We start from the raw sequence: 72089 nt of genomic DNA on the forward strand, positions 1-72089 counted from the left end.
AAATCATGAAAAAGAGGGGATCTTCCCACATTAATAATGCGAGCGCAAAGCGCGAACAGAAAATGTTTGTATACGTTTTAACTGATCGAAAAGTGCCTTTTAAGGACTGCTTGCATTTAGCCATGAAGACATGACATATTTCATCAATCAAATAATGCGAGCGCGAAGCGCGAGCTGAAAATTTTTGACATTTCTACATCAAGAATGGAAAAATTTAATCATGAACAGGATAGCTATACAGTATAACTAAACAATTTTATGCGAGCGCAAAGTGCGAGCGGAAAAATTCTAGATTTAGACCTAGAACGGGACACTATTCATGTTTCCTAAATCATGAAAAAGAGGGGATCTTCCCACATTAATAATGCGAGCGCAAAGCGCGAACAGAAAATGCTTGTATACGTTTTAACTGATCGGAAAGTGCCGTTTATGGACTGCTTGCATTTAGCCATGAAGACATGACATATTTCATCAATCAAATAATGCGAGCGCGAAGCGCGAGCTGAAATTTTTTGACATTTCTACATAAAGAATGGAAAAATTTAATCAGTTTTTGTAATCATGAACAGGATAGCTATACAGTATAACTAAACAATTTTATGCGAGCGCAAAGTGCGAGCGGAAAAATTCTAGATTTAGACCTAGAACGGGACACTCTATCCATGTTTCCTAAATCATGAAAAAGAGGGGATCTTCCCACATTAATAATGCGAGCGCAAAGCGCGAACAGAAAATGTTTGTATACGTTTTAACTGATCGAAAAGTGCCTTTTAAGGACTGCTTGCATTTAGCCATGAAGACATGACATATTTCATCAATCAAATAATGCGAGCGCGAAGCGCGAGCTGAAAATTTTTGACATTTCTACATCAAGAATGGAAAAATTTAATCATGAACAGGATAGCTATACAGTATAACTAAACAATTTTATGCGAGCGCAAAGTGCGAGCGGAAAAATTCTAGATTTAGACCTAGAACGGGACACTCTATCCATGTTTCCTAAATCATGAAAAAGAGGGGATCTTCCCACATTAATAATGCGAGCGCAAAGCGCGAACAGAAAATGTTTGTATACGTTTTAACTGATCGAAAAGTGCCTTTTAAGGACTGCTTGCATTTAGCCATGAAGACATGACATATTTTATCAATCAAATAATGCGAGCGCGAAGCGCGAGCTGAAAATTTTTGACATTTCTACATCAAGAATGGAAAAATTTAATCATGAACAGGATAGCTATACAGTATAACTAAACAATTTTATGCGAGCGCAAAGTGCGAGCGGAAAAATTCTAGATTTAGACCTAGAACGGGACACTCTATCCATGTTTCCTAAATCATGAAAAAGAGGGGATCTTCCCACATTAATAATGCGAGCGCAAAGCGCGAACAGAAAATGCTTGTATACGTTTTAACTGATCGGAAAGTGCCGTTTATGGACTGCTTGCATTTAGCCATGAAGACATGACATATTTCATCAATCAAATAATGCGAGCGCGAAGCGCGAGCTGAAATTTTTTGACATTTCTACATAAAGAATGGAAAAATTTAATCAGTTTTTGTAATCATGAACAGGATAGCTATACAGTATAACTAAACAATTTTATGCGAGCGCAAAGTGCGAGCGGAAAAATTCTAGATTTAGACCTAGAACGGGACACTCTATCCATGTTTCCTAAATCATGAAAAAGAGGGGATCTTCCCACATTAATAATGCGAGCGCAAAGCGCGAACAGAAAATGTTTGTATACGTTTTAACTGATCGAAAAGTGCCTTTTAAGGACTGCTTGCATTTAGCCATGAAGACATGACATATTTCATCAATCAAATAATGCGAGCGCGAAGCGCGAGCTGAAAATTTTTGACATTTCTACATCAAGAATGGAAAAATTTAATCATGAACAGGATAGCTATACAGTATAACTAAACAATTTTATGCGAGCGCAAAGTGCGAGCGGAAAAATTCTAGATTTAGACCTAGAACGGGACACTCTATTCATGTTTCCTAAATCATGAAAAAGAGGGGATCTTCCTACATTAATAATGCGAGCGCAAAGCGCGAGCAGAAAATGTTTGTATACGTTTTGAACTGATCGAAAAGTGCCTTTTAAGGACTGCTTGCATTTAGCCATGAAGACATTGCATATTTCATCAATTAAATAATGCGCGAGCTGAAAATTTTTGACATTTCTACATAAAGAATGGAAAACTTGAATACAATTTACTTAATTACAGAAAAAAAATTCGAATTTGTACTGATTCCCAATATTTATCACACACAAATCCATTATTCCATAAACTAAAGACTCTAACAGTATTTGACATAAATACACTTCAAAGTTTACTACTTATGTTTAAGTACGTAAATAACATGCTCCCACCTACCTTCATTCCACAATTTTTATTCTCTGAATACATCTATTCATTCATACCCTACCCGTAACTCTTCAAATTTCCATTTAATCAACACAAAACTGCTTATTGCGCAGAGATCCATAAGACACCATGGTCCAGATTTGTGGAACTCTCTATCAGCAGAGTCTGTAAAACAATCTTCGTCTCTTCACTCATTTAAGGCAAACGTTAAATCTATGTTATTATCTGAATATTTGAAGGAAAATTTCTGTGTCGTATCCTTTTTATCGTGAATTTATTCCTCCTTCGATTTAGTCATTACCAATATCTTCATCATGACCACCATCATCTCCATGGCCTCCATCATCATCATCATCAACATCATCATATCACCGTCACCCTCAGCTTTATCATCTTCATCTTCATACTATAATATTGCATGAATTCATGTTTCGTATTTGAAAATATATGCCAATTCTGCTTTATAAATGTATTAATTCAATTAGTATAAATTTGGGATTGTCATTTTTTCAAGCAATCTGCTTATGATGACAATCCTCCTGCAAATTGTGAATATCATATAGTTAATTATTTTTGTCTGGAATTATTTTTTTAGTACTCTTTATTTATGATTCATGCCAAAAATGCTAACTTATTATGTTTTTTATGTTGTGAAAAATGTATTATGCGAATGTTATGAATGCAGTCATGCAGAAGAAAACAATAAATCAAATCAAATCAAATCAACTGATGCGAGCGCGAAAGTGCGAGCGGAAAAATTCTAGATTTAGACAAAGAACGGGACACTCTATTTATGTTTATTAAATCATGAAAAAGATAAGTAAGAGGGGATCTTCCTACATTAATAATGCGAGCGCGAAGCGCGAGCTGAAATTTTTTGACATTTCTACATAAAGAATGGAAAAATTTAATCAGTTTTTGTAATCATGAACAGGATAGCTATACAGTATAACTAAACAATTTTATGCGAGCGCAAAGTGAAAAATTTGAAAAATGTATTATGCGAATGTTATGAATGCAGTCATGCAGAAGAAAACAATAAATCAAATCAAATCAAATCAACTGATGTGCGAGCGGAAAAATTCTAGATTTAGACCTAGAACGGGACACTCTATTCATGTTTCCTAAATCATGAAAAAGAGGGGATCTTCCTACATTAATAATGGGAGCGCAAAGCGCGAGCAGAAAATGTTTATATACGTTTTGAACTGATCGAAAAGTGCCTTTTAAGGACTGCTTGCATTTAGCCATGAAGACATTACATATTTCACAATCAAATTATGCGAGCGCGAAGCGCGAGCGTAAAAAAAAAATCGAGATTTCGACCTTGAACAAGATACTCTATTCATGTTTTGTAAATAATGAAAGGGATGAGAAAGGGGATCTTCCTACATTAATAATACGAGCACAAAGGGCGAGCAGAATTTTTTGATATTGTGATCTGAAACTGGATAACTGAATGAAAATGCGCGCGCGTGTTTCAGATTTAGACCTAGAATCTAGGCATTCTGAACAATCTTTTATCACGAAAATAAAAGCGAGCGAGAAGCGCGAGCTTAAAATATTTGATATTCCGATCTGATATTTCAAACACTTTGTAGGAAACTTGTAATGTGGATATAAATCGCACTTGATAAAGAGCTGATATGTTTCATTATTACTTTGACATAGGACCTTGACATCCTTAGGACATGTTATAATATGAATATGATGACTATATATCTTCCTATTCATCTTGCTAAGCGCGAGATAAAACAAAAGTGACAATTTAAGCATTAAATTGATATACTAGTATTAATGCATAATGAGGGCGCGGAATCTGATGATATTATGGCTTGAACACTGAACATTTCAAGCACCTTTTTATTTATGAATAGGATGCATCATTAATTAGTTGATATATTTTTAACCATTAATGCGAGCGCAAATCACGAGCCGAAATTTTTGATAAACTGTCATGAAAAGGGGATTTTAAGTAGTTATACAATCAATATTGAGACATACATAACCCGCCAATCAAAAATGCAAGCATAGCAGCGCTAGCTGATGCGTTTTGACAATCAGACCTGAAAAGGGATATTTTGAAAACTTTATGGAATACATGAAAATAATAGGTACCTGATACATCACAATTCGCGAACGCGTAGCGCAATTGGAAAATGTTAATATTCAGACCATAAAACTGACATTTTTACAGAGCACTTTTTAAAAATCAATATATAAATCACAAAAATTAATGAAAGTTCGATTTCCAAGGAGAAATATGTTTTGTATACTGACTTCCAAACTTGATATTTAAGCTCCGTGTTGAACAAGATATGTGGATCACTTAACAGGCAATGCGAGCGCTAAGCGCGAGCGAAAATTTTATATAGTGACATAAAATATTTTGTCCTAGTCTTCCTCTTATCTTATTTTATTAATTCGTCTTCCTCCTTTCCTTTTTTCTCTTTTCTTTTCCTTCCTTTTTCTTTCTTTCCCACCTTTTTTTGCTCTACCCATAGGGGGGGGGGGGTCCGGGCCCCTCGGGTCTGGATCCGCCTATCCGCCTATGCATGAAGAAGAGGCAATTGAATAATGGTTTTAAAATGATGTGTTCATGAATAAATGTAATATCACTTTAAAAAATAATCAATGCGAGCGGGAAACTCGATCGATTTCTATTTTAACCATTTGATGCTTTCGATTTCGTTTAAATTCTCATCAGAGAAGGCCCTGCTAGAATTGTGTTTAAAAATTGAACACTGCGGTTGGGGTTCAAAACTGCACCCCTAAATTTCAAATTGCACCCCTAGTGGTGCAATTTTGAACCCGCAGGGTGCAAAAATGAACCCCAACCGCAGGGTTCAACTTTTGAACCCCAAAGCAGGGGTTCAATTTTTGAACCCATAGGGTGCTGATTTTGCATCAACCTTTCGGGTTCAATTCTGAACATTTATTTCTTAGTGTGTGCAAGTAAACTTCAAAATTTCTGTAAATGATATCTGTCAATATATCCATCAGTGTTGTAAGTCAAGGCTCAAACCTCCAAGGCCAAGGCTTTAATACCCAAGACCAAGGCTTTAATCCCCAAGGCCAAGGCATGGAAACCCAAGGCCTAAAAACCTCAAGGCCAAGGCATTTCAAACTTTCAATATAGGGAACAATGAGCCAACAACAAGGCGGCAGTTCGAATATCAGTTCGGCGCCCCTACATGTAGGTCGATCATCAATTTGCCCCCCCCCCCCCCATTCGAACATCAATTCGGCCCCCAGTTCGAACATCATTTTAGCATCCCTTCGAACTCAATTTGTCTTCCCTTGTTCGAATATCATTTCGCCTTCCTAGCTCCAGTATCAATTTTGCGCCCCCAAGTTTGAACATCGATTCGGCGCCCCCTAGTTTGAGTATCAATTTGGCGCCCCCTACCCCGAAAATTGATTCGGTTCCCCTCCCTATAGTTCGAGTATCAATGTAGCGCCCCCAGTTCGAACATCATTTTGGCATTCCTTCGAACTCAATTTGGCTTTCCTAGTTCGAATATTATTTCGCCCCCCTAGCTCGAGTATCAATTTTGCGCCCCCTAGTTTGAACATCAATTCGGCGCCCCCTAGTTTGAGTATCAATTTGGCGCCCCCTACCTCGAACATCGATTCGGCCCCCCTCCCTAGTTCGAGTATGAATTTGGCGCCCCCACTTCGAACATCATTTCGGCGCCCTCCTAGTTCGAATATGAATTCGGCGCCCCTACATGTAGGTCCATCATCAATTTGGCGCCCCTACATGTAGGTTGATCATCAATTCGCCCCCCCCCCCCGTTCGAACATAAATTCGGCCCCCAGTTCGAACATCATTTTGGCATCCCTTCGAACTCAATTTGCCTTCCCTAGTTCGAATATCACCCCCCCCCCCTAGCTCGAGTATCAATTTTGCGCCCCCCCCCCAGTTGGGAACATCAATTCGGCGCCCCCCCTAGTTTGAGTATCAAGTGGCGCCCCCCTCCCCAGTTCGAGTATTAATTTGGCGCCCCCAGTTCGAACATCATTTTAACATCCCTTCGAACATCATTTCGGCGCCCTCCTAGTTCGAATATCAATTCGGCGCCCCTACATGTAGGTCTAACATAAATTTGGCGTCCCTAGTTCGAATATCAATTCGGCGCCCCTACATGTAGGTCGATCATCACTTCGGCCCCCCCCCCCGTTCGAACATCAATTCGGCCCCCAGTTCGAACATCATTTTAACATCCCTTCGAACATCATTTCGGCGCCCTCCTAGTTCGAATATCAATTCGGCGCCCCTACATGTAGGTCTAACATAAATTTGGCGCCCCCTAGTTCGAATATCAATTCGGCGCCCCTACATGTAGATCCAACATCAATTTGACGCCCCTAGTTCGAATACCATTTGCCCCCCCCCCAGCTCGAGTATCAATTTGGCGCCCCTAGTTCCAACATCAATTTGGCGCCCCTACGTCGAACATCAGTTCGCCCCCCCCCCCCGTTCAAACATCAATTCTGCCCCCAGTTCGAACAGCATTTTGACATTCCTTCGAACATCATTTCAGCGCCCTTTTGGTTCAAACATCATTTTCTTTCCTCCTCTTCCTCTTTTTTTTTCTTCTCGTCCTTCCCCTCTTCCTCTCACCTTTTCTTCTCTTCTTTCCCCTTTCTCTCTTTCTTTTTTCTTCTCTTCTTTCTTCCCTCTTCCTCTTTCTCCTTTTCCCCTCTTCCTCTCTCTTTTCACCCTCTTCCTCTTTTTTTCTCCCCTTCCCCTCCCTTTTCTTCTCTTCCTTCCCCCAATTCTTCTTTTTTCTCTTTCTTTCCCCTCTTCTTTTCCTCTTTTCTTTCCCCTCTCTTTTTTTCACTCTTCTTTCTTCCCTCTTCCTCTCTTTCCTTTTTTTCTCCTTTTCCTCTCTCTTCCCCCCTCTTCCTCTTTTTTTTTCTTCTCCCTCCCCCTCCCTTTTTCTTCTCTTCCTTTCCCCTCTTCCCTTTTTTCTCTTTCCTTCCCCTCTTCTTCTCTCTTTTTTCTTTCCCTTCTTTTCTTTCCCCTCTCTTTTTTCTTCTCTTTTTCCTCCCTCTCCCTTTCTTTTCTTCTCTTCCTCCTTTCCTTTCCTCTTTTTCCTCTCTCTCTTTTTTCTTCTCTTCCTTTCCCCTCTTCCCCTCTCTCTCTTTTTTTTCCTTTTCCTTTCCCTCTCTTTTTCCTTCTCTTTCTTTCCCCTTTTCCTCTCTCTTTTCCTTCCCTTCCTTCCCCCTCTTCCTTTTTTCTTCTTTTCTTTCCCCCTCTCCTCTCTCTTTTCCCCTCTTCTTTCCCCCCTCTCCTCTCTTTTCCTTTTTTCTTTTCCTCTCTTTTTTTCTTCTCTTCTTTTCTCTTTCTTTCCCTCTCTCTTTTTTTTAGCCGAAGGGGGGGGGGGGCCAAGGCCCCCTCGGCCCCCATGGATCCGCGCCTGGTAGTAGAAGTAGTAGTAGTAGTAGTAGTAGTAGTAGTAGTAGTAGTAGTAGTAGTAGTAGTAGTAGTAGTAGTAGTACTAGTAGTAGTTTCGTTGGAAAGGAGAAATAGCGAGGATCGTCATAATTATCGGTATATTCAATAAGTCTCCCCTTCCCTTGATTACTTTGATCATATTTTTTATTAGGCGTTAAAGGTTTTCGTAACCGCACTTAAATCATGATGTTAACCTTTTCCGTTTCAATTTGTAGTCAATCATTGATGACTAATCAGGATAATTAAGATGTACTGCATGTCCTTAGCGCAAGATTTAAGTGCAAATTGGGTGAACAATTACAAAAGATTATTTGTGAGTTATTTTTTTAAAATTAAAATGACATCGTAATGTCCTTGCCAATTCCCATGAGACGTATAGAAGGTTAATTGAGTTGTAATTAGCTGAGCTATCACTATGATCAACAACCATGGGTAGCCCGACAATCTCTTACTCGCTGATATTCTTCAGGTCTGGATCCCTTTCTTTAAAGTAACATTTATCTATTATATCGAATATAATAATAATACATGTATAGGGTATTTATATTGCGCACATATCCACCTTGTAGGTGCTCAAAGCGCTCCTATATTACCCGGCTAAGCTAGGCGTTCATAGCGCACACAGCTTTTTAAGGAATTACTTCCTACCGGTACCCATTTACCTCACCTGGGTTGAGTGCAGCACACTGTGGATCAGTTTCTTGCTGAGGGAAATTACGCCATGGCTGGGATTCGAACCCACGACCCTCTGTTTCAAAGTCCGAAGACTAATCCACTGGGCCACAACGCTCCACGTTGATATGATTTTTTTTTTTTTATAAATAAAGGATCGGTATGGGCCAAGTATGCGATCCCTGTACAAAAGCAAATAACTCTTATTGAAGCTAGCCTGTGTAAAGAATATCATTTATTTTGACTGAGTGGGATTTTTGCAGTGCCAATGTAAAACTGGTCATATTCTTTTTGAAAATATGCATGAAATAATTTCGTGGAAAGCGTATTGGGGATTGGCTTCACTCATGGTGACAAGAATGTATTATTATAACCTTTACGGCTCACGATCATTACGGTCTCCTGCTCTTGCCTTCATAATTAATTAATGTTTGTTTGGGTTTTTTTTGTTATAAAACTGAAGTCTGTGCTCACATCGTTATTTTATTTTCATTATGTATTTTGACTATATATTTTTTGCATTCTATACTGCTCATAAAAAACAATTTGACATTGTGTATTGTATTATTTCAATCGCAGTAATATAAGCAAACAAACAATAAGTGTTACCTTTGATTGATCAAAAAAAATCAGTGTAGTATTTGGAATGGACTTCTAACTTCACAGATCTTATCTTTTTGCTTTTCATTTATACTGCTTAAATAGAGAGCTCGATATTAAAGAGCACATCTCGTGGGCTAGTGGTTAGGAATCCCGTCTTTCCGTCAGATGGGCATGGGTTCAAAACTCAGTCATGGCGTGGTTTCCTTCAGCAGGAAATTTACCCACTTTGTGTTGCACTAAATTACCGACGGGAGGTGAATGGGTACCCGATAAGAAGAAATTTTTTTTTTTTTTTTTCATTATAAGAAGAAATTCTTAGCATACACCAAGCGCCTTTAGCAACTGGAGCTATAACTTGGATAATACCATGAATACTAATCTCAAAATTATTTAGGAAATCTGGCTTTGATCGACAATCCCTCTTCTAATTTAGTAAATACTAATGTGTGATTGACATCAATGAATAGATCATTTATTTTTCTTTAAAATGATACTCTATACATGACATGATTATGCACAGTGCCTTGAATTGTGGGGCAAAGTCTGAGTCAGTTTCTCAGTGGTTTCCTTTGTTTTCATGCACCATCATTTAACATGGAATCAAACACACCTCTGCAAAATCAAACACACACTGTAAAAACTGCGGTGTTAAAACTGACACCAATTGGTGTTAATAGAGGACCACACCCTGAGGTGTTAAAATTGCACCCTAGAGATTAAACATAACACCAAAGAGTGTAAATGTAACAGCAAAATTTTACACCGATAACTAACACCACCAATTTAACACCGATGTAAAATAAATGGTGTGGTCCTCTATGTACATCGGTTAACACCACAGTTTTTGCTGTGCATAACAAACAAACATGCATGAGTATTTCAAACCACGATTCAAACCATGTTATCTCACAGAACCATCAATAAACCACAAGAAAACATCAAACATGTCAAACGTGAAGACGCAGTATCTGTATCCATCTGTATTTACAAAAGAATCATGATCTTCATTGACCCTTCATGACTATTTCTGCTAATTTTGCAGCTTTTCAATTCGGACCTCATCCGACACAATTGAATCCTGCTCTTTTCATGATGGCATTATCATACCAAGCATGGTATCATTTCAAATATAATTAAATGATCTTCTGAATGATATCAAATATGCATTGTGTAAAATTTGGAGTTGGGAGAACATTAATGGCCAAACTCAGATTTCCAAACCATTTTGAGGGGTTTATATAGTATGACATTGAAAAGGCAATCAGATAATGGGCGCCTCATAAATGCTCGGATACCTTCAATTCAAATACTCTCATCGCAATTGAATTAGAGTCCCAGGGCATCCCGTAAAATTTTAATTAATTCCAACGTGTCTGATCCATTATTGTTTGAATGAATTCATTTCCATTAGGTCATTGAATAATGTGTGTATATACTGCACAATGGTTACGCTGTATGGTTTTGACCTGAACATACTGGAAAGTTCATCTTGTAATGAAGGCTGCTGTGTACAGTTGAAAATGTTGAGGGTTTTTTTTCAGTGTGATGAAATCATAATTGGAGATTTTTACTATCTTATTATATTACAAAGTTAATAACGCTACCTTACATTAATTACTAAAATAGGGCTAAATCAACTCAAATCTCAATTTTTATTCCTTTTTCCATACAATATATTCATTCATTTTATTTTATTTACTTATTCATTTATTTATTTCATTTACTTATTCATTCATTTATTTATTTATTCATTCATTCATTCAATTATTGATCATAAATCACTTTCAAATATGTATTTCATTTTTTTCAATATTGAATTTTGTTCATGCTATCATTTATTTAAATTGAATCAATCTATCTTGTAGTTATTTGTATTACTTTGAAGAATGAAAATAAATTGAATTGAATTTATTGTCATGTTTCCTGACAAAAATCGCCTTTATTTGGATTTTGTTATGGGGGGGTATTAAACCAGTGTCCTTTTTAAACGGTTCCCAGATCACTGCCTAGTACATAGTACAGTGACACAGTCATATATACAAACATGCACACACACTGATCCTTATCCTCAGACACATGCAGACAAATATTACTGACATGTCTGATTCTAAATTGTATAATACACCGATCATGAATAAAAACAGGCTTATTATACAGCTGACCCATCATTATTCTCTGTTAAAAAAAACCCAGCTCTATTCAATATTATTCATTTATTTTCCTCTTTCAGTATTTTCATATTTCCAATAATAGTCCAATTTAGATGTATATAACATAGACCATTTTAATCAATTTGTACAATACAATAACACCACGATATCGAAAGGAAATGAAATTGACTAAATAGCAGAGCATGTAGGGTGAATATCGTTTCAGTAAGAAAGTATACATTATGGTAAAAAAATAGAATTGAAAATAAATGAACAAATGAATAGATTAAAAAAATAAGTATATAAAAACAAAAACATATTGCTCTACCTCCACCCAATTATGCAATAGTAGACTGAATCGATTAGGTCTATTATGTGTAAAAATGCAAATCTATCAAAATATTGGCCCTAAAGCACTAGATTTTCAGCTTTTTATTTCGTTACATTAAACGGTATGTTAGCTCAGTTGATAGAGCGCCCATCTCACAACCGGGAGCACAGGTCGGGGGTTCAAACCCCGGCAGCGTCAGATCAAAACACGTTAAAAGATGGGAGTTGCTGCAACCCTGTGTGGCGTTCAACGAGTAAAGCATGAGCGTCGTAATTTGATTACCTTATGAGTCGACAGTGTCAAATAAAGTGGCATCTACCATTTCCTCAATTTCAGTCAAGCGTAACAACTTCAACAATGGCACTAAGGGCCACGTTTTCCCGAGTGAATCTTGAATCATCATTGTAATGATGGTTGCAGTTCGTATTTAGAATCTTCGAACCTTTCACACGCTCACTCGAAAACTGTGATTTGAATTCGAATTCCCGAGCGAAGGTGGTAAGTGTGGTAAGCAATACATCCCAAATATAAACTACGATGAGTGCATGACAAATGTATTATCTACGAAAGTGCTTGAAAGGTCACGTAAGCTCCGCCCCAAAAGATGTTTTGGAGGTCAAGCATTTCACACGCAAAATTCGTACCGTAATTTAAATGAAACTTAACTGGAATTCACCTCCAGAGTAGAATATGACTTAGTGATTGTGATTAGCGTTTGTGATTCTAGTATGGTTTCACACATGCTAAAAGTCCTTATTCATGTTATTGGCCTTATTTTTTCACCGGAATCATCATTAAAATTACGATTTTTTTACCGTGTGAAAAGGCGGCAAGTCTACTGGATTATCAAGGAGCAGCTTACATGCACGACCACTGACTTGATCTATGTGATAGCGAAGCCGAACTGTGACTTGCAGATATCAAGTGTGGTTTAAAACGAATATATTGTTTGTGAACAACCTTTTATCTAAGTTTACTTACAACAGGCCAAATTACAACAGGTCGGCAACTGCACATCAAACTAATTTTCCCTTTATTAAACATTGGACAAATTTTCACCTTTCCATTTATTTACACTCTGAAGTTGAATAACATATTTATAAATTTTCATTTTTCAAGTCTTCTACTTTTTAAAAAAATCTTTATCTCCCCTCCCCCCCCCCTCTCTCTCTCTATCTCCCTCTTTCTCTTATTTGTCGTTACTAAACTCGCTACTTAAAAGGCTTATTGGGAAGACAAGGAGGGACCGTTGAATGCGTGTCATCATCTTGTAGTTTCGGCTCTTTCTCGTGTGGAAATGCGACACTCTCAAATGGAGATATCGTAAGAATGGTGCCCAAATTGATGAAAACTGATTTCGCCAAGTGGATGAAAACAGTTCCTGGATTGGAAAAAGTTGATGAAAAGTATATCTGCGAAATACCTGGTAAAGTAACATCATCCTTAATGAATTTAGACTATTTTTGTCATCTTGTTACATCACATATTTGCCAGGTGTTCGGGATTTAGTTTACATTGAAATAACTTTTTTGAAAATATGCTTGAACATTAATGGATACCTACTTGAGTTGGATTCTCTGATAGATTACTTAAATCATTTTTGTGCTTAAAAATATCATTAACATTGTATTTAAACATATAGAACATCCTATGCTCGAAAATGTTATAAGCATATTAAGACAAGTAAAATTTCGTTCTTTTGGCATGTTTGGAAAGAATAGAGTATTACTAGGTCCCATGAGGATATAGACAAGAATTTGGCTAAGTGATTTAAAATTGTATAAACTAACCAGTGTTACCTGACAATTCAGCATTAGAATAAGTTTGCAATCTCATTAGTTTGCGTGTTTTTTTTTCTTTGCATTAACTTACGTGTGTAAATTTAGCGTGTTCGTCCTACCCCTGCCTCAATGGAGCGATCTGTACGGAGACACTCACCGGATATGAATGTAACTGCACATCAGAATTCTACGGCCCAACCTGCGGTAAGGACGTCTATAGGATGGTACAAATCATATTATTCTTCATATCTGTTATTCATATTCTGATTTGTTCTTACTTTGTAAATTTGTTTGAAATGAAGAAGAATAAATTCAATCTATCAATCAATTATTCAATTATTACCTTTTAAACAAGTGCGAACGTAGCTACCAAAAATGCGTGTATCATTTTAATTTATAAGAATGCAGGATAAAAGGGCATTACCTATTAAATGCCTTGTTCATGGGCATACATGTAGGTGCCGCTGACGGGGATCGAACCCCGGACTTTTCATGTATAGTCAGGCGCCTTAGTCAACTTGGTCACGGCACCTCTGCTATTTCTTGATTCACGATAATACGGAGTTTTCGCACTTCGATCCAGAATGGACCTAAGAACATAGAAAATGTATTGTCGAATGGCCTTCGTAACAAAGAGCGACCAAGCGGTCTTTGTCGAAAATGGGTTAATTAAAATGCAATTGCAAATATGAACGAAGACTTCTGATTGGTTCCTAGTCAGTGTTTTGCGCCAAATGCACGTGTAACATTACTACTGATTGGTCAGTTCATTTAGCGATTGATCGCTAATATTTGTGTTACGGCACCATGGACTCTGTACAAACGACATATTTGAAATTTTTCGTCAGCTCTGGAACTTTCGTAGGACGAAAAAGCTCCCCTGTTCGCCAATTTTCGACAAAGGCCTCCCATCTGTTCTTTGTCACTTGACGGGTATTTGCAATATATTTACTGTGCTTTTGAATCAGTTTTGCGTCGCAGCGCGAAAGTTCTTACTACTACTAATAATAAGGATGATTAAGATTTTAAAGGATGATGATGATTACAATGATGATAAAATATGAATAATTATAATGATGATGATAAAAGTAACAAATGTAATGATAATGACAATAATAGTGATGATAATAATAATAATGATGATGATAAATAATAATGGTAGTGATGATGATTGTAATGATTAGAATGATTTAGGGAACAAGCAACTTGAATGGATATCTGTTCTCATCTATTTTTTTCTTGCCCTGAATCTTCAACTCATCTACTCTTCCCCTGTTCATCATATCCAATCTAAGTTCTCTTCTCTGTTATGAACCACTTTCTCGCTTTGAATTAACACCAACTGGCAGCGAAAAGATACCAAATATAAGATACAAGATAGTTTATTTCGTCTTTGCAGCATAGCAAGAAGAAATTTGTTTATATAGCAATATAATAGACATACATCAGGAACAAAACAAAATAAAGAAACAAACAAATAAGTTACTCGGATGTGAAGAAATCACGCAAACATATTGATTGTACATCCAAAATATTTCTTATCGCTATAGTTGCTATTATTATTATTATTAGGCCTATTATCATTTATCATTATTGTCATCAATAATAATGATAATATCATTATTATCATCATAATCGTCGTCGTTTTGGGGTATTTTTATGGAACTTCGATGCTAGGAGATGGGGGTTGCACATACATAAAATCACAATCCGGTGACTATTTCAATGCTTTTTCACATACTTGTTAAAAACAGGCGACGAGCAGAGCTGAAGCACCCCCCCCCCCCCCCCGCCCCGCCCCTCCTCCCAATCTCATATATTCTACATTCTCACAAACAGTGTCCTTCATTCCCCCATCCAAACATTCATTTTGAGGACTAACTGGGAATTAATACCTTACGGTATGTTGCCGTTTTTATCTTTTATTCTCTCTGCCAGCTTGTCCAATAATTTACACTCCTGATGGCGGGGAAACAAAAAATTTCGCCTTCCCCGACTTGATTATCACCCAAGGTATGACGTCATTTGAATTTGAAATCAGATCATCAGGCGGCGAGGTGTTCATTCGTATGTTCAGGAGTATTGGCGAGGCATATACTTTTGAAATAGGCAAGTTAGAATTGGTGCAACCAATTTCCTTTTGGATAAAATGCTCTTTCGTCAGTAAAGGCGTATCCTATATTGACGTGTCTGCCCCCCCCCCCCCCCCCGGGGGAGGGGTAGACACGTCAATATAGGATTCGCCCGGGGGAGGCAGTCAAATGTATTGCTGCACACATGCGTGACCAATTATTTCCAAACACCCCTAAACGATTTTCTCAGAGTGCAAAATAACCCTCTAAACAAGTTTTCGCGGGCGTTATTTACACATTTTGGTCCCTAAACAAGTTGTCGTCGGAATATGGCCCCGGGGAAAAGCTTGGGGAAAAACATATCCTAAACACTGTTGGCTAGTCTTTAAAAAAGCTTTGGAAAAAAAAACACACCCAAAATACGTTTAATCCCGCGATCGACCATTGACCAGTCTTTCAAATCCACCCTTTCTTTGAAAATCGGTGTGTTTGATACCCTTAACGAGTGCACGCGAGGCCCTCGTCCAAAACTGAAAAAAACCTTTAAACGCATTTTTAGTCACGCATGTGTGCAGCAATACATTTGACTCCCCCCCTCCCCCGGGGTGTGTGCGTGTGTGATTGAGCTTTCACATTCGTGTATCAATCAGATGATTATTTACGAACTTTGCTCAGCGTCACCATTCGAGCGACGTGCAGTTTGAACCTCGAACCTCTGCATCAATACCCATTATGAAAGTGATGCTGATGACGATATTGTCGAGAAAGATAGCGATGATGATGATGATGATAGTGATGATGAAAATGATGGCGATGGTGATGGTGCTGATATTTTTGTGGTGGTTATGGGCATAGCTTAGGTTTTGTGACTTCAGGCATAGTCTATCGATCATCCCCCGTAAGTCTTACAATCTACATAGCCGACGTCGTCGTCGTCATCATCATCATCACCATCATTATCATCATCATCATCACCACCACCATTGTCATCATCACTATCACCATTATCATCTATAGAATCGCCATTACTGACGTATATAGATTCTAGATGATGATAACAATGATGGATAATATTAACTTGAAGATGATATTATGATAATGGAGGCGGTACGTGGTGGTAGTGGTGGTGTTGCTGCTGGCCGCTGATAATGATGATATATTGATGAATATGGGTGTAATAATTTGTGATATCATGAAAAAAGTTTGGGAACGACCCCAAGCTATAATTGATCGTCTCCCGCTGGTTGATTCTACGTCAGTGGTGGCGATGGTGGAGATGATGATGATGATGGTGTAGATGGTAGATGATGATGATGATATAAAATGATTTGATTTATAATTTTCTTCTGTATTTATATCATTATGATACTTTTTCTTAACATAAAAGCAAATGTTGATTTTTTTTTGCATGAATCATGGATAAAATTTACCAAAAACGAATACCATTCCAAAGAAAAATGTTTGACTGCCAAACCATTACAACATTCGCTATTTAACGCTGGCACTTTCTACTTTGTTCAATGTTTTAATACCGTTGAAATGGTCGTTCTAATTTTGCAATATTTATCATTGCTGCCTTCGCGATCGTTTCCACATGATATTTTTAATGTTTTTCTGTAATATGTAAGTATTATTTGTCATTGCAACCTTGTGTATAGGGGCCACATGGGAGATCAATTGTTGTTGAATGGGCTATCCCTTATTAAATATTAAATATTGTGACTACACTATATATACTTTTATAAAAAGCATGGTCCCCAGGGAGAACAACTTTTAAACGCTAGTGGTTACCCTGGGTACATATATGCCGTCATAGTTTGATTTTCACAATCATTATTATCAATTAATTTCACAGCACTGGGAGCTTTTGGTAATACTGCTGGCCGGGTCACTTGTAATGGCGGCACTCAATCTACCCTCTATGACCCTAACTGGTATCTGTCAGGGATATCAACGTACGATCATTTCCATGTCTCCTTTGTGAATGGCCGCGTCACCTTGTCACGTGAGGGAAATCATGATTACGACGTCGATCCATTTTTCAGATTGGGGGGGCAAAATCATGAATCAATTTTCCAAAGGCGCTCGATCACACAAACACACACATATGCCTATATATATGTGTACATATATATGTATATATACACACACACACACACACACACACACACACACATATATATATATATATATATATATATATATATATATATATATATATATATATATATATATATATATATCTCTCTCTCACCAGCAGATTAATGCGAGCACGAAGCGCGAGCTGAAAATTTTGATATTTCGATCTGAAAAAAAAGAGTTTAATGGACGTTTTTAATAAAGAACAAGATATATATATCCAACAAAAGATTATTGCAAATCGAAGTGGGAGTTCTTTTGAGGTTTAGAACTAACAACGGGACCATATTCACCTATTTAATCATGGAAAGTATGGGTTTTTGTTACAAAAATGATGCGAGCGCGAAGCGCGAGCTGAAATTTTTTGATATTCCAATCTGAAAAGTGGACATTTTGAGCACGATTTTAGACGAAGAACGAGTTGTGTATCTCAATCTCGCTTGCTGATTTCTGTGTAGCATTACAATCTTATTTTATTTTTAGCACATGCGGAATTATTGGGGGGGCAAAATGATATGTTTGCCCCCCCAATATTTTCATTGGTGGGGCGATCGCCCCCCTGCCCCCCCATAATCGACGCCTCTGTCACGTGAGGGAAATGATGATTACGTCGTAGAATGCAACCACCAAAGTGTCCCGGAGATCAATATCGTCGGTTTATGGATCGGATATGGATCGCATGGTTTCTGGAAATTCCCAACGTTTTGCCCCTTTCCCTAGTTTTGGTTGTTCTGCTTGGATCAATGAATGTGCTGGTGTTATATATAAGTAGAATTGTAAGAGCAAATTTACATTCATTTATTTAGTTATTTACTCTTTAAGGATATTCATAGCATAGAATGATTAAAGGACAAGGCCACCCCAACAAAAGTTGATTTGAAAAAAAGAGAGAAATCCAACAAGCATAACACTGAAAATTCCATCAAAATCGGATGTGAATTAAGAAAGTTATGACATTTGAAAGTTTCGCTTAATTTTACATAACAGTTCAGATTCAGATTCAGATTTTATTTCCAACAGAAATAGCAAATATACAAATCATTTTCATACATTTTAACAAATATTTACAATACATTAATGATAATAACATATAAAAAAATACAAAATATTTTATAGAAAAAATTATAATACTTTGGAAAGAAAAGTATCTGTGGAAATGGGGGATTCACTCAAAAGCATCGCTTGTATAATGTGAACCCCCCTAAAGGAAGAGAATAGAGGAGAGAGAGAGAGAGAGAGACGCAATGGTTGCTATTTGCCTACGAAGATTTACAGAATAGATGAAAAAGAACAGGATAACTCACAGAACAAGACAAAACGAAGAAATAATAAAAATAAAAAGAAAAAACAAAACAGGACGACAAAAGTAGAATAAACGTAAAATAGAATCAGGACAAATTACGACCGAAAAGAGAGGATAAAACAAAATGATAAAGACAAAAACATAACTTGAAGTCTGAGAGGAGATGATAACGAGCGGGAATTAGTAATGAAGACCTCGGTAGGATTGAAGTAAGAAGTTTTTCAGTTTTCTTTTAAAAGAATGTATGGAAGGGCTGTTTTTTATGTTAATGTCGAGGGAGTTCCAAAATCTAGGACCATCGAACATAAATGTACTCTTTGCCAATAAAGTTCTAAAACGGGGTAAATGAAATTCGTTAGATTGCCTAGTAGGGTAATTATGAAAAGACCGATTAAGAGGAAACATAGAATCAAATACACGTGGAAGTGTGTTTTTGTCAAATTTAAACATAAATTGTCCTAAATGAAATAAGTATAGGTCGCTTATCTTCAGCAATTTGCTATCAAAAAATAGTGGGTCAGTGTGTGAACGAAAAGCTGAATTATGAATAACACGAAGGGACTTCTTTTGCAGTAATAACAGTCTATCTAAAATGGTTTGGTGGGTGCTGCCCCAGGCAAGTATCCCATAATTCAAGTAAGGCAAGATCAGGGAAGAATATAGCATTAAAAGTGATGACGACGAAAAATGATATTTTAGTTTATTGATAATGCCAATATTTCGCGAAATAATCTTACATATACAATCTATGTGGTATTTCCAGGAAAGCTTATTATCAACGGTAACACCGAGAAATTTAATGAATGTGACACTTTCTAAATTAGTGTCATCTAAAACAATGTCCATGGGAAGTGTATCAATGGAATTGCTAAATAGCATATATTTAGTTTTAAGTAGATTAAGAGACAATTTGTTGGATCTTATCCATTGTGTGACTTTTAAAAGTTCATTATTAACAGTATTTACTAAGGTATATGGATTTTTATGGGAATAAAATATATTAGAATCGTCTGCAAAAAGAATGAACGAAAGGATATCAGATGATTTACAAAAGTCATTAATATAAATTATAAATAATAAAGGGCCTAACAGACTGCCTTGCGGGACTCCACAATTAATGTATTGCATGTTGGATGCATGACCATTCAAAGATACAAATTGACGTCTGTCGGACAAGTAGCTTCTGAACCACTCCAAGGCCTTCCCGCGCACACCATAATGAGAAAGTTTATGTAATAAGATATCATGGTTAATGGTGTCGAAGGCCTTGGAGAAGTCCAGAAAAATGCCGACTAAATGTGAGCAATTATCAAAAGCGTGGGCCACTTTATCAACGAAATTCAATAGTGCATGTTCTGTGTTGTGTTTTTCTCTAAATCCAAACTGAAAGTTAGAAAAAATATTGTGAGATTTAAAAAAATCAATTGTTTTGCTATAAACCACTTTTTCTAAAATTTTTGACAAGGATGATAATAAAGAAATTGGGCGATAATTACTGACACTTAACTTGTCACCCTTTTTGTACAATGGAATGACCTTGGCAATTTTCATGCGATCAGGGACTTGACCGGAGGTTAGAGAAAGGTTAAAAATATATGTCAAAGGATCGATAATTTCAGATATTATACCTTTTAAAATAAAGTTATTGACATCATCATAACCAGGACTTTTTTTATTATTCAAATTAGATACAACGTCAGTAATATCTTTTTTGACTAAGGGAGTGAAAAATATTGAACTAGAATTAGGTGTACCTAGGTAATCATGAAAGTGTTTTGTTGAAGGGGGGATGTCTCGAGCTAGGTTAGTTCCTATAGATGAAAAATAGTCATTAAAAATATTAGCTATATTTTCAGGATCACCAATAATATCACCGTTAGACCTAATTTCAGTTATATCGGACTTGTTACTGGATAAATTCATGGCTTGTTTAAGAACTTTCCATGTGTTTTGAATGTCGTGTTTATACAGAATTATTTGATCAGTAAAATATCTTTTCTTTGCCAAACGTATTGTTTTAGTTAAAGTATTCTTATATGTGGTGTATTTAGTTTTTGCCTGAAGAGTACCTTTAAGTTTGGAATTATAATATAAACTGTTTTTTCTGTTGATTGAACGCAAAAGTGCTTTGGATATCCAAGGAAGTCTCGGTGATTTTTTGTAGTTAGTTTGTTTATCTTTTACTTTTGGAATATGCTTGTCTAATTCACTGTTAAAAATATTAAGAAAATTATTGAAGCATGTGTTTACATCGTTATTGTTATAAATAGGCGACCAGTCAACAGATTCTAACGAAACACCCAATCTTGCAAGATTCTCGGGAGTAGGTCTCCGCCTTGATGGCTTGGAAGGATTAATACACGAATTTTTAAGGGAAAATGTGACATAATGGGAAAATGATCTGTCAGATCGGATAGTATTATTTCAGAATCAGGAGACGGCATGATGTTACAAAATATGTTATCAATAAGGGTTGCAGAGCGATCTGCAATGCGAGTGGGTTTTGATATTAATGGCAAATATGAAGAAGTCAAAAATGTTTCAAGAAATTCATGGGCAGTATTGTTGCTGTCATGCTTCAATATATCGATATTAAAATCTCCTAATATAAAAACATCTTTGTTCACCAACAATGGATTTCTAACTAAGTTAGAAAGATAAAGTAAAAAATCATTGTGGTTGGAATTTGGTGGTCTATATATAACACCTACAATTATATTTTTGGAATTTAGGACATTGATTTCGATAAAAAGTGACTCTATATATTCATTCATAGTAGTGATTTCGTCATGAATTTTGTATTCATAATTGTGGGAAACATATAACGCAACACCACCGCCATGTCTATCTTTCCTGTTATTAAAAACGAAATCATATTGATCTAATGCAAATGGAATATTGGATTCATCAGTTAACCAAGTTTCTGTAAGTCCAATAATGGAAAACGAATGTCTAGATGAATTATTGTCTAAAAGCAGTTGGAACTCTTCGAAATGTTTATTTATGCTTCTTATGTTTAAATGTAATAAAGAAAAAATATCTTTGGAGAATTGTTTACTAGTGTTTTTGAATTGAAGTTCAGTGATGTATTCTGATGAAGGATTGCGAATTAAGTCATGATCAGTGTGAAAATCTAGAAGTTCTGATGATGCATTGATGTTGTTTGCTACAAAGTGGTTGTACGCCAAATTAGCCTGAGGGTTGCCATTTGAATTATGTGTATTCAAATTAATGGAGAGGTCATCATTACTCAAGGAATAAAACGGCATATCAGTTAAAGTATTCACGGAAGTACAGTTAGTGTCTCAACATTCACTACTACTTTCGGCATTGAGTTGGTAAAAGAAGAGTAATTAAAATAAAAGGTCCTGTGTGGGAACAAATAAGTAACAGAGATACATAGAAACACGAACACATAAAAACAAATAACGAATTCATAAAAGTTCGAGAGAGGGCAGCATTTAGCAGAAATCTTCGTAGGCAGAGCGGACAAACGCGTCAGAGAGCAAAGATGGTAAACATACATCATTGATAATTACTGGAGAGATGCCCAAAGAAAAAAAATCAATATAAGAAATGCAAATGATGAAAAATAACGATAACCCCATACAGGTTGGCAAATAACAAGATTAAGCATATCAATATAAGCAAAATCCATATTGTGGACATGAAAAGAGGCGACAATAATTTTTGCCACGTACAATTGAAAATAGATAAAATTGTTGTTGTTGCTAATTTTGGTAAAGACATGCAAACAGGCAATTTTCTATGAAAAAATATACACCAGAGCAATAAATACATAACAAAGGAGAGTACGCTATACCAGGCCAATCAATACCAATCAGCCAGTCTAAATTTAAAAATTCATGAAAACACAAGAGAAAATTGGCAATGAGCATTTTAAAAGCTTCCATGAAAGCAATGAAAAATACAAGAGCGTCGCTTAGCCAAAGACAAGCTATACTTAAACCGGTCAGGGTCGAACATTCACATTTGAATAAAGCAATCTCAATTGAGTCAAAGTATGTTTAGAGAATGCATTATTATGACATAATCGGAAAAGGCGTGTAACAAATGTACGATTAGAAACATGCATCAAAGTATTGAACAATGAATAACAAACAACAAAAAAAAACGAGATAAAAAAAGTCGAGGAATACCCATACTAACCAGGGTCTGGTATTCACATATGAACAAGGTACTTTCATGCTTATTAGGAATGGCATTGTTGTTCTTTTTTGTAAATGAATGTGGTAAAAGCTTACAAGCAAAATTATGCAACGATCGCTTGACCAGAACCAAGCATGCAATTTTCACTACCCATAACAATTGGGATCTGGAGTTCTGGCCAAATGCATGCTTAGAGAAAGTGATCATTGTTGCCATTTTATAAGTGTGAACAACAAAGGCATGCAAACAAGGCAATGTATATCGATAAATAGGCGATGGTACATCAATAATGACATTTTATCAAAACACGTGAGGGAAATCGTTGAAAAGTCATTTCAAGAAAAAATACATTATAACATAAAGCACTGGATAACATTTTGAGTTATGTGTACATCCTCACTGCTATGCAAATGAGGAGACTATGACGTCATCCACGCACAATTTCTTTTGCATTTTATCAAATGAAATATGAATTATTCTTATTTCTCCTCATTGTCAAGTGATACAACGATGAATTCCACCCTGAACATCTGGAATTAGAATTGTTTAATACTATATGGTTATGTCAAGTTGGACCTTATTGTCAAATCTATAAAAAAATGAAATATTGTATAATTCAAACAATAAAAAAAAATAGTGAGTGATGACATCATCGACTGACTCACCTAGTTGTGCATTTTGTGAAAAATAAGCGAAACTTTAAAATGCCATAACTCTTATTTTACATTCGATTTTGATGAAATTTTCAGCAATATGCTAGTTTTTTTTCTATTCAATTGAGGTACTTTATTGTCCATAAATATACCAAAAGGTACAAGTTTTGACATCATCAATATTCATATTATATCATAGATTCAGGGGACTGAATCCATTGTTCTCCGGCTCCAACAGGCCAGCCAACAGCGAACCAAAAAACCGTGACTGGTAGTGTGTAATTACTCAAAGTAAAAGCGCATCTTCTGCAACTCAGTTTCATTAAATCTTTCCTGATTATACTTAAAACTTACGTAAAACCTTATTTCTGCTTTCAGATCTTTCAATAGATAGTTTCCATGTAACACATGTTTCTTTTCATCATTACATTCTTTGACATGATTCTTATATACATTATATTGGGCATAATTAAGGATAAAATTACGAGTTTTGTTTTCGCTTTCCTATATCATATCCCATGATAATCGTTTTTCATTAATGTCAATATCAAGGTCAAAAATATTCCGAATAACTATAAACTATAAGCTTCCAAATTAGATTAACTTTTTTGCATGTCATAAAAAAATAACAAAGTTTCCTTACAATTGCAAGTACGACATAAATTATCATTCGAAATTCCCCATTTGCATAAATTTTCTTTACTGGGCAATATTCTGTGAAAAGGTTTAAAATTAAATTGTTTTATTTCATTGCCATTAATTTGTTGAAATTTGAATTAAAATACTTCCCTCCAATTAACTTCGTTTGATAAGCCTACGATCTTGCCAAAAAAAATAAACAAACATAGTATACTTTGGCAATTGCAAAAAAAGGGCTTACGGCTGCATTTTTGAGTACAAATGTCCCACTTGGCACAAATGTTCCTTGAGTCAAAAGAAAAAGATTCATCCAAAGAGACACGCTGTATCTATGCAAATAAGCAAGTAATTTGCATAAATTTGCATATTATGTCGAAATAGTAAAAACAAGTAATTCAGAATAAATATTTCAACAGAACTGCCCTAAAATTGGAAATAAAGACTTAGGGTAAGACAGGGAAGAAAACTGTTATAAAATAATTGGGATATCCTTGTTTATTATTACCTAATTTACATAAATTATGCAAATTATAATTTAAAACAGAGTATTCTTTCAAGAATCCTGAACTGTTTATATAAATAACAGCAATTAATACAAAATGTCAACATTCTACATGAAAGAGAATATATTAGCGAAAACATCGATATGCTTCATGACAGTATTAGTGTCTTAATTTGCTTAGAAAGAGGGCAAATATGTCAAAATGTATGACGTGATATTGCGCTAAAACGAGACCAAAACAACCTCTATGTCACAGTCACACTCACGAATCGGACAATAAAGCGATCAATGGTATGTCATTCGAGATAACACAATCTCAACACAATAGCTTCCATCGGCTTCTCGTATCGCTTTTGTTGGTGTGTCTGCCACACCGTAATCTGTGATACATACGGGCAAAATGCATTTCGGTATCGGTAAAACACTATTAATTTTGTTTTATTTGTTTCTAATTGGTTTCTCTTGGAAAATTTACAGGAGACATTGCTTTGCTGGTTACTGCTTAAATGAAGCTCTGGCACATGAATCATGACGAATGTACCCCACATCAATCCATATTTTAACTTTGTTAAAATATATGTCTTTTGGAGACCCCGAAGTGGCAAAACTGCATTTCCCCGCGGCATTCTCGCTACTTTACAAAACCAGTTTGACTTGTGTTATCGACTTGGAAAAGACAGATGTATGAGACATCAGTGAACATGTTTCCTGAAGATAGTTTTTGTTTTATTATTTAAGCCTATACGTCCACGGGAGCCCTCCGAATTTACTCCATCCTCTCTCTGTATTTCGACACTAAATGAAAAAATATCGTGTTTAAAAACCACCGGCAAGGCAAGTTGCGTTTTTGGTATAATAAAGCAACTTTTATATCCATATTTCATATTTATCTATATTAATGATATTATTAATGTTATTATTATTATTATTATTATTGTTCTGCAGTTTGTAATAATGTTCTAGCACAGTAAAGGCTATAACCGAACAGGAGCATGCCTAGGATACCCTTTTCCCTTTTGGTTTTATGTATTCAAAAATAGTTTGTCTTTAGAACTCTTAAAAGATTACTTTTGTTTGTATCTGGGGCGGAAATTTCTCCCAAAAGGTAGGGGGGACAAGGGTCTGGAAAATTTGACAAGCAAAAAAATAAAACGCTATTACCTAAAATTAAAGGTCATTTTGACGAAAATATATTTGACAAGCAAAAAAAAAATTAATAAAAAAAAGGTCATCTCGTCCCAAAACGTACGTTTTATTCCCATTTTGAGTGATATATTTCTTAGCATCACCAAAGACCCAAAAAAGTAGGGGGACATTTGATATTGTGTCCCCCCTACTATTTTGAGTAGGGGGCCACGTCCCCCCTGTCCCCCCTGGGATTTCCGCCCATGGTTTGTATTGATATCTTGGAATAGATTGAGGAGAAAATACTCTACAATTGACATGTAGAAGAGCTGTAGTACATTGAAAAAAAAAGCCACACGTCAGCTCTAAAATACTCAAACCCCTTTATTGCTTCCACTCTATGTTCAGAGCCCATTAGGGAGAAAGATACATTTCTACTACACACAGTAAAGCCTCTTTACTTTCTCCTCTTGAAAAAAACCAACATAGAAGGCATTCTTTTATATCTCATAAAATAAGTTCGTGTACATGACGGTGGCCTGTCAAAGTTGCCCAACCCTTTATTTTGTTTTAACAATATATATTTAGAATATCGTCTAAATGAAGCCCTCATCTGGAAAAGGGCACTTATTAAAGGCAGCATCTACATTACATAGAGGAGGCCCTGGTACTTGGAAGCGTGGGCTGAAGCACAACGCAAGATTTTCCGGACGAGGGGGGGGGGGGGTACTGCGCGTGTTATTCTCGATAGATAGCACCCCCTGGAATTCCGGCAGATGTGACAAAACGAAAAAAAAGAAACGTTACCCAAAAAAAATCATTTTGTAATGCAATCCTTTTTGTTTATTTCCTGTAAAATTTATTGATGTAAATTTGAAAAACGAAAAAGGTTCAATGTAAAATTTTGGTCCCAAGAAATCAAACAAGCTTCAGCCCCCTCTTCCAAGTGCCAAGGCCTCCTCTACATAATGTAGATGCTGCCTTTAATAAGTGCCCTTTTCCAGATGAAGGCTTCATTTAGACGATATTCTAAATATATATTGTCAAAACAAAATAAACGGTTTTTGGCAACTTCAACAGGCCACCGTCACGTACACGAACTTATATTATGAGAAATAAAACAATGCCTTCTATGTTTGTTTGTTTTTTCAAGAGGAGAATGCAAAGAGGATTTACTGTGTGTAGTAGAAACAGTGGCGTAACTACGGGGGGGGCATGGGGGGGCACGTGCCCCCCAATCGGCTGGCCAAAAAAAAGGGGGAAAGGGAGAAAAAGCGGAAGAAAGAGAAACGTAGTGGGGAAAGAAGAAATTATGCTCATTACAAATGTTATATTATATTATAATTATGTTATATTACATGAAAAAGCATTTTTTTCAAACTTTATGAAACATTATTTGCTCACAGGGCCTATGACTCTATTGTTCCTGGTGCTCGCATAGACCGTTTAAAGAGATAAATAATCCTGATGTACTAAAACCTCCTGTTTTCAAATCAATACTGTACACCAATTACATTACCTCGCAATTCGAGTCATAATTTTTTCATGTAGTGACATTTGCTCTTTTTTATGACTACTTAAATTGATTGCCCTATTTAAGGTCTAATATAAAACATTTCCTGTCCGTGCTAACGTTCGCATTAGTTGTTTGGTGAGATGTCTACTCTTCAATGAATTTCTAAAATCAGTCCTTAAAATGTCTAGTTTTCTGATCTCAATATCAACAATTTTCAGCTCGCGCTTCGCGCTCGCATCATTTGGTTAATGAAATACGTACAGTCTTAGTGAATTCCTGCAAACAAACATGACTTAGAATGCCCCTCTTTAGGTCTGAATTTCCGAAATTTTCAGCTCGCGCTTCGCGCTCGCAGTATTTGATTAGTGAAATGCGTATGATAATCATGATTACCATGTCTTCAAAAAATGCTTAATGTGTTTATATGTAATTCTAACAAAATCAGCAAAGGTTGGTACTAGCATTAGATGACTTTGCTGAGATATGTATAATCTTAATGGATTCCTAAAATATATTCCCCAATTTGGGTCAATATATACAAAAATTTCAGCTCGCGCTTCGCATTGTATAGCGAGGCAGGTACATATCATGATTACAAAAAAAAATTGCTTATAATGTCCCTTTTTAGGTCTGAATATCAATACAAACAAAAGTAATCTTTTAAGAGTTCTAAAGACAAACTATTTTTTAATACATAAAACCAAAAAGGGAAAGGGTATCCTAGGCATGTTCCTGTTGGGTTATAGCCTTTACTGTGCTAGAGCACTATTACAAACGGCCGAACAATAATAGTAATAATAATAACAATAATAATATTAATAATAATTATAATAACAATATTAATAATAATTATAATAATATCAATAATGATGAATGTAAATATAAAGATATAGATATAAAAGTTGCTTTATTATAACAAAAAAAAACGCAATTTGCCTTGCCGATGGCTTTAAAACAAGATATTTTTTGTATTTAAAGTCGAAATACGAAGAGGGGATGGGGTAAATTTGAAAGGCTCCCGTTGGCTTAAATAAACAAAAATATTTTTTTTCAGGAATCATGTTGTCTGATGTCTCATACATCTGTGTTTTCCAAGTAGATAATACAAGTCAAACTGGTTTTGTAAAGTAGCGGGAATGCCGGGGAGATGCAGTTTTGCCACTTTGGGGTCTCCAAAAGATATATATTTTAACAAAGTTAAAATATGGATTGAGGTAGGGTACATTCGTCATGATTCATGTGCCAGAGCTTCATTTAAGCAGTAACCTGCAAAGCAATGTCTCCTGTAAATTTTCCAAGAGAAACAAATAAAACAAAATTAATAGTGTTTTACCGATACCGAAATGCATTTTGCCCGTATGTATCACAGATTACGATGTGGCAGACACACCAACAAAAGCGATACGAGAAGCCGATGGAAGCTATTGTGTTGAGATTGTGTTATCTCGAATGACATACAATTGATCGCTTTATTGTCCGATTCGTGAGTGTGACTGTGACATAGAGGTTGTTTTGGTCTCGTTTTAGCGCAATATCACGTCATACATTTTGACATATTTGCCCTCTTTCTAAGCAAATTAAGACACTAATACTGTCATGAAACATATCGATGTTTTCGCTAATATATTCTCTTTCATGTAGAATGTTGACATTTCGTATTAATTGCCGTTATTTATAAAACAGTTCAGGATTCTTGAAAAAATACTATTTTTTAAATTATAATTTGCATAATTTATGTAAATTAGGTAATAATAAACAAGGATAGCCCAATTATTTTATGACAGTTTTCTTCCCTGTCTTACCCTAAGTCTTTATTTCCAATTTTAGGGCAGTTCTGGTGAAATATTTATTCTGAATTACTTGTTTTTCCTATATCGACATAATATGCAAATTTATGCAAATTACTTGCTTATTTGCATAGATACAGCGTGTCTCTTTGGATGAATCTTTTTCTTTTGACTCAAGGAACATTTGTGCCAAGTGGGACATTTGTACTCAAAAATGCAGCGTTCAACCTCTTAACAAGTCTACTAACAGGTTCTTCTTTATATTTATCCACGAACAAACTATAATAGTGTTTAGCTGACATTTTTTCGACATTTATTGAGTCACCTGTTGCTAACTCAATCACATTGGGTTCTTTTGTTTGTAGCTGTTGTGGGGTTCTTGTATTACGTAATTTCTTTAACCAAAAGTGTGGAAATGCTTTTTTGAGTTTTTACAATTCGGAAGAAGTAAGCAATTGTCTGCGGTTAAAATAGTTGCTAAGACATGAAAAATCTTTCCAATTCCCATCTTCTATAATCTGTCCCACTGTATAAATCTCCTCTTTGATCCAGTTTTGAAAAAAATAACGTTTCTTTCTAATGTTTTATATTGCTATTATACCACATAATTTCCTGGTTTATATCGCAAATATTAAACATGTGTATATACTTTATTTCAGACCACGACGAAAAGGTCAATATAAAACATAGGTAAGGTAATTGTTTTCTCTTGCATATTCTTATTATATCATTTTTTGACAGTTAAATCTCAAACACATAGGAATGTCAGAAATTTTACTGATCCAATAATTAAATAAAACTTTCCATGGTGTTTCTACACCTGAGATATATTTTTGAATCCATGATAAACGAAGAGAAAAACATTTGTAAAGTAAATTTTAAGGCCTCCTATTTCAGAATTACAACATACATTTCGTTTGACCTTTTCAGCTTTTGAATTCCATAAAAAGGAGTATATTAATCTATTCACAAATTTAATTATTTTCAAGGGTACTGGGACTGCTGTGGCTGTATGTACTAATTGAGAAGTGAATAAATGCTTTATGACAGTCACCTCCCCATACAGAGTTAGTTTTCGCATTTTCCATAAATCTAACCTACTTTTTATTTTCTTCACTTTACCTTCCCAATATAATATTTCACCTTCTCTATGAAATTTTTAAACATAAACCCCGAAACATTTTGTAGCATTTTCTGTAAATTCTAATTCCCCAGTGTTTTGGACATTGACATTTAATCTCATAAACTTAGATTTCGACCAATTAATTTTGGAACCATCATTTTTACCAAAGTTTTCTACTTCTCTCATTATTTCTTCAACAGAGTTGACAGAATTTGCAAAAATTGTATCATCTACAAACTGTGCACTATGCTAGTTTGATTTTTCTCTATTTATTCAAGTAAACAATTTCCTGGGGTGGACTTGACCTCAAAGAATGTTCAAGAATGTCTCAGTAAAGCTTTGTTAGGCATGTTCTTTAATAGGCTGAGTAATCTTTGTTATTTCTGAATAGAGATTGCTAGACAAAAGATTCCTAGTGGCAGTGAAAAGAAAATTAGGATTAGCTATGTGGTTTGCATTGCTAATTTTACTGAGGTCATTCAAGAGCCTTCTAGACATGCTAGAAGTGGACTATTCTAGAAAGAAGGATAATGTTATTTCTATAGACAATAGTAGAAGCTTCCAGAATAGTGGAAATTTATATATATATATATATATATATAAGCTGGCAGTTTCTTCAAGGAGATCATCACATCATATCAGATCAAAACTTAAAGTTTTACACCAGACTCCAACTGGAATACAACAATTATATTCTGTGGAATTATTTGCACACCATCAATGAACTGTTCGCATTTACTTTGAGAGAGGAATTCTCAATCTCATCGAGATCATCGACCTGTCTTAATGAACGCTTTTCAACCCATGGATTGCTGAAATTTACTGTTAATCATCATCAACATCGTTTTCACAGACATCTCATCTCGTTACCATAGGCGGATCCAGGGGGCCGAGGGGCCCGGGAACCCCCTATTGGCGGAGCAAAACAAACTAATATAAGGGGGGGGGGGGAGAAAAAAAGAAGGGAAAAGAAAGGAGGACAATAAGAGGAGGAAGACGAGTGAATAAAATAAGGTCAGGGGATGGCTTGGAAAATATACATATTTTGAGTATTTCATGTCAATTTATCAAAATTTTGCTCGCACTTCACGCTCGCATTGCCTGTTCGATGGGATACATATCTTGCTCATTTGGCTGATATGAAGCATAAAATATCAAGTTTTGAAGTCAATATACGAAACATATTTCAGCTCAGACATCGAGCTTTCATTATTTTGTTTGATTTACCAATAAATTGTCTTTAAGTGCTCTGTAAAATATCTGTTTAAGCATGTTAAGGTGTGAATATCATCATTTTGCAGCTTGCGCTGTGCGCTCGCATTATAGGCCTACCTATTGTCATTGTGTATTCCATAATATTCTCAAAATATCCCTTTTCAGGTGTCTGATTGTAAAAATATGAAGGAATTTAAGCTATCGCTGTGCGCTCGAATTTATATTGGTGAGTTATGTATACCTATATATCAATTCTTTAACAAATTAATTAAAATCCCGCATTTATGACAGTTAAAAAAAAATCGGCCCGCGATTTGCGCTCGCATTATTTGTTAAAATATTTCAACCCATGAATTCTATTCATGATTACAAAAGTGCTAAAAATATCCAGTTTTCAGGCCTCAATGTCAACAATTTTCACACACTCATTAGGCTTATATATTATATATAGGATAATTATTTTTGGAATTCCTAATAACTAAATTGTCCCTTTTCAGAAAGGAATATCGACAAGTATATCGCTTATATGTATATCTCTCAGGAAATGGAATAGGAAGATATTCATCATTTTTATATGACAAAATGTCCTTAAGCCTAGAATGTCCCGATCCTATAGGTCAAAATTATAAAATAACTACTCGCGCTTCGCGCTTGCATCATTAATGAGTGCTATCCACACCCACCTCTCAATTTCCTTACACAGTGCTTTTAATAGTGCTTAAATTTAACCCTTTTCATATCAGAATATCAAATATTTTTAGCTTGCGCTACGCGCGCGCATTATTAGTTTTCATGATAAAAAATGAATTGTATTTAGATTCTGTCTAACTCTTAAACATGCGTACCTATGTTTATTAAAATAGGCAACTTAGTTGATCTTTATTCAAAATGTGCTAAAATTATCCAGTTTCAATTCAGAATATCAAACATTTTCTCCTCGCACTTTGCGTTCGCATTATTAATGTATGAAGATACCAAATTGTACCCATCTTTTTTCATGATTTACAAAACATGAATAGAGTGTCCGGTTTCTCCTTTTTCCGCTCGCGCTTCGCGCTCGCACCAATTGTTTGGTTATATACCTATACCGTTCATGATTACAAAAAGATCATAGATCGAACGTCTGATCTCATTTTTTGTCGGACTGTCAAAAAGTTTGAGCTCGCGCTTCGCGCTCGCATTATTTCTTCATTCAAATATGTATCGTCTTTATGGTTAACTTCTAAACGCCCTTTAACGGGCCCCTTTTCCAAAAGGCCAGAACATATATTAAAAATAATTCAGTTACATACGCATCTTCTTTAGGTTCACAAACATTGTCAAAAATGTGCAAATTAGGAGAGGAGTTCCATATATGTACCCCCACCAAAAATAACAAAAGATTGTCGAGACTTCCGGTTTGTTCACTTCAGATTTATCTTTGGATTTTTAAGTATTTCTTACCTTGCTTGGGACTCGAACTCACCTCGTTGTATAACTGCAGTCAAGACTCATAAAATGAGGTTGGCTAAATCCGGGTTACTCGGAAATTAGCAGGTTTTTTTTAATAACAGAATTCAATTCTGTTTACTGAAGATTAAAAATATAAGACATTAATCTAGTAAACGTTTTGTTTTTTTCAAATGTAGTACATTGTTACACTGAATATTAATTGTTGTACTAATTTTACTTGTCCCAACTTGAAGTTCCCATTGCTTCCAACCAATTGGGGACCAACTTAGAGCAATCGGCTTTATTTCCAGTTGGCTGTAGATAATTTCAATGGGGACCAATTGGTTTCAATGGATACCTATTGTTTCACTTTCCATGTCGGGCATACCCCAAATTGAAACCAATTGCCAATCGGTATTCTAATAAATTGTTCGCGCACTGCTATTGTGTGCGCGTGTCCAGTGCCCCTGGTCCTTTGTAATATAGCAACCCTGTCACTGCATGCTGCCAAGGCCTAAATTATGTGTAGGGCCTTGACCACGGAAATGACCTTTTTTAACAAGTGCACACCTAGTTACCAATATGAGCATTTTCATTTATTTGAAAGCAGGATAAAAAGCATTTCAGATTAAATGCATTGCTCAAGACAATAGGTGCGCGGCCGGGGATCGAACCCTGACTTTCCATGTACAGCCAGGCGCCTTGGACCACTCGGCCAAGGCATCTCCACCTTTTTTTTAAACAAGTGCACACCAAGTTACCAATAATGCATATAGCATTACCATTTATTTGAGAGCAAGATACAAGAGCATTGTTCATTAAATGTTTTGCTCACGGGCACCGCGGCCGGGGATCGAACCCCGGACGTTCTGTATTGCCAAGCGCCTTAGACCACTCGGCGAGACGGGCTGTCGGCTGTCAGAGTTGTGTTGCTGCCGTCTACGTTTGTATGGTACCAGTGTTTTTAACATTGTGCATGTGCCTGTGGTTATCGCCAGCAACGCTACCGGTATGGGAAGAAAATCGAATAAAATAAAAGAGGAAGATGAAAGTTCGGGAAGGATTGGACGCCTTGATGAGCATACAATGGGTTACTATCGGCGAGTCTCCGATAAGATTCAGGAAGGATTCGAAAACACCGAAGAAAAAGGTATATTGTGTTTTAGTCAATGAAATGTAGTCCTGAAATGAATACCTAAGTCCCATGCGTGTTATTTGGTGTAGGGCCTAGGACTAGGTTTTATTGATCAGGAGAAAATGTAAAATGTGTAAAAAAACTAAAATGAAGGGGAAATTCTAAAAATTTGTGTACAAAACAAATGGAGAGTTGTCCACAAAATCAGCCATTATAAAGTACGTTAACCCCATAGCTAGAAAGTACAAGACTTCCATAGACATACTTCAAGTCTTTCAGTAGAGGCGCTGGTCAGAAAATTGGGATCGTCCCAGTTTACAGGGACTGTCTCAGTTTATAAGGATTTCTTCACACAAGAAATCTAGGAAAGTTCATTCCCCTGTCAAGTGCCGACACCAATCAAGTGTGCTAGTCAATGTAAACATATCAGGTTTCATAACAAGATTATTGGAAGACGGTAAGTCATTAAAAATAGACGGTTAACTGGGGGGAATTGAGGTCACTGAATCTATTTTTAGCACTCTCAATTTCCGTAATTGCTGTCTTTGTCCCGTAGGGGGAAGTGAAAAAAAACGTCCCCATAAACAAGGACAGTCTCAATTTATCAAGACATGATTTGTCTTGGTTTATGAGGATATCCTTGTTTTCTGGGACAATCCCAATTTTTGGACCAGCGCCTCTACTGTACTTAGTCATAGATCTGCTATCTAGATCTAGATCTACAGTGTAACTTGTTTATTTGGGGAACCGTTTATTTCATAACCAATTTTGATGAAACTTTTTAAATTGTTCCTCTCAATTTACTCTTTCCAATAAGAATGTTTCTCTTCTTGGGTTTTGGTTTCCTATAATGTTATTCATGTTTCTATTCCTAAATCTCAGCAATGTTTTTGAGAAATGTGTACTCTGAACTGGAAGGCAGTGAAGTGAGACTATCCCAGAACCAGACCGTGAGCCGCATTTTAGAGACGGTCCTCCCTCTCTCCGAACCCAAGCAGCTGACTGCCTTCCTCCGTGGATTGACCTCTGACCTTTCAACCTCGGCCACGGATCGTTTCACCAGCCATGTTCTACAGTCAACGATGATCACAGCTTTGCCTTATGTTGGTACAGAGGAAGTTGAAGGTCTGCTGGGAATCTACTGCACGATCTGTAAAGAAATGCTTGAGAACTTTAAAGAGGTAAGAAGATGTGAACGGTACTGTCCTGAAGGGGTCAAAGGTCACCTTCAATAGGCACTTGAATACCTGCAGTAATCAAAAAAAATATTTGATCCACTCTTTTGCTAATATTTACCATTTTGCTTAAATAAGCTGTTACAGAATTGGATTGTGCATTCTCTTCTTCGCTGCTTATCCTCTAGTTAAAACAAGCCATAATACAGTGTACCAATAGTTTGTCTGAATTAATAATGTTCGGTAATTTGTATACACATGTGTGCTGCTACATGTATACTGCTTGGCAACAGTTATGATTTTACCACCTGATTACCATTGATCACCTGATCACCATGTATCACCTGATCACCACTTTTACATTGTATTGCACTATGCAACAATGTCATGCCATGTGAAAGTCATTAAGGTTTTGTATTATTTTTATGATTTCTTCAAGTTAATAATAGTAATGATAATAGTTTGTATTTGAAGATTTAAAAGAATTAATCATAAACTATGATGAACCTTTAAAGTGAACCTTTTTTTTTGTTGTTGTAACTGCGTACATCAATCAAATGATAATAACCACTGTTCTCTTCTGTTGGTAGATTATAACAGATACATACGCTAGCCATGTCTTACGGACTCTCATAGCTTGCCTTGCGGGTATCCAGGTCCCAGAAAATGTCTCCAGAAGCAAACTATCAAGAGGCCAACAACACAAAGGTATATTTTCTTGTTCGGAAAGTCAAAGGTCAATATGCCCAATGCTATTGCAAAGTATTTAATATTTTTACATATTCTGATGTTTTTGTTACGGATTTTTTGTTTTGTTTTGCAATCAGTCGTGTCATATTGCCCTTTTACTTGCTTAAAGGAGAATGAAACCATTGGAACAAGATAGCTTGTGTGAAAACAGAAAAATCAAAGAAACAGATCAACAAAATTTTGAGAAAAATCGGACAAATAATGAGAAAGTTATGAGCATTTGAATATTGCGATCACTATTGCTATGGAGATAGCAAATTGGCAATGCGACAAAGATGTGTGATGTCACTGATGAACAACTCTCCCCATTACTTTAGTATATATTTCACTTGAATTGCCTCTTTTATCACATCTATCCATAGATCATGTGTTCTTTCTACATGAGGGCATGTAATACATATTTTTCAAGAATACATAATGGATAAAGAGTTTGTATCATCGTAAGAAAAAGCAAAAAGAGACATTTTGAGGGTATTTTATAGTCCACCAAAGGGAAAGTTGTTCATCAGTGACATCACACATCCTTGTCGCATTGCCAATGGGAGGATCTCCATAGCATTAGTGATTGCAATATTCAAATGCTCATAACTTTCTCATTATTTGTCCAATTTTTCTCAAACTTTCTTTATTCTTATTTTTTTATTTTTCTGTTTCTACACAAGCCTATTTGTTCCAAAGGTTTCATTCCCCTTTAAAGAACAAGTCCACCCAGACAAAAAGTTGATTTGAATACCAAGAGAAAAATCCAACAAGCATACCACTAAAAATTTGATCAAAATCGTATGTAGAATAAGAAAGTTTTAAGAAATAAGAAAGAAATAGTGAGTGGGGACATCATTGACTCCCTCAATTGCATGTCACTGAGTTAGATTTAAGTTTTAGTTTAACTATGGAGAGCCAATTGGGGCACAAATCTCTATTAGCACATGTTTAAGAAATTAATTCTCAAGACACTCTAATCTTTTATAACTGTCTCAGAATGAAAAATGAAATATTTTCATCATTATGAAAGCGAAGGGGAAAAAGTAGTAAATATAAGATGTATATTAATTATGCACATTTTTTTAGTTTTTGGCTCCCATAGACTTTGACAATGGTCTAAATTTAAACCTGATTTTGGAATACATGTATGTGCTATTGGCCCGTATTCTGAAGTCGAGTTTAACTTAAACTCAGGTTTAAAGTTGTGGTTTAAGTTTGGATAGCCAATTGTTACATAAATCTCTAACAATAGAGATATCATATTTCAGCTCATTTGGCTCTCAAATCATTCATAATTGTCTAGGAAGTATGATTGTCTTCACCATCGATGTAGAAACTTACAACTTACGGTAATAAAGATTTTGACACTTATGGCTTCCCATACCACAACTTTAAACCTGATTTTAAGTTACACCCAACTTCAGAATACGGGCTATTGAGTTTAAACATGGGATGTTGGTTATACATGACACCATCTTGTGTATGATATCCCAGAAGTTCACCCCAAATTGCCCAAAATGAATGATGAAGTGACCTAATTCTCATTGGAGATCCACACAAATCATTTTGCTTTTCTTGATATACCTGAAGTGAACTATCCTCAACTTGGGTTGTTATTGTATTAACAATATTTCCAATATAAAAATCAACCCCCACATGGGGGAAAGTAAAATCTTCTCTAAATATATGAGTATAAAGAATGGGCAAAATGAAATGAAGAATAGCTTCAAAATTACTATTCATTTTTTAGACACCTGTGTTTGTAATACCTGCGCGATGTGTCTTCGTGTGTTTTATCCCATGAAGTAACCGTTGTCATCTTGAAAGTTTCTTTTCTTACAGTTTTGCATCTATTCATAGCTGGGTAGCATGAATAGAAAATGTTGGATTATTTCATCAAACTTCGAGAATTGAATATCATTATCTTTTTACAGATTTGGTGTTGGAAACCAGAATCATAATGAACTCACCACCAAAAGACTTCCTATCATGTTTAGAAAGTATATCAGAAAATATCACACAGGCAGATAATTTAAACGGTAAGTTCAAAATAATAATAATTACATGTCAATTTATATAGCGTAGTTACTATGTGCATATACCGGTACTCAACTGCGCTTTGATACTTGGTATCATATTATTACCTGGCTGTAACTGAGCCGCCATAATAATAGGCGCTAAAGCGTTCAAGGTAAACCCTACCGGGTACCCATTCACCTCACCTAGGTCAAGTGCAGCACAATGTGGATAAATTTCTTGCCGAAGGAAATTACGCCATGGCTGGGATTCGAGCCCACAACCCTCTGTTTCAAAGTCCGGAGATTTATCCACTGGGCCACAACACTCCACAAAATTAACCAACATGTAGAGGTGCCTCAAATCTCTGTACTATGGCCCATTTCATAAAGAATTGCAACTATTATAACTTTGCAATGATGGCAACTACCATGGAAACAGGGCTCAGCAGCCAATCACAATCAGGGTTTCCACAATAATGGTGAATTTACATTTATTTTTCAGTCTTAGTGAAACGGGCCCCATTTGCCTTGCAGATATAGTCTCCACTTTCCAGTCATGCCCACAATATAGACCAGTTCATAGTTACTTCATGGGCAATTTTGGTCAAATGACCTTTCATTTCTTTCATCATGATAGGCAGATTTCAAAGCAAGATATTACGTAAGCTTGCCTTACATAGCAGGATGAAGAAATTGAATAGACCAGGTGACTAGAATAGCACATCAATGAACACTTGATGAAGGTATTTGGTGCATTCCTGTTTGAATGCATATCTTAGCATGTTGCACAATGTACTTAACAAACTGAAATACCAGTCGTTCGTGGAAGCATTGTTGTTTTTTGTGGATGTAAATGAAAACGAAAATTCAAAAGAATATATGAATAATCAAGACATCAAAGTTGGTGCTTATCTCATTAGATTTTAAAACACCATGTCACTTTAGTACAAATGACCTTCTTCTGATCATGCGTAGAATCTTTTGATCATGCGCAGAAAGGAACTACGAACTGGCTTATTCTTACAGGATGACTTAAGTATAAGGTTTTCTAGCACCAGTATATTTTGTGGTATTTAGGGCTACCCAAATCCACTAATATATATCTTGTACCTTGTGTTGCTTTCATTCATCATGATAGGCCATTCATCTTGATAGGCCATTCCATTTAGCGAATAATTGACTCAGAATTTAAATTAATTAAAATTGAATGAATGTTGAGTTGAATTGAATCAAACTGTATTTCTTTGAACAGAGTACTTCACAAGCGTAACAGGTGGTCCCGTCTTGGAGGTATTATTGCTTTCGCTCCACCATACCAACAAAGATCTCTGTAAACGACTCACCAAGATATTTCTCAAGAAAGCCAAACTTTTAAGCAAAGGAGACGCTGATGAAACACAAGAAAGGTAAGAGAAAAAGTTTATACGAAAACAAATGCGAACCAGCAGCCTCTATGTACCACCGCCTCATGTCCGCAACCAGGGGCAGATTCAGGATTTTTCAAAAGGAGGGGGGATGCATATTTTCCTTAGAAAATTTGACAAACCCCCCCCCAAAAAAAAAAGAAAAAAAAGTTTTCACCCTAAATTTAGGGTCATTTTGTCAACAGAAAATTTGACGAGCAAAAAAAAGGAAAAAAATGGTTCTCACTTTCATGGGGGGACACTTGTTTGAACGGCAAATTTACATGACAAATTTTGTTTATGCCTGGCAAAGGGGGGAGGGGGCATGGGCTGGATGTGCCTCACTCTGGATGAACCAGTGTCTGCGACTACTCGAAACGGGCCAAGTTCTTAATCCATTATGCAATATTTTAGGCAATGTAATCTGTCATATACATGTAACCCACTTGAATAAAAAAAAAACTATTCCTCAACTTGATACTGTCAGAGCAATTATTATGTTATGAAGTAGCCAAACAAGTATCTTTCAAACCATTTTTTTCTCTATAAAAAAAAAATTATAGACTGATTTATTCTATATTAACACTACTATTAATCTCTAAAGGTGTATTTCAAGACAAGCTATTGATAACACACAGTAAATTATGAGCGATAACACATAGTCAATGATAAGTGCTGGTTAGTTTGCTTTCCCTTATACAGTTAAATTTTTATGACAGCTGTGAAAACAATCTACATGTATGCGATATACTCTGATATGAAAAGTGAGTCATGCAGGCCTTGTGCATACATTAATGCATGAAGATAATGCCGTATCTTTTTATATTATTCATGATATCCAGTGGTAAAAATATCACTATTTTTGGTCATCTTTTCAATTTTACTCTTCTACATGCAGTTCCCTAGCACAGCTCATGACCCACCCAATTAGCAGCCATCTACTAGAGGTCATCTTGAAGGTCATTGATGATGACCTACTGCTAAAGGTCATAGGTCGGAGCTTCAAAGGTCAACTCATCAAATTGGCCATGCATGGTGTTGCGAATTTCGTCCTCCAGCGGTTGCTTGAGAGAACCAAAAACCTGCCTGTGGTAAGCTCCTGTTTTGTTATAAGCTACTGAAATCCTTGCATCTCATTGGGTGATTTCAAGAAAAGTGTTGAAATCTGGTGTTGGTGTTGTGACAAAATACCAATGCTTTAACTCACTGAGTGCTTCGTGCACGCTACGTATCCTACTATAACATGCCACACTCGTGCTCGCACGCCTACTATTGATTGCTTTGTGCTTGCATTGTTTCCTACCCTCGCCTGCTTCGTGCATGACTGCGCACATTCGGAATTACAATCATTGTTTCGCCGTTTTGCATTGTATTGCGCATAGCATGCACGCCGTAATTAGCACTATTGTGTGCAGTGCGAACTCTGCTTTCTGACAGATCAACTTACTCACGCGGCTTACATTCTTCGAGTATTTCCACTTTTTTTTTACAAGATATGATTCCGCCTCTAAGAGGGAAGATCCATACAAAACACTCCACAAAATGGAACTACTTGATACAACTCATATTTTAGCGGTAAAGATAATAACCAATCCATATAATGAGGACACCATTATAAGGGTTATGAAATTTCCTTCAACTTTACTACACAATATTTTGTGGATAAACTAATCGTTAGAGAGTTACAAGCAATTGTAATCATGACTATTGAAAGGAGTGAATACGACTCGCGATCCCAAAATCAATGTGGCACAGGGGGGTTTTGTGGCTGGCACAGGGGATTAGCATCGGATTAGCACTGTGGCGTTGGGTTAGTAGTGTGTGTGGCATGTTAAGAGTTAATGTTGACAACACCAACACCAGCCACAACACCGTACCTGAAATTTGGGTGGTGTTGGGATTGACCTCTGAAAATATGACGTATTTCAGGGGGGCGTTTCATGAAAGGACTTGTCGGACATTTTATCTGACAAGTACCATTTTATCCGACAGTTACCATAGGAACAGGCCTCTCAGCCAATCAGAATCAAGGAAAGATGTCAGATCTGACAACTTGTCGGATGAAAATATTGATGAAACGCTCCCCTGGAAGGATGGTGTTGAATGTCTTCTGGTGAACCCTGCACTGCAGCTGGTGTTGATGATATACTGTCGTGCAATTTCCTCATTCACCAACACCAACCCCCAGGGATTGGAAAAATCATGATTCCAAGTTTTGTGTTGGTGCTGGCAATCTCAAGCTCGTGAACAGGCGGCGAACAGGAGGAAACATCCCCGTAAAATTAGGTTTTACAGTTAAGATGAGTACAAATCATTTGAGCTTTATATATTTTGATGAAGAATATTGTTCACTCTTTCGAATTCTTGAATTAATTAAAGCATTGGTATTTTGTACGATGAGAATAAAATGCATGTCTCTCCGATTTCTTTTTCGTTGACAAGACTTCTCGCATGAAATCAAGATAATTTAGCAGCGCATTGCAGAGGCGTGACGTCATGTGCTATCGATGACGCAATAGGTATCATTCCTCTGAACCCAGCTCGGTTCAGCTGCCCTTTTTACGCTTGTCAACACCGATACTGAACAGCGTACTTGAAATCACCCACTGGCTAAAAGCTCAATTAATTGCCATAGGATGATTACAGAATGGGGGTTCATTGCTAATGTTGAAAATGATTTTTTTAGCAGTTTTAGCAATAAACCTAAATGAGGATGATGCAAGGATGGGATTTGTGTACTTTCTCCTCCATAATTTGAGGACTGGTCGGATGATATTATTGCTGATGATAAGCATTTTATGCCCCCGCAGAATTTATCATCCATCACATTATTTTTGTGTTGCTCTCCATAATTTTCCTTTGATATTTGTGTATTTTTCTCCTCCCTAGTTTGAGGAGTTATTTGACGAGATCATTGATGATATTGAGAGTGTATTGGCTGTCAATCATCTGGGTGTCATTCAGCGATTGGCTGCTGGCTGTGTAAGCCACACCTCCAAACAAGGTAGGCAAATACTTGCTATTATCTTTTTAGTCCACTTAAATAATAACAGCAATATTCAGTTCTTTTATAGCACCTTTGATGATGGGGGTATTTTAAATAGAGCTTATGCATGAAACTTGAATATTAGGGTTCTCAAGTATCACTGCCTAGTTTTCACACGTTTCAGGTCACATGATCAAGGTCAAAGGTCATTAAGAGTAAATGAACTTAGTATTATCATATGAATAGTGTTTTTTGTGACAAATTATTTATTTCCAAAGTAAGCATTGCTGCTATATTGAATTGGGAAAAGCAGCTGAGACTGCCTGAGTCTCTCCACTCGTTTTCGTGCCCTTATGAAAATTTTCAGGTTGAAATCGCACCAGGCCCTGTGTAATTTTTTCCCCTGCAAAAGGTGTAAGACTTTGAAATCATTTAAGTGATCAGAAATATTCTCAGTCTTTTAATATGCTGCAAGCCAAACCCATTTCTTACGGCATCTGCACAGTACATGTATATTGGACCGCTTTTGGTATAGTTGAATTCAGAAATCAAATTTAAAAGCGATCTCCTTTTTCTTTCTTTTTGTCTACATGTAGTTCCATTCCTTCAATCCTTGATGAGGGCATTCCATTGTAACGAGCCAAGAGAGAGGCAAAACTCCTGCGTGCCTCTCTTTGCTGCCATGGTAACCTACGAAGTCATGTTCGGAGAGAAGGATGATGAAAAGGTACATTGTTTAGGAAGGAAAAAGCAATTAAATTTTTGTAACACCCCCTATTGTGCATGTCAGTATTCGGATTCATTACTTCCATTGACGAGCGGATACCATGCGCGACCATGGGGTCTCGAAAAGCACCCTAAACACATATTTTCCATATTCTGAAAATGCACCCCTTAACAAGTATTGGCATGTGAAACCCTACCCTTAACAAGTATTGGAAACAAAACGATACTATTGGCAAGTTTTCCCTGAATTGAACCCCTAAACAAGAACAGCGATATTTCAATTATGTTACGGACTTCGGTCAGTGGTTTTATCTTTACCTCCATCATTGGGTTAAGTTCAGCTACACCTTGCCCAGATCGTACCCTAAACACGTAGTGTTGACTGTTGGGGCAAAGAGTACATTATCCTTAATAAAAAATTTTAGTCTTAGTTCTTTATGCCCTTGCAAATTTGACCCTAAACAAGTAGCTTTCCTAGCGAAAATAGATACCCTTTTCATTATTTTAGCGTTTTTTACACCTTTATGTGCCGTACTTGAAAAAGACATCGCTTTTGCATGTTGTTTTGGTCGCGCATGGTTTCCACTCATCAATGTAAGTGCCCCCCCCCCGGGAAATTACCTTGACTGTGAGATGATATTCCATAATTGCAGGTCAACAAGCAGAAAATATGTATCATCTTTTAATTTTGCAGGCCTTCACGTTTATAATTTCGTGGAGCTCAACAAATCGCTCTCCTTATTTTTTTGAGGAGCTCAATTGAGCTACTCAGAATCGCTCTCTGTGAGGAGCTCAAATCAATTTATTACAATACATGTATGATAAATTGTGGATTTTTCTTAACATTGTATATATGCAATAGCTGTGTTAGCTATTAATTAATCTGTGCTGAAACTAGGCCTGGGTCACGTCAATACGTTTACAAGATGTCTTTCGCGCTCCTGCTAAAAAAAATGAAAAAAATGAAAAAACATTGCTAAAATTTCACATTTTACATCTTTAAATCGATGAAATGGCCTTCTTTTTTACGTAATTCCTTGAAATTACTTTGATTTAGTTGAAAACTATCAGAAAATTTAAGAATATTCACCACTTTCCCGACTCTGATTTGAACTTACCTCGGTAAATATTGTAGTCCCACATGTAGACTTCCATGGTGTTGCCATGAAAATCTACATATGGGACTACATGGGACTGCAATATTTACCAAGATTAAATTAAAATCACAGTCGGGAAAGAGATGAATATTCTTCATTTTTCTGATAGATTTCAACTAAATCAAAGTAATTTCAAGGAATTATGGAAAAAAGAAGGCCATTTCATGGATTTAAAGATGTAAAATGTGAATTTTTTTCATTTTTTTTTTTTTTTGAGGAGCGCGATTTTTTGCTCTCCTTTTTTTTTAAGGAGCGCGGTAAGAGCGCCGGTGCGATCGCGCTCCTCAAAAATGAAGGTCTGATTTTGTGAAAAATCACATCTCTTATAGTACTGAAATGTCTGTATCTTATACCATACAAGTGTCCATTGGGCACTCAACAAAACACATCAATCGAACTGCAAAGATGATTCGCGGGTCGGCGTGCCAAGCTTTGACTTTCATTATCTTTTTTCTCTACCCACTGGCATCCCTGATCAAAAGAAAACTATATTTACATATTTTTGTCTTAGTTTTTTTGGAAACGCCTTCTCCAACATGAAATGGGCTGAAAATTTCACAATATGCAATGGGTTACGATGATGCCCTTAGTGACATTTATCATGCTAATCTGTTGTTAGGTCTGTAACCCTCCCTCCCTCCGACTGCTCCCTTCAATCTTCCCCTCCCTCATCCATCCCTCTCCATCTCCCCTTCCTTTCCTCCCCTTCTCCTCTCCCTCCCACTTCCATATCCCTTTTACAATCGCTTTTATTTTATCCCTTCCCCCTACTCTATCCCTCTTCTCCCACTCCCCCTCTCCCTTTGCCCAATTTTTCTCCCCTCTTTCCTCCCCTCTTCCTCTTCTTCTCCCCTCTTTCTCCCATTCCCCTCTTTCCTCCTCTGTTTCCTCCCCTCCATCCTTTCCAACTCTCCTTTCACTTCCCTCTTTGCCCTCCTTTCTCTCCCCCTCTCATCTCCCCCTCCCCTTCATCTTCCTCCCCAGCAGCCATCCCAGCCTCCTCCCATCCAGCTCCAGGGCTCCCTGCTCCTTCAGGAGATGCTCAAGTTCTCCAAGAATGGAACCATTCTCAACAGCTTCATGGCCATGCCCCCTGATACCCTAGTTTCCATGGCAACCCATCCATCAGGTAGTTATCTCTTGGAAGCCTTCATGAAGAGCACCGCGATCGGTGAGAAGAAGAAAGATCTATTTGTGGAGAAATTGAAGGTTCGTATCAATTTCTTGAAGCGCCCCTCCCCCTGGCTACGCGCCTGTACAACTGATGTGTTGAATTGCATGTGATTTTAAAGGACAAGTCCACCCCAACAAAAACTTGATTTGAATGAAAAGAGAAAAATTCAACCAGCATAACTAGAGGTGGGCTATAGAGGGTGACATTTTCAGATCATGCTCATCACACCTTAGTTTGATGAATTAGTGCACACTGACACCATAATCAGGAAAAAAAATGAAAAAAATGCGAAATCCAGGGTGCCCTGGCCGTAAAACCCGAAAATCCAAGATGGCCGCCGGATTGCCTAAAAAAACATGTTTTTGGCCATAAATTGGTCATTTTTTCATCTTTTAGCCTAGTTTTGGTGTCTAAACCTATGTTTTGGGGGTCACTGAACTCATTTATGGTATTCATTTTAATATATTAGTGTTAAATTTCATGTTATATCAGTATTTAATCAAATTTCTACTTATTTTCTCCAAAATGCAAATTCTTACAGATGACGTGTGCATCACAATCAACAGTTTAAGCTTTCCTTTTTTTTCTTCTTGTCCCATGCCCATTATCCCAAATGTTATCCACTTTGTATTAAAGTAGGCCTATGCACAATAGTTCCAGCACAGCTCCCTTTCTCACCGCATGTAATGTATCACTATTACCACTCGATATCCTCATTACTACAAACATCAAATAGGAGCATCTCTTAACAGTCAGCACATCTCTCTACACATGTATTGTATGTGAGTCACACATGTGAGATATTTGATGCAGGCAATATTATCTCTACCCTTGTTCAGCATGAAGTCAAGTTAGGGCTTCGTGAAAATTTAATTGCATACTATGCCATACATGCCGACCCTGAAATCCTTCCTCAAGAAGAGTGTGGTCGGTTGTAGCAGCATTACAGGCACTGACAAAACAAGTATAGTTAGGATGGACACAAGTCATCCATGTGGGAGACCTTTAGAGTGAGGTTGCATCTGCAGGGAAACAAAGAAGCACAGCCTCTTCAATGAACAGCAATTTGCTCAGATGCCTGGGATACACTACTGCAGTCATTCTATATCACATCCCAGAGTATGAGGGGACATTGCAGAACATCAAATCCAACAACCTACTTGTTCAAGCCTGCCATCTGTACCTTGAGTGTGACTTAATAGTCATGATAGCATTGAAGATATTGGCCTGGTTCACATACTGCATAACCCTGCAATGTGGAAGTCAGCTCACAGAATGATCTAGTGACCATCCTCCCACATCTTAATAATGATCTGCTGAATAACAAGACAGACACGCTGTCTTCATACAAGGTACCATACTCATTTCAAGTGGAAAATCCTGAGACCTTGTAGGCGTTTATTTTCAGCAAATGTGTCAGCAAGCTGCCAAAGATTTGACTATTCAGAGAGGAGGTGAGTATGGATTTATGCAAACGGCAGAAACAGGTTTTGCAGAATCTAGAGCAACTAACTCTAGAAACTCACACCAGAAGATCTCACCAATCTACCTTCAAACAATTTGCAGTGTGAGCGGAATCTGTCAAAGTTTGACAAACAAGCAAAGCTTTCTGCTGCTGCTTCTAATAGAAACTTCACTGCCAAGGGTATTTGAGATGATATGACCTTGAACAAGTCTGGTGTAGTAAACTGGAAAAAGCGACCCATATAACATTGCAAAAATGTTGGGTAAGAGTGAGCAGAAATGGGTGGAAGAGCAAAACATCCTTTCGCAGGAAAATCTTCAGCAGAATGTGGCCCAAGCACAGCAAGCAGTAGAGTACCAGGTACATGTATGTTGTTAGTGTTGTTAGTGTTACAGAAAAAAAATGGGGAGGTCCATTAACAAACATTGATGAGCTTCAGGAATGCCAGGATTCAACCAAGGTTTAAACTATGTTACGTGCAGAGCTGTCATATCGCAGACACACATCCCATCATCTAGATTACTTGGTGCGCCAACACTTGTACAAGGTCAACCAACTACCGTATGTGAAACAGAAATGAAGGTGAACTTGACTCTTCTATTGACTGGAGGAGAAACTGATAATCTCCCTGCCCAATGGGATCACACAGTCAACTGCCCATTCAAACCTTGAAGAAAATACTAATGGACTAAGAAGTGGGCATCAATGAGTTCTGCAGTGTGAGTGTGATATGGGATTACGACGATGAACGAAACTGGTACCTAACATCGTGAGGGATATGAAATTGAGCACATGGAAAGATACCGGAACTTCAAAGATTAAAAGGGGCAGATCAGCATTAGCACTAGAAATGGCCAAAGCAAGCTGATGTACAGACAGTACTGCCGATGCAGATTCTTCTATGTACCGGTAATGTAATTGGCTCATGGGATACATCTTCCAGCAGAAACATTGCATTTGTGCTTGACAATTGGCATATCATTTTACAATTAAATACGTATACCCACAGTGGAACTGTATAGTTCTCTCTGACTAGAGGTCTGATGACCAAATAATTGGTACTTTAAAGCAGATACAGTATTACATGTAGTACTGGCTCCACAGTTACCATGCATGCCGACTCCGAATTCACTAGCCACATACAGGTGGTAGGTTTTTGGTATATTTCTCGAAGTATTGTTTAAATAAAAAAAAAATTTTAGTAGCTAGAATTTATTATTACCTGTAGTAGTATCATAGCTAGCATGACTTAAAGAAAATACAGAAAATAAAGTACAAAAATTGCGGTTGGGGTAGGGGTGAAAGAGAGGGAAAATTTAATATTAAATATGGGGAAAATGTGAGTTTAATGTAGAAGGTTAGGTTTTACACCAAAGATATCATTATATTCAATTTCTTTGACCCCTAAAACATGGGGTTAGACACCAAAACTATTACAATAGACCAAAAAATGACCGAGTTACAGCCCAAAATGTCTTTTTTTAGCCGAAACGGCGGCCATCTTGGATTTTTTACGTTTTCGGTCAGGGCACCCCGGATAATGCATTTTTTTCATTTTTTTTTTCAAAAGTGGTGTCAGTAGGCACAAAGTCATCAAACTAGGGTGTGATGAGCATGTTCTGAAAATGTGACCTAAAATTGACCCTCTATAGCCCACCTCTAATAACACTGAAAATTTCATCAAAATCGGATGTAAAATAAGAAAGTTATGGCATTTTAAAGTTTCGCTTCATTTCACAAAACAGTTATTATGCACATCTCGGTCGGTATGCAAATGAGGAACTGATGACATCACTCACTCATTTCTTTTGTATTTTATTATATGAAATATTTTTATTTTCTCGTCATTGTCACATGAAATGAAGTTTCATTCCTCCCTGAACACATGGAATTCCATTATTTTAACATTTTGTGCTTCAGGCAATGAGGTCCTAATCGTCAAATTCGTAAAAAGAAAAAGTGAGTGAGTGACATCATCGACTCTCTCATTTGGATGTAACTGGCTCGTTCATATAACTATGTTGTTAAAAATAAGCGAAACTTTGAATGTCAGAGCTTTCTTATTTTACATCCAACTTTGATAAAAATTTTCAGCATTGTGCTTGTCTTTCTCTATTGATTAAAATCAATATTTTTCTGAGGTGGAGTTGACCTTTAAAGGGGTAATTGCATACTGATATCGCTAAATTGAATACAAAAATAGCTACCATGTATGCAAATTCGTCATAAAAGTGCCAACCCGTTTAGCCAGGCATGAGGCAATGATTCTGATTTAAAACCCTTTTTTTTTGCCAAATCTTGCAGGGAAGCTGTTTCCAGATCGCCTGTAACAAGAACGGCTCGCGGACCATCGAGGGCATCTTCAAGGCATCGTCCATCAAGAGCAAGTTCGTCATCGCGGAGACCCTCGCCGAACGCGAGACCCACCTTCTCTCGCACACGTTCGGCCGCTTCGTCCATCGGAACCTCTCCCTTGGCCATCTACGCAATAGGAGACAAGAATGGAAGAATATTCAGATGAAAGAGGCTCAGAAGAGAAAGCTGTTTGCAGATATTGTCGGCAAGGAACCACCAAGTAAGAAATGTATTGCTAGTTTTGTTACAGTTTGGCTTCTGAAAGGAGAGGTTCACTCTTCAAGCCTTCTTTTGTCAGCAATATTTTTCTTTAATTTTTAGGTTTTATTAAAAACCAAGGCAGTCAGTAAGGATTTAAATCCAGTTAAGTCCCCAAGCATGGGGAAGGTCAAATTCACCTCACACTCACAGAGATCACCTTCACCCCCATCCCTCCACTTTACTCTACGCAAAATTGGGAAGAGAACAGACCCATCTTGTACCCTGTGTAAACTTGAAGAGGACACTACAGAGAATATCCTTTCCAAATGCCCATGTACCCTCCATCTATGCAACATTCTCTTGGACAAGATAAAGAATCTCCCAGAGGATTTCCCCTCCTCAGCAACCTCCTTCAATACCAGCAATCCCTGCCAACTCACAGCAGCCATCCTACTACCCTATGATGTTTCCCTCCCTCACCCTCTGAATGCCTTGATCCTTAAAGCTACCCTGCACTTTAAGCTTCATGTCCTTTTTAAACCTGTCAACTCCCAGTAACCTGCCTGTCTTTCAATCCCTGTAGACTTGACATTTAGCGGACTCATTGACTCAACTTTTGCAGTGATGCCTGCTGATCTCCAAACAGTGGACCGGTACTGAAACAGAGGTTTATCCTCCTCCCTTAAACCAATCCTCCTCCACAAACCAATTCATCATCTACAATAGAACCTGTTTCATAAAAACTTGTTATAATGCTAATAACAAATGCACAATTTCTTTAACAGATTTACAATCAGCCAATCAAAATGAATGATTTCAGGAACTTTTTGCTGTTATTGCATATTTGTTATTATGACAAGTTTTGTGAAACAGGCACCTGATATTCATTTGTTCCAATACCAGCTGATTTGTATGATGATGTGAAGTGCTCATGAATCAAATTTTCATTTGAAAAATAGTGCAATTTTAGTCGTAGACAAAGTGAATAATAGACCATTGTCACTAATTTGCGGATTTTACCCTTTACTTTCAGTACATGATTTTTATTGTCTCCTCCTCACCTGATGTAAAATATAATTATTATTATTATCAATAATAATAATTAAATGTATTTTACACAATGTCATGATTTTGTTGGACACATGTTGTGCTCAGATTTGAAAGATAATGGGGAGATCTGAAAATTTGTTGAAAAACAAATGGAGAGTTGTCTACAAAATCAGCCATTTTGAAGCATGTTTGCCTATTGAGGGTCCCAAAGAAATAGAACAAGACTTTCAAATTTTCGTAACTCTTATTTTATAATCGACTTTGACGATACTTGTTTTCAATTGTTCCTCTCATTTTCCTCTTTCCAATAAAATTGTTTTTCTTCTTGGGTTTGGGGTTTCCTTTAAAATCAAGGTTAATTGTCACCATTGCATTGTGAATCTGGATTCAGTTCATTAACATAACCTGAACTTTGTGGAATCATGAAATCTTAGCTGAAAAACGATCACACTAAAGATCACCAACACAGATAAGCACATGTGGGTCAGTGTGTTATTGTTTCAGAGCTGCCAAGTAGTACGATTTTTCCGTATTTCATACGGAAATCAATTTAAAATACGGCAGTACGCTTTTTCATGATAAAATACGGGAAAAAACAAATTAGAGAAGAAAAGGTATTCGCCTCACTATAGCATCTGGGAGCTTCCGGGCGGAGATGAAAAAATGGCAGCCGTGTGTTGCTGCCCTCTACGTTCAATGAGTTATGCTTTCATCAAGGCTTTCCGATTAGAATTTTCGATATCCTGGCGAATCAATGTGGGTGACAAGTTCCGAGCGCACGCACATAGTTTACTAGCGCAAAGCAGCAGCTCAAATTGCGATACAGTATTTTGCGACTGGTAAATACGTCTGTAAGGATGATGACGTCATTCAAGATGGCAACTTATGTTGACCGACGGAAGGATCGAAGATGACGATGTTTCGATCATAATTTGAAACGAATTAGCGGTATTTGCGGTCTAAGGTATGATATTTCTGAATTTCATACATTTTCCCGTAAATATGGATGCAATTTCTTTTTCATAATGTGACATTTTATGATTTTATGTGCAAAAAAACGATCGGAAAAATCAGGTTTCCGTCAAATGTTAGATCTAACGTTACTGCTAATACGTTGTCTGTACGTACGGGCCTCCAAATTTTTCAGTCTATGTATTGGTGAGTGAGCCAACGCAGTTCAGCGGAACAACCAAAATCTAGAGTGAAGCTTTTGATCTCGTGTGCGACTGTGTGGGGCGCAAAATAATGTAAGAAGTGATCGAACTTTGCCATTATGCATGCATATTTTGGGGGATAAGAATACTGAAAATGCAAAATACAACTTGGCAGCTCTGTTGTTTGTAAATGATTGTTTTGTCAATTTCTCAGTAATTACCCATTTTTTCCCCAGAATCATTGAACACAGATTTTTAGTTCAAGCAAACACTTCTGGGGCTTTTCGTAAGATGCTGTTCGAACTCATTTTAAAGTGATTGGTTAACATTGGTTTGACTTTAAAAAAATCTGAGCTAGAAGGTCACACTTGTCACCTGTGTCTGTGATATGTTACAAAAATGAAGCCCAGAAAAAATTGCGTTCGAAAATAATTATTTAGTGCTTCAAAAATTGAAATATAAAGTGACCAGAAACACCATGTTAATTTCATCCCATACACATATGTTTTACTATTTAGGCGTCAATAAGACGCCTTTTTACAAAATCGGGGTTTGTCTTGTAGTTTTAGCTTTTCATTCTCGATTATGGTTGTTTTCAGGGTTTATTAGTTCTAATATATTCACTTGTACACAGGTTTCATCTTGGTTTGAGAATTTTTTAAATTGGCTGCTCACAAAGTTAAACAATACCTTTAAGATTGTTACCACAACTGGTGTTTAACTTCATTTATCATTCTATAGAGAAAGAGAAAGCACCAGATGAGAACCAAGAAGAAGACAGACTTTCCAAGGAGATGGCTATCTTGACTGGGTCTGGGAATGCAAGACTAGGAGATGAAGTTGGGGTAAGTGATTGAAAGTCAAATATACCTCTAAATATCTTCTCTTTTTTTAAAATCTGACAATAAATTGTAAGGTTTCAGAATCTTATCACTTTAAGAGATTTGCAGTCGATTTTAAACATATGCACCATCAAAAATCAATCTTAAGCCTTGCTATCAATTTCAAATAGAGATGAGGGAGTGAGATATTGGCTTGGGATCCCGGATGACATTGTTATGACTTTTTGATTGTAGTAATAAAAATACTTTCTCTATTTTCCTGTATTTCATTTTAGATTTCTTGTCTTGAGACACATATGTACACATATAGTTGTTGATTGTTTATAATAACACATCAGCACCGCTTTGTATCCTTTTATGTTATTATTAATTATTATAACAATGACAATGGTGTTTGAGCGGGGGGGGGGGGATGGTTATATGCACCCCCTCAGATCATCACAATAACAAAAATTATTTTGTTTTGATTTTTTTGAGAGCCAATACATTAGGGACCCAATATAATCTATTCATTGAAGTGTCAATGTGACCATTCATTAATATTATCAGAATACGCAACCCATATTTTTGTCTTGTTTTAGTTGCTTCGCTTCAATAAACGGCTGGTACCAAGCCTAACTTGACAGCCAATCACGGCTCGCCATTTAGCGTCCATTGTCTAGTTCGTAATATTATATATTGTTTTGCTCTAGTGTTTTAGTCATTCATGCGATTTTTTTCCGATGAGTGCATGTCGAAAAGCTTCAGTATGTCTGTTTTTAAGGCTATTTTACGGTCTTTTGTTTTATTTTGTTAAGGATGAAGAAGCACCTGACAACGATGAAATCACCGCCATATTTAGTCACCTACCTGTCAAAAGAGATGCATCGTTCAGCGAAGAACAATCGCAGACAACGCAGATCAAGAAGAAGAAAAAGAAGAAAAAGATTAAGGACACTGACTGATGGGAATGGAATTCATCCTGGGGGAGGGATGGGTGGGTCATGTTGGGAGAAAGTGCAGGGGAGGGGGGGGGTGATTCAAAGGAAGGGGTGGGGGTGATGGGGAGGGGATAATTCTGCCAATTGGTCTACACTCGCTTTCGGTTAGGCCTCATCCCAAATGGTCTAATAGAAGTTCATCTACCAACCATTTGTGATCTGCCATCCCGAAACAAAGAACAAGTCACCAAAAATGATTGTTAAAGATTTTATTGAGCTTGAAAAAGCACCCCATTAGCTTTAAAGCGATACATGGATATAGCTTGTAAAAAATGATCAACAACAATAAATGCATGGGAAGTTTAGTAGTGAGAGCTTCAAAAACACCAAAATCAGGTAAATAATGTAAAAAGTTGTGCTTGGTTTACTCACGCACAGTAGATGCACTCTGTGCGATCTGGGTGATTCTTCTAAGCAGTCCAGAAAAATGATGTTGAGGAAACTCTTGTTCTCTGTCTTTCATTGACCTTTTCAACTTTACGTTTTGATACTATGAAGAAAAATCACTCTTTCATATAACCTTATACACTAATTTTATTTAATTTTAACCAAATTTCTATTTTGTTTTACAGACAACCTTGCCTTGCGACTTATTGTTGGCTTTTTGGTGGCTGATCACATTTGATCTAATTCCAATTTCAACCCATTTGCCATTTTTGTCTGATATCCAATGAGTCTAAAATACCACTTACAGGTAATGAAGAAAATATTAAACTTGCAATGTGGTTGCAGTGTAGTATGAGTCTTCCATTTATTGTAATAAATGTTCGAAAAGATATTGATATTGAAGTGTAAAGAAACAATTTCTGTAGGTTGTCCTTGATGCATATAATTTTCGATGATAGGGAAAATGATTGACTATGGTAAAAAAACTAATGATGATGATGATTGTGAGGATGATGGTGATGATGATGATGATGGTGATGATGATGGTGATGATGATGAGGATGATGATGATGGTGATGATGATGGTGATGATGGTGATGATGATGATGATGGTGATGATGAGGATGATGATGATGAGGATGATGATGGTGATGATGATGATGATGATGGTGATGATGGTGATGATGATGATGATGGTGAGGATGATGGTGATGATGGTGATGATGATGATGATGGTGATGATGATGAGGATGATGATGATGATGATGATGATGATGGTGATGATGGTGATGATGGTGATGATGATGATTGTGATGATGAGGAGGATGATGATGAGGATGATGATGGTGATGATGCTGATGATGATGGTGATGATGGTGATGGTGATGATGGTGATGATGATGGTGATGATGATGATGATGATGGATGATGATGATGATGATGATGATGGTGATGATGATGATGATGATGGTGATGATGATGATGGTGAGGATGATGATGGTGATGATGATGATGATGATGGTGATGATGATGATGGTGATGATGGTGATGATGATGATGATGGTGATGAGGATGATGATGGTGATGATGATGACGGTGATGGTGATGATGATGGTGATGATGGTGATTGTGATGATGATGATGGTGAGGATGGTGATGATGGTGATTGTGATGATGAGGATGATGGTGATGATGATGGTGATGAGGATGATGGTGATGATGGTGATGGTGAGGATGGTGATTGTGATGATGATGGTGATGATGATGTGAGGATGGTGAGGATGATGATGGTGATGATGAGGATGATGATGGTGATGATGGTGATTGTGATGATGGTGATTGTGATGATGGTGATGATGAGGATGATGATGAGGATGATGATGATGGTGATTGTGATGATGATGATGGTGATTGTGATGATGATGGTGATGATGGTGATTGTGATGGTGATGATGATGATGGTGATGATCATGATGGTGATTGTGATGATGATGAGGGTGATGATGACGGTGATGATGATGATGATGATGGTGATTGTGATGATGATGATGATGATGATGATGATGATGATGACCATGATGGTGATTGTGATGATGATGAGGATGATGATGACGGTGATGATGGTGATTGTGATGATGATGATGGTGATGATGATCATCATCATGATGGTGATTGTGATGATGATGAGGATGATGATGATGAGGATGATGATGACGGTGATGATGATGATGGTGATTGTAATTGTGATGATGAGAATGATGACAATAGTGATGATGAAGATAATGACTATAATGGTGATTATAATGAAAATGAAAATATTAATGATGTTAAGGGATATTGATAATATACATGTATATAGCTGAAAGAGGGGAACCTACCCTTTCCTCCAAGTATTTTCAAGAAAGAGAAATTGGGTGTTTTATACAGCAGAAGTGGATATCGCCTCACTGGGGGCTAAATATTGTGAATTTTCAAATAATTAGGCAATAATGCAAGAGGGGTGGGGTAATTTCACAGCAGCCCAGATCGGTAAGCTTCAATGTGCCAGCACTTCTTTATAGAGCAAAGCACATTCTTTCCTCCTTAATTGGTTTCAAGGCAGTAAAAGTCGCAGAAATATATATCAGATGCTGCTTTTTTTTTTTTACCTCAACGGGGGCTTAAAAATAGTGAATTTCCAATAGGCAATGACGCAAAGGGGTGAGTGAGCTGATTTCGACAGCCCCAAGAAGGGGTAGACTTTTATTTGCCAGCATAAAATTATGTAGCTAATAGAGCAAAGCCTATAATTCTTTCTTCTATAAGTGGTTTCAAGTCGATAAAAGTGGCAGAACTATACAGTGCGTCCCGCAAAAAACGAAACAAAGATTTATCAATGATTTATCATAACTTAATCACTAATACAATAGACAAATGACCTACGATTTGAAAGCTTAGAATCTCCTCTTTCATCTGGAATTACTTTAATTATTTCTCATTCACGCATGAGTGAGCAAAAACAATTTGAATAGGAGATTCCAAAAAGTCACTTGGCGGGTCGTATCTGGGTTTTTAAAAGAAAACCACATTTTTAAAAAGTTCAATATCTGCTCTTTAATTTGATACCCAATTACAAAAAATGGTCAATGAATAACAAAGTTCTGGATATTTGACATAAGGCTTGAATTTCACTAATTTCATAAAATGAAGAGGTTTTACAGGCTAGCGTTCAAACTCACTTGACACTCCGTTTTGTTGACGATCAGCCATGCATTAACCGTTTTGTTACCGTGCAATAGCTTGGAAACTGGTAAAAACACGTTTATTTAATTAAAGGGGAATCCAACCCAAATAAAAACTTGTTTTTATAAGGAAAAGAAATGTCAGACAAGTTGATAGGTGAAAGTTTGAACAATATCGGACAAACAACAAGAAAGTTATGAATTTTTAAAATGTTGTAAATATTGGTAATCACTATACCCATGGAGACTTCAAATTGGCCGCACATGGGATTTCATAGTGATGTAAGGCAAGGACTACTCTTCCATGTACTCCAATACATTATGGCTAAAATGTCATTTTGTCCCAAAGTTTTATTTCAAATTGAATTTTTCTTTCATGAGGACACAAAACAACATACTACCTGGGTTATATTTAGATTACTTCCCCAGGGGAATTGGTACTTAGGAGAAAACCACAAATCCCTGATAATTAAGTACATGGCCTATGGGAAAGTTGTCCTTGCCCCTTGTCATAATTTACTTACCCAGTTGCCAATTTGAAATCTACATATTAGTAATCTCCATTTTAAAGCAGCTATATAACTTTCTTATTGCTTGTCCGATTTCTTTCAAACTTTCACCATTCTGTTTAATCTATTTTTCTCTTTCCCAACACAACATTTTATGGCCAAGGCTGGATTCCCCTTTAAATTATGGAAATACAAGCATATTGTTTCGAGGGATCATAGCTTTTTTACTTCTTGACCATTTTTTTTGTGATTAAGGTTTCAAATAAAAGAGCAGTCATGCGACTTTCTTTTTGAGATTAAGATACACCCTTCCAAATGAGTTTTTGGCATCCTTTTGTTGAATTGTTTTCGCTCACTCATGCGTGAATGAAGAACAATCTAAATAGTACCAGATGAATGAGGAGATTCCAAGCTTTACGTTGGTATAGGTAATTTTTCTATTTTATTTATGATTAAGTTATGATAAATCTTCACTAAATCTCGGTTTCGTTTTTTCTGGGACGCACTGTATATCAGAGACACCTGTTTGCTTCAATGGGGGCTCCAAATGGTGACTTCAAGAAATAGTCAAATACCGAAACTAGTGGGGTAACTTCTACAGCCGCCTGAAGGAAATAGGCTTCGACTTGCCAACACTTATTTATATGTAGCTGAAAGAGCAAAGCCTACTATTTCTTCTCCAAGTCATTGCAAGAAAATAAAATTGGCTGTACTATAGTAGGAGCGCGCTTTTGCCTAAATGGGTGATCCAAAATGGTGAAATATTCAATAAATCGGCAGTATACATGATATAGAGGGGGGGGGGGTAACTTAGATAGCCCCTGAGAGGGCTAGGGTTCGATGCGCCAGTGTTTATTTATATGTAGCTGGTAGAACAAACTCTACTCTTTCCTAAGTGGTTTCAAATCAAATGCTCTTTGGCCTCAATGTTGAGTTCAAAATTGTCAATTTTCAAATAAATATGCAATATTAACCCCCCCCCCCGAGAGGGGTAAGCTTCGATGAGCCACTTCTTTGGATGTAGCTGGTAGAACAAAGCCTAGTCTTTTCTCTCCAAGTGCTTTCAAAGCAATCAAAGTGGCTGTACTGTATAATAGAAATGCCTTTTGCCTCAATAGGTGTTCCAAAAAACAAAGATTTTTTTTCCAACGAATAGGCAATATACAACGATGTTCTCGTGAAATGCTCAGGATAACAAAGTGAGTCGATTAAAAAGCAGAGAGTATAGTACGATGGATTAAATGCATGTATTTGATTATAAATAAAATCAATACCAAATAAAGCTACCTCAAATATTAATATTTTCATTCTTCATTTAAAACACAAAGACTGATCATATTCAGGGAAAAAAAGAATATGACCTGAAAAAAATATTTGTTTAATACTTTTTTAAAAGTCCTAGGCCAACCTGAATAAAAATTTGCCAACTGTTGTTGTCAGAGAAAGTTATAGCGCCATCTAGTGCTTGTGTGATGAAAGTGTCTGGGCAAGAGAAAGGAAAATGTAGACTGCTAATGTATACAATACCGCCGAAAAGCAACCTGTTTGTCGAATTTTCGCACAAGTGAGGTCGTCAATATTTGAATCCATTAAGAAATCACAATGTCAAGTGGAGATACACAATATGTCGGACCATATAAATTGGAGAAAACCCTTGGAAAGGGTCAAACCGGTGAGTAATTTGTTGTGTGGATGATAACGATTTTGATGCCATGGATTTTGTATTGACTTTACACGCAGATGTTTTGGGCGTTCTCCACGATCCACTTGGCCTGTGCGCTGTTGACTGATTGTTGTGTGTGTGACTGTGATTGTGACTGCCATAGCATGGGCCTACTGTCATAGCATAGGCCTACTGTTGGTTTGGATATTCCTGCCAAAAACTATTAATTTGGGGTTAGGCCTGCTCGCACTTGTGTATCAGTCAGATTGAATTAGAATTGGGGAGACAGCGCGACGCAGCTCAGAGTTCATGGTCTGGAGCTGGAGTTAGACAGTTACATGTAGCAGCAGTCTGTTTCAACAAGGAGTTTTTAAACATTTTTAAATAATAAAAAAAATTCTCCTTGTTATACTTGTACACATACACAGACGGCTCGTGATCGTGCAGTCGCCATTCATTAGGGAGTAAACAATGCAAAATCATTCCGCTGGGGCTCATTTATTTAATTTCATAACAAATAAAAAGAACTGACAAAATAATTAAAGATTATTATTCCATTTTGGCATGAAATGCACCAAAAAGGGGAAAAATAAACAAAATGACAAAAACAGTGACTTTCTTCAGCTGTTGCGCAACTCCCACTTCCCCAGTTCATCCGAACTTAATACATAAACATAGGGCCATTGAATCCCTGTACAGATCGAGTTAGAACTTTGGTCTCTGTAATTGGTGAGTGGAGCCAACGGAGTTCAGCGGTACAACCAATATAACAGAGACCGAAGCTTTTGGTCTAATTCAGAGTGTTACTTAAGGTGGTTTCAAACCGCCTCGATCACAAGAATCCCCGTTAAATTACGAGAACTTTTTTAGGCTAAAAATACCCATTAATTCATTCCTGCATTCACACCGCCCTGAACCATACCCTTGGGGATGAGTTCCTGAAGTTACGAGCATGCGCAGTATGGTCTGATAAACAGGCAAGGCGCGAGATTCAAAATCACTAGCCCCACAGCTCCCGCGCCCAACGACACGCTGGGATAAAAAGTTCCCGTAAATTGCTTTCACATCGCCAAAGTACCTGCGACCTTGGAAAAATCCCCGCGAAAGTTCTTGTAATTTCGCCAAGTACCTACTATTTAGCGGGTATTTTCTTTCGGGGAAATTACGCGTAGTTTGCTTTCACATTACCAAAATATCTGGTATTTTCTGATCGGGGTAAATTTCCCGATCAGAGAATACCTGGAACTGACGAACTTCGAGGCGGTCTGAAACCACCTTTATGCTCAAGTCCTGTTCATGCTAAACAAAAACATTCTTTTAAAAAAAAAAGGATTGTTGACTTTACCTATGTGGATACCTATTTTTGTGTGTTGATATGTTAGGTAAGGCAATGGCACGAGAAAATGATGGCTGTGATGCCACAATGGCCGCGGAATACTCTCGCTTCTGACAACACGAAAATTCCCAACTGCGGCCCCTCTAATTTGCCTTCAGTTAGAGGCTATAAAACGCGATGTACAAAGTATTAAATTAAAATATAATACAGAAGAAAAACTTAACTTTTGTGATAAAGTTGATTTGTCGAACTATGGTCATTTTCAGTAAACAAACCCCCCAGGTTTTCTATGACGTATATTGGGCATATCATCACGCTGCAGAGCATGTTTACGGTAACACGAAAAACATTGCTTGAACTTCCAGGTTTTGCAGGGTCAACATTCAACAACAATCATGCATTGTGTGGGACGAAGAGTGTGATATAGGCTGCAAGATGGCTTCAAACAAAGCTAAGAAGATGATGAACTTTATTTTTCCCCCAAAATTCTATTTTTTTTCTTATGATTTTCATTGAAATATTAAACTGAAAATAGAAGTAATTTTAAGCTTAATTTGAGGTATCTTTGAGGGCTTACATGTAGATCTACAGCTCGAATCTGACCCCCTCATCACTGAGAAAATCTTCATTAAGTTTGACAAAAATTATGCCAATTGCACCACATTAAATGCATTAATTAATTTGCCTATTCAAGGTGAATGTAGAAACAAACAAACATACTTTAAAAATGTAGAGAATCCCATAAGCTTCAAAATGAATGGTCATGACATACACATTTTATCAGTATCTCGATGTAATCACTTTTGTAATTAAGTCTTCAAAATTTTGGGTGGAAAAATGTATGCAAATTTTGACCATTTAATATGCATTATTTTGCATATTCAAAATAAATGTTTTAAAAACTTGCACTCTTAGTGTAGAGCAAGAATGGTCACAAGATTAACTTTTTCTGAGATAAAAATATCATACATGTACAACATGGCATTTCTACACTAGATTTGTGCTGTAGACATAGAGTGAGTTGGCTTCAAATTTTCTTTCTATAATTTGAGTGAACAATGTACATGTAGTTACAGGTAAATGTAGTATATCTTCACATTTTCTGGCCAAATGGATTAGTCTTCGGACTTTGAAACAGAGGGTCGTGGGTTCGAATCCCAGCCATGGCGTAATTTCCTTCAGCAAGAAATTTATCCACACTGTGCTGCACTCAACCCAGGTGAGATGAATGGGTACCCGGTAGGAAGAAATTCCTTGAATGCTTTGAGCGCCTAGGTAGCCCAGCTAAAGCCGGGGTAATAATAATAGCAGGGCTCGCTGGGAGAACAGTTTTCGGAACTGAAGCGGCTTCCCTGGGTAAATATACCCATATTATTATTATTTTCTGGCAGCCAAGTTGATTATCAATGTGACATGTTTCCACGGCTCATCACAGAGGCTCAAACAGTCTAATGTAAGTCAGCATTATAAATCTCACTTTAAAATGCCTATTTTTAGCCACTAGCCCACACAGTATCACTTGGGATGGACTAATATGATATTTCCAGGCACATTTTATGGCCTTGGCCATAAAATGTTGTGTTGGGAAGGAGAAAAATAAATTAAACAGAATGGTGAAAGTTTGAAAGAAATTGGACAAGCAATAAGAAAGTTATAGCTGCTTTAAAATTGAGATCACTAATACTATGTAGATTTCAAATTGGCAACTTGGTAAGTAAATTATGACAAGGGGCAAGGACAACTTTCCCATAGGCCATACATCAGGGATTTGTGGTTTTCTCCTAAGTACCCATTCCCCTGGGGCAGTAATGTCCTCATGAAAGAAAATATAATTTGAAATACAACTTTTGGGAAAAATTATATTTTAGCCATAATATGTATTGGAGTACATGGAAGTGTAGTCCTTGCCTTTAATACATCACTATGACATCCCATATGCGGCCAATTTGAAATCTCCATGGGTATAGTGATTACCAATATTTACAACTTTTAAAAATTCATATCTTTCTTTTTGTTTGTCCAATATTGTTCAAACTTTCACCTATGAACTTGTCTGATTTTTCTTTTCCTTATAAAACCAAGTTTTTATTTGGGTTGGATTCCCCTTTAAGCCTTATTATTCACTATTCAGGAATTCTGAGAAATATCTTGCTATGCTTTTTAGTAGAAATGCTGTTTCGTTTATTTTGTCCTACCTCCTTTAATACTGTACATGTATGTCTTATTAATATTAAGCATCCCAGGCCAGGCTCAGCTCACTACTAACAGTTAGTTGGAGAATATGTTGTTTATCGGAAAGGATGTAAATGTAGGTCCTTTGTATCAAGCCTACTTTGGTTGCACATTAAAGGGGAAGTTCACCCTGATGATATGTCGGTTTGAAGAAAAACTCAGGAACACTAGATCTACAAATCTAACAAAGTTAGATGCGCACTCTAACGTTAGAAAAAAAATATTGGTGAAGTTTTAAAGAAATCCATCAAGGAATAATAGTGCTATGAATTTTTAAAAGTTGAATTAGCTATGCCATGCACACAATCAGTTCAATAGCATACTATGCAGGGGGTGGTTAATGCGTTTAACCACCCCCCCCCCCCCAATTGAAACTTTTTGAGACCCAACCCTCCCCCCAATTTTTTTTGGAAGACCTTATTTTTTTGCATGTCAGTATTTTTTGGAGGTACAAAACAACCTAAAATTTGTGATTAAGACTTTTTTAGTTGACAACATTTCATTCAGCTTGAACACCCCCCCCCTTTGAAAAATCCTGCGTACGCTATTGGATCAGTTCCTCCATAAATTGTGTGATATAAACCAGAGGCATTTCACTCGTTAAAAATGTCTCTAGTAAATGTTCTAATACTATGCAGTACTTTTGCATTCTCCAATATGTTGTATTCTATTGTCATTTAGAATTTTTTTTTGTTAATCACAGAGGTTCCACATAGATTAATAGTATTATAGTATTGGATGCATTTTAGAGTCCAGATGAATTGACATCAAAATGGCCCACTAGTACCTAAAAGTCATTAAAAGCGTCAGAGCCAAAAAGCGTTGTGCCGATATTGATCAATAAGTGACGTCAATAGCTTTCTGCATGTCAATGACTTGGATGTCAATGACATGTAGTGTATGTACATGTACATGTAGACAGACTTGCTGGTCATTTTGGGGAGAGTTCTTCTGGCTAGATAAAGATCACATTCTTTTTCAATATTGAGTGATTTTTAAAAAAAAGGGATCATTGAAAAGTACATCATGGTTAAAATTTAGCACCATATGCATAGCAAGTTCGCAACCATCACCATTTTCATAATTATTATCTTTGTTAGTACTTATCATCAAATCCTTTAACATCATCATCGTCATAATTATCATCATAACCATCATCATGAACATCACCATCATCACCATCATCATCACCATCATCATTACCATCATCATCACGATCATAATCATTCATCATCATGCATCACCATCATCATGATAAGTCATCATCATCATCATCATCATTCAGCACTATCACTATCAACATCATTCTCAGCAGCCGCAGCATTATCATCATCCTCATCTGTAGGTCCCTAGATTGTCTTGGTCAGATATGTTCAAATCAAACTGGACATTTCATCAAACGTGTTGGTTCCATCTGATTTCATCTTCATTGTAGACTTTGTATTCTTATACAATGCTTGTTGATTGTATCATATTCCTGGTAAACCAACTTTGACATATCGAACACAACTATTTCCTTTTTCACTTCATGGCATCTACTCATGCTTCAAAATTGAATAGAAAAGTATATTGATTGTTTGCACCAAAGAGCATCAAAGCAAAAACCAACCCAATCAATAGTAAATTAAAGGCTCAGCTCTTTTCAGTATTAAGTGATTTTTTTTATTGAAAAGGGATCTTTAAAAGTGCATTTTTGGGGACAAAGCATGATAGGAATCATCACCTTTCATCATCTTCTCTGTTAGGATCATGAAATCCTTCAACGTCGTCATTCATCATCATTCATCATCATCATCGTCATCACCGTCATCATCATCACCATCATCATCATCATCATCATCATCATCACCACCATCATCATCACCACCACCATCAATATCACCATCATCATCATCATCATCACCACTATCAATACCACCAATACCATCATCACTCATTATCATCATCTCATTTGTAGTTCCATAGATTGTCTTGGTCAGATATGTTCAAATCAAACTGGACATTTCATCAAACGTGTTGGTTCCATCCGATTTCATCTTCATTGTAGACTTTGTATTCTTATACAATGCGTGTTGATTGTATCATATTCCTGGTAAACCAACTTTGACATCTATATCGAACACGACTATTTCCTTTTTCATTAGATGGCGTCTACTCTAGCTTCAAAATTCAATAGAAAAGTATATTGATTGTTTGCACTAAAGAGGTATTAAAGCAAAAATCAACTCAATCAATAATAAATAAAAGGCCCTGCCTTTTCAGTATTAAGTGTTTTTTATTGAAAAGAGTTCTTTAAAAGGTGCATTGTGGGTGAGAAAGCATAATAGCACTCATCAGTCATCGCCTTTCATCATCTTTTCTTTTAGGATCATTAAATCATTCAACATCATCATCATCATCATGAACAACAACATTATCGTCATCACCATCATCATAATTACCATCATGAAGATCATCATCTTCGTAATCTCCATCATCATCATCATCATCAATCATCATCATCATCATCATCATCATAATCACCATCATCATTATCATCATCATCATCATCATAATCACTACATCATTATCATCATCATCATCTTCATCATCATCATAATCACCATCATCATTATCATCATCATCTTCATCTTCATCATCATCATAATCACCATTATCATCATCATCATCATCATCTTCATCATCATCATAATCACCATCATCATTATCATCATCATCATCATCTTCATCATCATCAAAATCACCATCATCATTATCATCATCATCATAATCACCATCATCATCATCATTCATTACTTTCACTATCAACATCACTCAGTGTTTCCACAGATCCATACAAATTTCCCGAAAAGCCGAAACTGAATCCCAAATTTCCTAAAATTCATAGACATTTCCAGGAATTTTCAAGTTTGATCTTTTGACAAAAGTGTGGCGTTAATACAGCAAGCCTTAATTTGGTCCAATTGAGCAATTATTAAGAAATTTAAGATTTTTTTGTTTATTTGCTCTTTGAAAATAAGAACAAAATTGCAAAATGCAAGCGCAGAGGAAATATTTGAGTTACATATATGGAGGTAAACAATTTTTTAAAAAAGTTGAAAGGATTAATTGTTTTATTGTAATTTTTGGATTACCCAGAATTACCTGGAATTTTTTCATTGTAACCCGAAAATTACCTGAAGGCTGAAAATGACGGATTACCCAGAATTCTGGTAATTTCCTTCTAAGTAGAAACACTGATCATCATCATCCTCATCTGCAATTCCCTGGACTGCCTTGGTCAGATATGTTCAAATCAAACTGGACATTTCATCAACCATGTTGGTTCCATCCGATTTCATCTTCATTGTAGACTTTGTATTCTTATACAATGCGTGTTGATCGTATCATGTTCCTGGTAAACCAACTTTGACATATCGGACACAAGTATTTTTCTTTTCACTCCATGGCGTCTCCTCTTAATTCAAGATTCAATAGAAAAGTATATTGATTGTTTGTACTAAAGAGCATTAAAGCAAGAACTAGATCAATCAATAGTAATAAAAGGCCCTGCCCATGTGTTGAAAGCTATGTGTATTGGTGTGTTACTTCCAGTTGTGTTTACATGGGATTAGTTTGCCATTGCAGCGCATTAGCCATGTTCACATGGCACAGTTCGTTAAAATTAAAACTTTTTAAATCGTCTCCATTGACTGCTGTACATATTGTCATTAGTATCCAGCCTGGCGGATACAATGCCATTTCAGGGGTTGTATATTGTTTATAAGTGCACAATAGTAATCCCCTCAAAACTCAACGCAATGAAACGTCACGCCCGGTGCCTTATGGCCCCCCTCGTCTATCCGAGGGCATTTTAAGGGGAAGGACGGGGTATATGCCTGCGGCTGAATACCTCCTGGTGTTCATCTGCGCATTCTTGGTCAGAGAAAGTTAGAGGAAAGAAAAGAGGGATATAAGAGGGAAAGAAAGGGAGAGAAGGAAAAGGGGAGAGGAATGAAAAGGAGGGGGAAATGAGAGTAATTGAGCAAAGAGAGGTGAGAGAGAGAAGAGGGAAGGGGAAGTTAAGAAAAGAAGAACAGAAATAAAGGGGAGAGAATACGAGAGCATTTGAGTGTGACTTTAAGTCATACTTAAAGGACAAGTCCACCTGAACAAAAACTTGATTTGAATAAAAACAGAAAAATTCAACAAGCATACAGTGTAACACTGAAAATTTCATCAAAATCGGAGGTAAAATAAGAAAGTTATGGCATTTTGAAGTTTCGCTTTATTTCACAAAACAGTTATATGCACATCTCGGTCGGTATGCAAATGAGGAACTGATGACATCACTCACTATTTCTTTTGTATTTTATTATATGAAATATTTTTATTTTCTTGTCATTGTAATGTGAAATCAAGTTTTATTCCTCCCTGAACACATGGAATTCCATTATTTTAACATTGTGTGATTCAGGCAAAGAGGTCCTAATCGTCAAATTCGTAAAAATTGAAATATTGTATAATTCAAACAATAAAAAGCAAAAGAAATAGTGAGTAAGTGACATCATCGACTCTCTCATTTGGGTGTAACTGGCTCGTTCATATGACTATTTTGATAAAAAAACGAAACTTTGAAATGTCACAACTTTCTTATTTTACATGATCCAAATTTGATGAAATTTTCAGAATTGTGCTTGTCTGAATTTTCTATATTGATTCAAACCAACATTTTTCTGAGGTGGACTTGACCTTTAAGTCATTTTGAAGCATCACCTGGTACCCTATGTACAACATGCACTGTACAGTATGTATACACCATGCACTAGGCTAGAGTGTAGAGAGTGTATTACGGTATATATTTTGGTTCTGTAATCTGTATGTTCACTTTTTCACTGCCCAGATAGTATTCAGAATGAAATCAATATCCCCAACCACCTTTTTTTTAAATTGTGATATATAGTACTTCAAATCAAGAGGGAGGTACATGTACAACATGTACTGCAGTCATGTTATCCTTAAGCTGTTCATTCAGCCTAAATATCGTTAGTTATAGCAAAAATCATCACATTCATAGACTGACTACATAGATTCAAGTTGATATTGCAAGGAATGTTTTTCTTGTAATTTTGATATCAGTTTGATCGGTGATGAAAATGTGTGTTCGTTGGTACCCCGAACCAGCAGTAACTTGCTCAAAAAGAATGTTGAGATTTTTATTGAGCTTGAAAAGGCACATCCTAAGCTTTAAAATGATAACTTGTCAAAATTGATCAACAGTAATCCACACATGTACATGTACAGTGTGTACTTGATTGAATGCTGAGGAAATTTTAGTGAGAGCTTAAAGCATCGTGGAAGCGTCTTGGTGTAGCGGTTCTGACTCTCGCCTTGTAATAATCAGAGGGTCCTGTGATAGAATCCCCCCATGGCCTAGCGTCCTTTTGCAAGGCGTTAATCTACACTTTGCCACTCTCCACCCAGGTGATACATGGGCTATCCTATATGCAGTGTGCCTAGCAATTGAGTCTTGGAACTCTTGTTAAAATGCTCCCCAGGGAGTGGAGGAGGTGCATATATTATACAGTATGCGGGCATGCAAGGATCCGATGAGCAGGGTTATAATATGTCTGTAAAGCGCTTAGAGATGTCATTCCGATTTATTAAGCGCTATATAGATGCAGAGTATTATTATTAAAACATTAGGGAGAAACTATGTAGTGTTTAAGTTTTGGGGTTCACTAAAAATAAAGGGATGCTTGAGGCTGAAGATATTCATATCTCAATAAATAGAGTAAACTTCGCAGAGCAAAATGCTGAAATTTGATCACAATCGTATATCAAATAACAAAGTAATTGAATTTTAAAAGTTTGCATTATTCTGGTGAAACAGAACTAGGCTTTTTACGCAGCGCTTGTTTAGCTCCGCAGCACTTGTTTATCTCCGCCACGCTTGTTTATCTCCGCAGCGCTTGTTGTCTCCGGCTCCGCCACGCTTGTTTATCTCCGCAGCGCTTGTTTATCTCCGCCACGCTTGTTTATCTCCGCAGCGCTTGTTTATGTCCGCCAAACTTGTTTATCTCCGCAGCGCTTGTCTCCGGCTCCGCCTCGCTTTTTATTACCTCCGCAGCGTTTGTTCACCTCGGCCGAAGGGTGGTGGATTATTTTCCTTGCGTCGTGAAAGATGAATCAGTAAAGTAAGTCAGAAAAATGAAAGCATTCGTGTTTATTATTTCCAAATCTGCGGCTATTGTTGAACAATTTTCCAAGCGTGTTTTAGTCCGATTTCGCCAGAATTCTGTCATGCATTTTTTTTTTCCAAAGATGATTCGCAAAATCGGGGGTGCGGCTTATACGCCGCCGCGGCCTTTACGCCGGCAAATACGGTATGCATTTGGTGGGCTGATGATGTCATATCCCCACTTGTTCTTTTTTATTTTTATATATGAAATTAGGTTTATCCAAAAAAATTCTACCAAGAACTTTTAAAACAATTGGATTGACAACTGTTTATAAAGTGTATTAGTTATTCATTGCTGTAATCTTTTTTACTTTTTATTAGACTAAATTATTATTTTTGCTACATACCTGTACAGCTGTCTTCATGTGACCGGCCATCCCAAAACCAACAAAACATTTCGGGATGAGAGGTTCTCTGTTAATTGCCAAAATAATGATTTGGTCTTTAAAATGTAAAAATGTGAAAATTGGCTCATCTGAAAGAGTAATTTTTCTTCTACCATTGAAAATTTCAAGTTGTAAAAGTTTAAGAAACACAGCTCTACATACCAGAGTTTCTTTGATGCCATTTTTTTGTGGAATGCTTAGAAGTTTCACTGAGATTGCTCTTATGAGAATTTTGCATGCGCAGTTGCCTGAGTCCCCATGTAACTTCTTCCATGAATGTTACCCTTTCACTTCATGTATCTTTCTTCACTCTCCCTCTCTTTCCCTGCTATTTTTACATTTTTTTCTTAATACTTTACTTTGTTGAATATCTTGAGCTCTCTTTCCCTTTCCCTTGCTTTATACTCATTTTCCAATCTTTTTTCCTCTGAATTCTAAAAATCAAGTATTTTCTTTCTCTTTCTCCTTTTCTATGTTACTGTAATTATTTTGACCTTTTCCTAGACTCCTTTCAATCCTTAAAAATTTCTTTTACTTGGGTTTGCCTATGGTTTTGTTTTCCCTCTCTCATCCAAATTTTGTGATCTTCTGAATTCTCACTGATTTTTGTTTCTTTCCTGTTTACCCTTTCTCTCCCACCATAACATCTACAGGACTGGTCAAGCTGGGAATCCATTGCGTTTCAGGGAAAAAAGTGGCAATAAAAATCATCAACAAAGAGAAGCTCAGTGAGTCCGTCCTCATGAAGGTAGGTTCCGCATCATCGTCATGACGATGGCATGCATCTTGCATTTCAGATCAATGTACGTATACTTGTATAAGTACTGTGGAGACAATGTGTCCTTCTTGCAGCGTCTCTTTATCCTTCATGCATTCACACTGGAACATGATTAGAAATTGAAACAAAAATTATGCTAAAAAATAATTGGTGACATTTACACTGTAGTCTGTTGCGCCATTTGTGAATTAAAACAAGTTGTTTACTGTATCAACATAATCATAGCACGGTTTTTAATAATGATCCTTGGCGCACTAATCTTGCAACTCAGCAGTCATAATAATTAGTCTATCCGGGACATTTATACCACGTATGCTTAAAAAAATGTTCTTTGATAACATCTACACAAAAGCTATTTGATGATGCAATATGGAAATCTCAATTCAAAGAAACACAAATTGTCATGATTGTCTTTCTAGAATTAATTCTTGGTGCAAAGAGTTCATGTATGAATGAATGAAGTCACTATTTTGAAATGTGAATTGGCAACATTTCATTTAAAGCATTCTGTGTAAGTCCATGTGACTTTATTCAGGAGTTGGGTTTTACTTCATACTCTTAAATTGAGAATTATTGCCAATTTGAGGAGCCAGCTGAAATAAACGTGGAGTTAAATGTCGGTTACATTACATTTTATACACCTTTTACTTTCGGGCCAATCCTATTGGGTTGGAACATGGTGGTGTCTGATTAATTGTACAGCTAATGAGTTAATATCTTCATTAGATCAGTGTTTTCATTGGTTTTCAATATCAAAGTACATGTACATTTTTTATCATACAACTTTGGTCTATAAAGTAAAATATAAATGTCGAGTCTCACAACATATATCCTTTCATTTTGAGCAGTAAATAGCGCTGGAAAATGGTGAGGGGGATCTTTTCCCTTTCATATCGAGATGATCCTCCTATTTCATTAAAAAGCAGTTAAGATTGGAGGAATGCTGTTGTGAGAAATGCAAGTTGGATTCTTCCTATGCATCTTTTACTCACTGATGCTCCCTTGTCATGTGGAGTGCTAAAATGCATCTTTGAGAAGTGCTTAATATTAGCATCTTTTCCTCGCTAACTATCCCATTTCAGCATAGACGGAAAAAGTGGGGAATGTTGAATACCGCTTCTTGTACAACGCCTACTTAGCTTGTATTACACGAGCAAATTGGAGGCTAAATGTCAAACATTTGTACCGTTGCACACAAGACGTACCATCCAAAATGTATCGTTTCACTGCTTTAGGAGGTGACATGACAATAAGATTTAATTCATTGCGCTTAGTAAAATGAAATGCAATACACGTATAAGTCTGCTGGCTAAATGCGCAATGCTGCCCAAGGTCATGTGCGCTTGCGGGATTTTGCTTTTCGTTTTCAGTATATTTGCTCCCTTTTCATAGATTACAGGAATAAACTCTTTGTTTTTTTCATATTTTCGCTAAATTCCGAGACGTTGTACAACACAAATAGCGATTATTCTCATTCATGCAATGGTGATTTCGCATTTGGTGACAAAAAAGACGCTCTATTCAACTCGGCTAACGCCTCGGCTAGAGCATCTTTTCTTTTAACGCATGCAAAATATCGCAGCATCGCACTCATACCTATTCGCTATACTGTCAAGAGATACCGAGGATTCCTACTCAGCATCTTTTCCTTTCTCATTCCCCACACTACACATACAATGCAGGCAACACAATGTTAGAATGCTACCTGTGAGCAATGCTAAATAGCGGGATTCCTATACTTTTATAGCTTCTTTTCCTGATAAATTCTCTCATGTCAACATACACAAAACAGTGGAGAGTGCTTGAAAACCACTGACAGAGTTACCAACGATTTCTACTCGGCGTCTTTTCCTTTTTTTAACCTCTCATTGGCAACACAGTGGTGGATCAGGTTTATGCAGCGTAGCATAGGTGAGGTCACCCTAGATAAGGTCACAACCGGATATAATGCAAGCACGCTACTTACCTAGCATTTCTCACAGATTATTGTCAACTCTATAATTTCTTGTTGACAGGTGGAAAATCATTCCAAATCATCATCATTTTGAAACTTTGTGAAAAAAGGTGATATTAACCCCAAAATGCCTACTCAAACCAAGGGGGAATTTCTAATGGCATGCCAAGGTACATGTTGTGCCTATACATGTATGTACATGTATGTACATTACATGTACATGTGCGTAGGCAGACCATAACAGTATGCGCATAATTTGGTCACTTGTCCACACACTGCTGTCATGTTCTTTTACTTGTTTG

At 36.7% G+C, this 72089-nt stretch overlaps 2 protein-coding genes across 2 annotated transcripts; both read left to right on the forward strand.

Moving 5' to 3' along the window:
* Positions 1-12821: 12821 nt before the first annotated feature.
* LOC121421283 lies at positions 12822-30922 on the forward strand. Its single transcript, XM_041615952.1, has 4 exons — positions 12822-13019; positions 13480-13578; positions 15313-15483; positions 30795-30922. The coding sequence occupies exons 1-4, from the start codon at positions 12923-12925 to the stop codon at positions 30920-30922; spliced, it is 495 nt and encodes a 164-aa protein (XP_041471886.1). The 5' UTR covers positions 12822-12922.
* A 3074-nt stretch (positions 30923-33996) lies between these two features.
* Positions 33997-54371, forward strand: LOC121421065 (nucleolar protein 9-like). Its single transcript, XM_041615677.1, has 12 exons — positions 33997-34199; positions 35067-35365; positions 35950-36067; positions 38026-38130; positions 39362-39515; positions 40411-40603; positions 42402-42516; positions 43095-43225; positions 45369-45590; positions 49325-49595; positions 52522-52625; positions 53420-54371. The coding sequence occupies exons 1-12, from the start codon at positions 34061-34063 to the stop codon at positions 53564-53566; spliced, it is 1998 nt and encodes a 665-aa protein (XP_041471611.1). The 5' UTR covers positions 33997-34060; the 3' UTR covers positions 53567-54371.
* The last annotated feature ends 17718 nt before the right edge of the window (positions 54372-72089 follow it).

This window comes from Lytechinus variegatus, chromosome 9, assembly GCF_018143015.1.
Source record: "Lytechinus variegatus isolate NC3 chromosome 9, Lvar_3.0, whole genome shotgun sequence".
Taxonomy (NCBI): Eukaryota; Metazoa; Echinodermata; class Echinoidea; order Temnopleuroida; family Toxopneustidae; genus Lytechinus; species Lytechinus variegatus.

Excerpts from the sequence above, each read along its gene's own strand:
- LOC121421283 (XM_041615952.1), top strand. The coding sequence starts at position 12,923 with ATGGTGCCCAAATTGATGAAAACTGATTTCGCCAAGTGGATGAAAACA. Across the intron at positions 13,020-13,479 it reads GTATATCTGCGAAATACCTG|CGTGTTCGTCCTACCCCTGC; the intron begins GTAAAGTAACAT and ends GTGTAAATTTAG. Across the intron at positions 15,484-30,794 it reads GGCATATACTTTTGAAATAG|AGATTGCTAGACAAAAGATT; the intron begins GCAAGTTAGAAT and ends ATTTCTGAATAG.
- LOC121421065 (XM_041615677.1), top strand. The coding sequence starts at position 34,061 with ATGGGAAGAAAATCGAATAAAATAAAAGAGGAAGATGAAAGTTCGGGA. Across the intron at positions 45,591-49,324 it reads TATTTGTGGAGAAATTGAAG|GGAAGCTGTTTCCAGATCGC; the intron begins GTTCGTATCAAT and ends CAAATCTTGCAG. Across the intron at positions 49,596-52,521 it reads TGTCGGCAAGGAACCACCAA|AGAAAGAGAAAGCACCAGAT; the intron begins GTAAGAAATGTA and ends ATCATTCTATAG.